Genomic DNA, 63,027 nt, shown 5'->3' on the forward strand with positions numbered 1-63,027 from the left:
GGGTCTCGGCTTCTTGTTGGCCAAGGTAAAATTGATCCCAGGGCTGTGACCACCCTTTGTACATTCGAGAGCGCTTTTCCAGGAGAGGTTCTTCTGCAGGTGCATCAGCTGCATCTCCACCAGCCGTGCCGGCGGTACCCGGGGGCTGCAAACCCCGCCGGCCGCCGGCGCAATCAGCCAGCCATCGCGCCGTGGAGCCTGTGGATCCCGCGGTTCCCGGGCTGGCTCGGCGGAGGAACCCAGCGCCGCTTTCATTCACCAGCCTGTAAACACCCGGTGGTTCAGGCGTTGCTTCATGTGTGGTTCAGCCATGGCCGCTGTGGGGGCTGCAGCTTCCCGGCCGGGGTGGGGCAGGCAGCTGGGGGCTGTAATTGCTCCAGCCACCCCACTTTAATCCACCTCTGTTGGTGAGTCAGTGCCCCGAGGGGCTTAAGTTAAGAGCTTGGGCTCACTATATATAGTCAGCGGGGCTGCGAGGAGGCAATTCAGGAACCTGCCCCTCCCCGTTGGCTCCCCGGGTACCGGAGTCGGGAGAAATACCCCAAGATGGGGAGTTAAGCAAACCTGTTTTACTTAATGCTGGGCCCAGACAAGGAGCCCATCTGCGGTCAGTCGTTGCAGTTCAGCCGTGGCTGAGGCAACTTCTCAAACCACTTGAATTTGCTCTTAAGACGGCGTCTGACGGGGCCGTCTCATGGGGCAGAGCTCGGGGGCGGATGGGCCCCGGGAGCCAGGGTTTGTCCTCCCACCCCGCAGCTTCACGCTCTGCTTCTAATTTGGGGGGGGGGGGCGCTGCTCGTGTCTCCCCTGTCCTGCAGCCCCGCGGGCTGTTCCCGTGCCGGTGTGGGGGACTGGGTGTCCCCGTCACCCCACGGCATCTCCCCCAGCATCGCAGCTGCTCTTCATCGACTTTTGTTTCCACTTGCGGAGGGCAAATACCGAGCCCATCCGCAGCCGTGTCTCCTGCAGAGCCATCGCCGCACCAGACGCAGCTGCCCCGGGGGGCTGAAGCTCCTGAGGACCCAAACCTCCACCCCCCGCAAGGTGATGGAGAAGGGTGGCTTTACATCGGGGCTTCCTCTGTGCCCAGCTTGGCTGCGTTGGCTACCACACTTGGCTGAGCGCGGGGATGTAGCAACTCCCCAGCACACATGTTAGTGGTTTTGAGGGCTAAATTGGACCTTGAGAATTAGCAGCCTTGTAAGTCAATAACAACATGTCCTAATGAATGCAAGATGTCCCTAGGAAATGAAGGCTCCTTCCCTCGACTGGGATCCTGTGACTGGGAGAGGACCAGTAAACAAGAAGGAATGCTTCAACTGGAGATGAGCAGGAGATACAAAGTCGACATCTAGATCTTTCAAACACACCCCAAATGTGGGTGGCGGCGGGGGGTGGGGGTGGGGGGGAGCGCGAGCCATTTGCAGTTGTGAAACACGGCGGCGTCTGCCGCCTGCCCGTCCCCGGCATCTCCCCTGGGCGGGGTGGGCTCCCAAACCCGCCTGTTCCCTGCCGGACGGTGCCTCTTGCCCCTCGCCGTCACCGCCTGGGGTGGGACGGGTCCTGCAGCCATCCCGCCAGCAGCCCCCTGCAAGGGCTGCGTTTCCCTCTGCCCCTTCTCCAGAGCCTGCCCTCAGAACCTCCTGCGGCCTCCGCACGCATCCCCCGTGCCCGTGAGAGCTCCGGTGCATCCCGCGGCCGTGCCGTACGGGAAGGCCGCGAGCAGTTGTGAAGGGGTTTGGGGGATGGAGCGGCCGGGGGCTGGGTGCGCTTGGGAGGAGGTGGAAGGGGCTGGTTTGCAGGTGCTGCCATCTCCCCTTGGCTGCCCCCATGGCGGAGGCAGGAGCTGTGGGTGAGCCGTGCCGGGGGGACAGGCCGCGGTAGGGCTTGGGGGCTGCTCCTGTGCCACCTCCCCTGCGGGCAGGGGCCAGAGCGGGCCATCAGGGCAGAGCAGGAGAGGCGGCGGGTCTAGCTCAGCCCTCCCCTTGCCACAGCGTCCCCCACCAGCGGGGACAAGAAGCTGCCAGCCCCTGGCTGCAGCCCGGTCACCGCCAGCGTCCCCAGGAGCTTTCCTGGTCACGCTCTGAACCTTCCCACCCCCAGCCCCGGCGCTGGTTTCACCATTTAACTGCCCCCCATGGCAAAGCTCCCCGTCCAGGGGTTTGCAGACTCGCTGCCGGAGCCTCTGGTGCGTTCGCGCTGCTCTCGATCAGGAGTTCCATCCTCCTGATTCCTCCGTTCCCCTAATTGCACAGGACTCGTCCACGGGGCTCTGCCCTGTCCAGAAGCAGCAGGAATTTCTGTCCACGGCTCTGGGCCCCGAAGCGTTCCTCGCCGTGCTGCCTGTCGCCGACACCCCCGCCATAACGCATCCCGAACGTGGCCTCCATGAGGGACACACACGACGACGTCCTTGCGGCGCGGTGGCTGCTGGCAGCGCGCCAGCTAGCTGGGATTAACGCCCTGCTTGCAAGCGTGGGTGATGCTCAGGGGCGACCTTGAAGGAACGGGAGTCTGCACCCCCGGGGCAGCGGGATTTTGGGGTGTGGGTGGCCCCGAGCGGCTCAGCATCGCTGGGAGCACCGGGGTTCATGCTCTGCACGTGTGGCCAGGGCGAGCCGGCTGCGATGTCCCGGGTTGTGCTGTCTCTCCGTGCCTTCTCCAGCTCGACCGCACCGTCCTGCCCGTCCAGTCTGGGGCTCCGTGGCTAAAACCACTCCAGGAGAAGATCTAGGAAAAGGCCAGCCTGGTTTCACTGCCATCTCCTCCTCCTCCTTGCTCTGAAGTTGTCGTAGTTTCAGGTGAGTTTAACAGGTGTTTTATATTCACCACCCATTAAGGGCAGCGCTCGCCGCTCCGTCCTGCCGGCTGCCTGCCTCCCGCTGGCACACCGCAGGGAATTGCTCCTTGACCCCAAGCTTTCCTCTGCCAAATCATCCCAGTTTGCTCACACGCGGCCTCGGGTGCGGAGCATGGAGGGGCTTGGCCGCGTGCTGGGAGCAGGGTGCTGGGAGCAGGGTGCTGGGTCTGGGTCGGCTCCTGGCCGGCAGCAGCTCGTGGCAGCCCTGAAGTCAGTTGGGAAGAAAAAAGGACCGATCTCGTAACGCTCCTCCAGCACTTGCCGTGGTGTGCGGCAAACACCAACCGGGTCAGCATAGAGTGATCCCCAGAGTCTGGCTCGTGGAGCATCACCGGTGACGTGTCCTCACACCTGCAGATGACTTTCTCTTATGGCCGTTGGTGCGAGCACCTTGTGGTACCTGTGCCAACCAGCTGGCCAGAGGCCGGACCTTGGTGTCCCCTCCGGGAGATGGCACCTCTTGGGTCTCCCCCCTCAAACCAGCCGTTTTCCCCAAACCTGCAGGAACCTGCCACCTTCAAGACCTCACCCAGCTCCAGCAAAACCTGGGGCCGAAATTGTCCCATCTCTCTGCGTTTCCCACCCAGACGCCCCGACATGGCCACGGGGATGAAACCTGGGAGACCCAAGGGCTGGCGGTGGGTCGGGGCGCTGCCACCGCGCAGCCCGGGAGCATGCGTGGCCGTGGCGGGAGCAAGGAAGGGGCCGCGGGAACGGCGCCATTGCCCAATCCACGCGCATGGAAATGAACTGCCTTGTGCGCAAAAAAAAAAAAAAAAGAAAAAAAAAAAGAAAAAAAAAGTCATCATCATTTTGCAGAGGTGCTGGGTGTGTGCGCGTGTGGGTGTTCAGACTCTGCCGAAGCAACCTTGGATGCCTGGAAAAATCTTCTTTGTGCATTTAATTAGCGGTAAATCCGATTTACATGCGAGATGCCTCTTGGTCTGAAGCTGCTCGTTGATTAGCAATTGCAGCCAATTTATATTGTGTACTTTGTTTGCCTTAGACCACAACGGCACTACCTGAACGTAACAGAGCTTTCTGCCTTTGCATTTCAAAGCTGGGCTGGTACCGGGCTGTTATTGCACAACCCGCTGCCCCGGGACGGGGAGTTTGGCCCTCGCTCCCCCGCTGCCGGCCACGGCTCTCGCCTCCCGCTTTCCCTGCGATTTGGGGACGGTGCAGCCGCTCGGTGACTCACGTCGGCTCCCCGCTCCCATGGACGGTGGGTCCGGCAGAGGAAAACCGGATTGTAGGGCTGAGCCGGCTGTGTGGCTGACGGCAGTGAGGGGGGACGGCTGGGGACCACGCTGCTCCCCTGCAGCTGGCGACGGCTCTGCCCAAGCCAGAGGTGATGCTGCACCGTGGGTCTCAAACCGCGATGGGTCTCAAATCCCGCTGGCTTTGCTGGGAAAGAGCCACGCTGGGAGTGGGTAGGGGCTTCTCCAGGTCAAAAAAGCCTTGCTGAATTTTGGTGCGCGCGGAGGGGAATCCAAAGCCCCTCGGCAGCTCCGCCGTCGTGTTTTCGGAGCGGGGAATGGGGATGGTCCCATGGAGCACCCCCGAAGCGGTGGGGCTGGGCTCGGCGCATCCCTCCCGCCTTCCCCCTGCGTCTTTCCTCACCGGTGCCACCGGTGCCTCGTCCTTGGCCACAGGCTGGGCTGTGATCCCCGCGGCTTCTGCCCATCTTGCCCGCCCCAGCGCCGCTGCCCCATGTCATGGCCCCGCAGAGGCTGCAGGGCAGCGCTGCCCGGGCGCGTGTGTTGTTTCCTGTGGTCAATGCAAACCATTCCCGTAAACCAGCAGCGTGTGGGTTTGGTTCAAGTTCCTTTTTTCTTTTTTTTCCCCCTCCTCCAGTGTCTGTGCTAATAAGCCGGGTCCCCTGCCCAGGCTGCAGGGGGGGACGTGGGGTGTGAGGGGCTGCACTTTCCCCCTGTCCTGGCAAAGCCCAGGGGGGTGTCGGGGAGAGCCTGGTCCAGCCCACTCTCTGCCCACTCCATCCACAGCTGGGGGGTGGGATGGGTGCCTGCGCCGGGAGACGGGGATGGGCGAAGCACGGCCGGTGAGGAGCGGGGAGTGAGTGTGACCCCCCCCAGGTGCCAGCCCTGGGGTTTGGGGCCCGAAGGGAACTGCTGCTGCCCGCAGCTCCCTGTCCTGCTCCCTGACGCGCCCGGGTAGGGGGATGACTCTGCAACTGCTGCTCCATCCCGTGGCGATGGGGCGAGGAAGGGGCTGATGGTTAGCAAAAGAGACAAGGAATTCCGCTTTCATGCCAAAATTTCCTCCCACTCCTGAAAACCAGGGTCAGAACCAATTCTGTATTTCTACCCTCTTTTAGAGGAAACTGGGTTTTTTTCGGGCCGTTCCCAGAGCTGTGGGGTGAGTGGATGTGGTGTGTTGGGATGCCCGAGCCTGGTGGCTATCAAGTCAAACGGCACCTGGAGCAGCTCAGCCTCGGCACCGGCCCTACGAGGACCTGGGCGACAGCCCGTGCTCCAGCCCTTTTGCCATCTAAACAAACAAGGAGGGAAGAGGGGAGCGTTTAACCCAGTTTTGCAGAGACGGAGCGAGATGAAAGCAGTTGCCTGAGGTCATTCCATAAATCTGGGGCAGAGCTCGGCTCCGAGCATGCACCTTCCCCGTCCTCACCCCGGCACTTGGGGCAGGTTTGTGTCTGCTCATCCTCTCCCTTTGTCTTCTCCATCGCTCCGAAACGCTCTCGGGTGCTTTCATCTGCACCATGACGGCTCTCGATGCTTGGGGCCAGCATCTCCTGCGCTCCCGGGAGCCAGGCCGGCGGGTACAAGCCCTGCGCATCCCGGGAAGGTCCCACCGGGAAGGTCCCACCAGCTTTTTCCAGATGCCAGAGGGGTCAGGCAAGGGCTGATTGAATCCCGTGATGCTCTTTTGAAGTGGGTGGGAAAGCCACATCCTTGTCACCTCCATTGAAGAGGTGCCCGAGGTGGGTGGGATGCAGTCGAGGTCCTTTTGCTGAGCTGCGGGGCAACGGGGCTTTCTCTGGCCCCCGTGGCCAAGTGCTTTAGGCCCTTCTTGGGAAATAGGGGTGAGTCAGGTGCCTCGTTTGTCTCCCGTTAATTGCCCCTGCTGGGCTGGAGCGGGGCGAGGAGTGCTCCCTCTCTGCCCCGTGTCCTTGTCCTTTGCGGGGAGGGGATGGGTGGGCACCGACGGGGAGATGTTAGGCTCCCTGCAGCACCCCGAGGATGGTGACGCGCAGGGTGGGCTCCGCATCCCCAGCGTCAGCTCAGTGCCTGCAACCGAGCGGCTCGTCCCTGCCTCACTGGGAAAGACCCACCGTGGGCTCGTGGCAAGCCCTTGCCCACCTCAGCAAAGCTCTGTTCGACAGCGGTGCTCTGCCGGCTCCCTCCGTGCCAAAGCCACGGGAACTGGCTGCGTCCCCTCCCCGGGCCTGACACAGCCAGGTCCCAGCTGGGCTCAGCAAGGCAAAAATCCGTCCCTGGTGGGAGGGAAGGCTGGGGCCAGGGAGGGAAACCAGCCTTCCTCCCCCGGGAGCCCCAAACCCTGCAGAGATGAGTAATCCCCTCCCTCGCCAGCTGTCCTGGGTCTCTGCGCACTGGGAAACGGCTTCTCCGCGAGGCTGGTGGCCCTGGAGTCAAAGGGACCCCAGCAAAGCCACCGTGGTCCAGAGAGGGTCCCTGCTCCCGACTCTGCATCCCTGCCGGCTTTGCTCACGCTCCCATGGGAGGTTTGGATGCTCCTCCTCCTCCTGGAAGGTCGTTTGGGCCTCCACGAGCCACATCCATCCCTCAGCAGCATCCCAGCTGACAGACGCAGATGTCCAGGTCCTGTCAGCGTTCGTCCATGTGTTCCAGTGAGGCCAAGGCTGCCGTCTGGGCAGCCTTGGGGAGACAAAAATGGACAAAAAGGTCGGAGCCATCCCTGCCATCCCAGTGTGGATGCATCCCTCCTGCTCAGCCGAGCCTCTGCGCGGCACATTCCTTACCAACGTCTGTCCAGGCACCTTCAACATCTCCCTGCGGTAGCAAACAGATGGAGGGGGCTGGAATTTCCTCCTCCTGCTTGGTCCAGACCTGAGGTGGGTTTCCAGCACAGGGATGACACTGGCTGGGATTTGGCTCCCACCAAAGGAACAGCGCTGCGACCTTTTTTTTTGTTTGTTGGTTTGTTTCCCCTCCTTTTTCTTTTTTTAAACAGCTGTTTGTTTCCCTTGTGGTTTTGGCAACTGGAGCATTATTGTACCGAGCTCGCCTGAGCCTGGCCGAGCCGGGAGGGAGAGGCAGAGGCGAGAGAACCGGTATCTCACGGGCATCGGATGGTGGTTTTTTTGGAGCAGGGGCTGTGCTGGTGTCTGGGTCCATGCCCCGATCACCGTGGATGTGTGGTCCTCGAGCACGGCTTGTAGCTGAACGCATCCTGACGCGGAACGTGGGAAACAAACACAGGTCTCAAAGAGAGACCTTGAATTGAGTGAAAAGACACTGATTTCAGGCTGACAGCAGCGGGGTGGGAATGGGGAGCGAGTTTTGACTCTTGCAAAGCTCTTCGTGCTAGTGTGAGGTTCAAAAGGACCTTCCTTAGGTGCGCCGGAGCCGGGCTGCGGGACAGCAAAAAGCTCGTCCTAAAAACCTGCAGCCTAAGCAGACGGGAAGGCGAGGGCTGCACTGCTGCCCTGGCACAGCCGGAAAGGAGGGATGGAGGGAGGGATGGAGGGAGGGAGGGAGGGAGGCAGAGACGTGGCCAAGCCCCACAGGGAGCTGGTGGCCGAGCCAGAGCCGGCTGCTGCCTTTGCCAAGGAGCCGGAGCATGTCCATCCCCTGCCTGTGCCGCAGGATGCGGGCAGCCACGCGCCCGAATCGCCGGCTTGTGGTGCAGAATTCAACAGAGACCCCTCGTCTTTGCGGCTCCCGGGGTCCCCTTTAAGTGAAAGGCTTAGCCGGCATTTTTTTTTTTTATAATTATTATTATTATTTTATATTGTGTTTATTTTACTTCGCAGACAAGCTTTGGCCGTCAGGGTTGCTGGTGTTTATAGGCCACTCCGGTGGAAATTAAACTGGACTTCCAGTGCCTGGCTTTTCCTCGCCAAAGTGCCGGCTCCAGGCAGCACCGATTCTCCCCGACGCCTCACCTGGGGCTTGGGGCTGCATTTCCTTCCAGCCGCTCATTTTTCATCTCCAGAGCTGAACCTCTTAGTACTTTTGTTGGCAAATGCAAATGCAAATGCAAAAAAAAATAATATTAATCCTCTGCTGTAAAAACAGCTGATTCAGATCCGTAGTATCTTGATGTGGCAGAAAGAAATTAGTGCTTGCATGTGGGCTGAGAAAGGCTGTTTGTCCAGGAGAACGGGGGCGGGGAACGGCTTCCTTGATCCCTTTCTTTTATTTTTTTTATTTTTTTAATTTTATTTAAATGATTGAAATCTGCCTGCTCGCTGTACGGGCAGGGGTTGGTTCCTTCAGCAGTGAGACGATGCTGGGGAAACGTGCCGGGACAACCCCGCCGGAGGTGCCTGCTTCCACCTGACCCCCCCCCGGCTCCGTCCCCAGGCACCCTGGGGTGGGCTGGGGACCCCCCAGCCCCTTCAGTCCAAGAGACGAGAGGAGCCAATTCCAACAGTCCTGGTGGTTTTGGAAGAGCCCCAGCAGCATCCAAGTAGTGGATGGAGAGGAAATAACTAGGAAAAATAGGATTATTTATAATATATATAATAATATAATATAATATAATATAATATAATATGCCCAAGTCTTGCTCTCCCCCAGGGATGCTGATGGTGGCAGAAGGGGAGGAGGTTCCTGGCACCTCCCTGGGCACAATCCGGCTGGGCATAAGCCCAGTGGGCCACTTGTCACAGCCAAAGGTGGAGGGGCCAAGCACCTGAAACGTGAGCATCGTCCCAAGAGCAAAGCTCTGCCCCCCCCCCCCCCCCCCAGCCCCGGGGAAAGGGATCGGATGGTTCCCGGGGGAGTTATTCCCAAAGTTGGACCTGGTTTGGTGCATCTCCGTGGACGGGCTGGTTCCGCCGTGGGGCTCGGTGGGGACGGGACAGGACGGAGCTCTGCCCACGGAGGACCACCAGCACTGGCGGATGCCTCCCCATCCCTGGGCTTGGGAGAGGTTCAAGCCTGGCATCCCATAAATTATTATTACTACCCTTTTTTTTTTTTTTAAAAAAAAAAAACAAACAACCAAGAATAAAAATTCCTTTGCAATTGTGAAGCGAGCGCCTGGCAGGGCGTCCGCAAATGTGCTTTAAACTGACTCCGGCTGCCAGCAGCGGCGAGAGCCCATTCCATGGACAGACAAACCAAGGCACCCAGGGAAGCGGGGAGCCTCCGTCCCCTCCGTCCCCTTGTCCTCAGGTTTCTGGCAGCGGGAAGCTGGGGTTGAGCCTGATTTCCAGCCTTTTGCTTTGACCCAAATTCCTCTTTTTCTCTAAGCCCGTCCTGAGCATCCCCCTGTGCTGCCGGAGCGGAGATTTGGTCCCCAGCTGGGAACGTCGGTCCCTCCTGGAGCAGCCCCCAGCTCTGCGTTAGACCGGCAGCTTTCCGACTCAGAGGGGGAGGTTGGGGAGCAAAGAGTTAAAATTTATTCCATCCACCTGTATATTTTCACAAGCCTTCAGATAGCAATCAAGAATGCAGGAAACGGTGTATTTAAGGGGTCTGAATTTGCCAAAACTGTGCCACAAGTCAAACTTTTAAAGCAAAGTTTATTTGTAAAGTTACAGAAGGCCGAAGTATCTCCTGTGAAGGGGTAAGTCTCTTTAAAGCTATCCTATTTTTTTTTTTTTCCCACCTCTGCCTTTTAAAATGGTTGGGCTCAGGAAGAGGGAGAGGATTCATGAAGAGGGGCTTGGTTTTAATCTAATAAGCGGTTTTTTTTTTTTTTTTCCCCCCATAGGCAAGCGCTAGAGCTCATCAAGGCACAGATCAACCCCGCGCCGGGTTATAGAGGGGCCTTTGACGTTTGCCTTGAATAATTTCAGCTTGTTTGGAGCCACGCGAGGGACCCGATGGGGCTCGGCGATGCCCCAGCCGCGGCCCCCCAGCCCCGGGGGGGATCTCAACGCCACCCAAATCGGCATCCCCCGCTGGGATGCTGCAACAGTGCGCGGCCAGGACACATGCGAGGGCTTTGGTGATTAACCCTGCCCACCCCTGCGTGCTAATTAACGGGCATCCTCGGATCCGTAAAGGCTCCGCGAGGGTGTTTTACAACCTCTTTGCACGTGGCGTTGAAGTGACAGCCGCAGAGGCGGTAACTGGACCCCTAGCGCGAGGGTAACACATTAAAAGTTCGTTTATATATATATAAAAAAAAAAAAAATTAATCACGTTTTTATTTCTTGTGGTAGGTAGGCACTGGCTTTTAGTTGGCTACTGCTGCTCGGGGGGTCTCGGGAGGTGGCGAGGGGGCTGTGGGCATGCACAGCTTAACCCGAGGACTGGCCACATCTCCCAGTGCCGATGCCTTTGGCTCCCGGTGCCGGGGGAACGGGCTGGAGCGGAGGCAGGCGAGGTCGGAGGCAGCTCCTGCCTACGTGAGCGGCGGCAGGCAGCACGCCACAGCCCGGCTCTCCCCCACCTCCCGCACCCAGGGCAGGGCGCTGGGGTGGCCACGGGCCACCAGCCCCCCGGCCAGGGGCTGGGGGAGCCGGGGAACACCCCGGGGCGGGGGGGGGTGGCAGCAAAGCCTTAACTCCATGATGCTTCCCAGCCCTGTGATACCCTGCAGTCTGGCAACGGGCTTGTCCCTGCCTGCGGAAGAGCCCGCAGGCAAAGCCCCGTGGCCAGGCGTGGAGGACATGTCACCAGAGACCCCCCCCAGTGACATGTTGCTGGACCCCGATGTCATGTGGGGACGCTGACTTGGGGAGCAGCTACAAAACCATCCGTCGGCGGCTTTTCCGAGGGCGTCGGGTCAGCGCGGCAGGGCTGGAGCGCCGGCATCCCGGGGGTTTGGCAGCCATCGCCACCGCGGCGGCGTGCGCAGGGCTCCCATGGGTTTATCCCAATCCCTCGGCTGCCTCTAATCCCTCGGGAAGGAATCGCTGATAAATCCGGGGCTGGGAGCGCTGCAGGTGATCCCTCGGCCGGGCACCAGCGGTGGCACCCTGCCACCGCAGACTGGGTGGCCCTTTCTTGGGTGGTGACTAATGACTCTTGTAATTGAGATGAGGCTTTAATATGCCCCAGCAGGTGAGCTGACATGAGGGAGGAGAGGGAGGGAGGAAGAAAAGAAGCAGAGATAGGGGTGAACGCGGCGTGTCTGGGTGAAACGGGCGCTGCTCAGCCAGCCTGACCGGTCCAACCAGCCCGTGCCGGGGATGCTGCATTTCGGCACAAGCCACCCAGGGCTGGGCTCGCACCTCCTCCCCGCCGCCGCGTGCCCTAACGCGGCACCCAGATGCCAAGGTGCATGAAAGGGTTGGGTTTGGGTGTTTGGTTTTTTTTTCTTTTTTTCTTTGTAAAAGAAAGCACGAAGGCACCCAAGATGCCAGCTCTGGGTCGGGGTTTGCGTGGGGATTGCAAGCGCCAAGGGCTGGAGGGCGATGCTGGGGTTGCGACATGGCCCGGCCATGGAAAAAAAAAATAAAATAGCTCTTTGCAGAGAACAATGTGGGCGTCTGGGCCCGGGGGACGCCCGGCACAATGGGGCTGTGCTCCGTGGGACGAGCCCTGCCTCCGGAGGGGACACGCAGCCGTGACAGCCCGGCACCGGGGCAGCATCACGGGGCTCCTCGGGCATCGCGGGCACCGGCCGGGAGTGGAGGTGGGTGAGATGGGAAGGGACATTTTCCCCCGGATCTCTCCGAATCCAGCCCTTTAAGCCTCACCTTCAAAAATGGCCAGAAACCTACTTTACAGTCACTAAAAAAAATAAAATAAACTAAACGGCTGATGCCACATGAAGGGGCATTTAGGAAAGCCACCGGCTGGTGCACCCGGGCGCAGGGACGTAACAGCCATAAATCTCTTCAGACAATGAGCTCCACGAAGCCGGCGATGACTTCGAGGGCTGGAAATGCCTCTCTGCTCCCCGACGACAGTTCTCAGGGAGGTACGCAGGTGCTGCCAGCGCCGCGTGACCCCGCTTTCTCTCAATGAAAGAACAAAAATTTAAAAAAAAAAATTAAAAATAAATAAATAAATAAATCCCCCGTGAAGAAAATCCCTGCAGCATTTTCCACACGTGTCTTTTCCCTCCACGTGGATTATCCCCTCTGGTTCCAAAGCCACAAGAAAATATCATCGTATTTTTAAAACGAAACCTCAAGGTAAATAAAGGCAAAGGTTTGCATCTGCATTCGGCGCTCGCCACTTCTATCGCCTGGGCCGGGGGGGTTGGGAGAAAAAAACGCCAGCGCAGTTTTCTGCCGATAGAAGATAGAAAGGTGGAGAACATTTTTTAAATGTTCTGAAAACATTCCATCATCTATAGGAATCAAAGCCCCATTGAAAGCTACAGAACCCCTCACATTCGAGGTTTTTAATGAAAACCAAATTTTTTTGCATGCCCCGTGTTTTTCTTTTGCAAGGATTTCCAGGGGAATACAACTGGAGCGGGGGGCGGACGTGGGGAACTTGGCTGGAGTTTCTCCTGCCCCAATAGGGCTTTCACTGTGGGTTTTTTTTTTTTTTTTTTTTTTTTTAAATGGTTTAAAGATAATATGGCCCTCGTATTTTTGGACTTGTCAAAGTGCTCTCTCTTGCCCTGGATCAACATGGGGTTATTTTTCACTGGAAAATAAATGATGGAGCTGGGGAGGAGGGGTGATAGGGGTCTCAGTCGCTCGTGGGGAGAAGAGGCCTCCTGAGGCTGCGGGCAGGAAAGCAAAGACCAAATTTTGGGCTTAATATTTAAGGGCGTTGAGTTGGGTGAATCCTGCTATGGCGAGAGGGGTTGGACGTACGGGGCCTTCCGTACCCGGGAAAACATCCCACATGCTGCAAACCGCCTGGGAGCGCAAACCTCAGCGGGGTTTTATGTGTTCCCCCCCGCAAAAAAAAATCTGGGTAGAAAACCAGTTGCTTTGGGTCAGCTGAAAAGCCATTGTTGAGAACCATCTTTGTTTTAGTTTGGGGGTTTGTTTTTTTTTTATTTTTTAATTTTTCCCATTTGCTTTTAGGCTAACTCCACGTGGAATATACCCATCGCCGTGATGAGGATGCTGGCGGACGCTGGCGCAGGTGGGGGCATCGCAACGGTCCCGTCCCGCAGTGAGTGCCTTCTCCCGGCTCTCCCTTGGCCACCAGCGCCCCGAACCCCCCCCGGTGCCGCTCTGTGCCGGGGCTGGGGGGGGGCCTCGGCGGGGCGCGGGGAAGGCGAGTGGGTGATCACGGCCACCCACCCAGGCGGGGACGCCGGTGGCTTGGCTGGGGGCCGCGGGCGCTGGACCACACAGCTCCGAGGCGGCGCGAGGGAGGGGAGCGGGGAGCCCTAAAAGCACCCGGCGGGCAACGGGGGGTGGGCAGCCGGGGACCCCCGGGTTTCGCAGGAACATTTAATCCCCTCGTTAACGTCCCCCATTAGAACAATCCATTCTTTCACTCTGGCTTAAACACCCAACTTTACTTTACAGCTCATTTCATTTATGACTGAGAAATGAAATTACTGTATCGATTTCATGGCAGACAGCGAAAAAACCTGGGTGTTCCCAGCCGTAATAAACCCGCCGGCTGCAAAGACAAACAGCAGAACCTGCCAAACAGGGGGGGACGGGGACAGGGCTGCAGCCACCCCGGGGACAGCAACAGGGACGGCACCTCCAGGTCCCCTCTCTGCAGCCAAACCCAGCTCTGCTACGGGGTGGTTTGTTTTTTTTTTTTTCCTCCCCATCTTAAAAAATTAGCTGTATACGTTTGCAGGGACCCGGGGGGGCTTTGCAAGTCGCTGGGATGGAAAGGAAATACGCCGCCTGGTAGCACCGGTGTGAAATATCCCTCCTGGAGCCGAGCCAGAGCCCAGGCGGGGGCTGGAGAAGGGGTTCAGCGGAGGGGGATCACCAGGGCCCTGCGGTGATGGAGAGCCTGACCTCGTCCTTGGCCCCGTCAACCAAAGCGTGCACCACAGCGCGGGCAGAGCCAGCATTCGGGTAATCCAGCCCAAAAAGGTGGTTTATTGTCATAGAATCACAGAATGGTTCGGGTTGGAAGGGACCTTAAAGCCCACCCAGTGCCACCCCCTGCCCTGGGCAGGGACACCTCCCACCAGCCCAGGTTGCTCCAAGCCCCGTCCAACCTGGCCTTGAACCCCTCCAGGGATGGGGCAGCCACAGCTTCTCTGGGCACCCTGGGCCAGGGGCTCACCCCCCTCGCAGCCAAGAATTTCTTCCTGAGATCTAATCTATATCTCCCCTCTTCCAGTGTAAAACTGTTCCCCCTCGTCCCATGGCTCCCCTCCCTGATCCAGAGTCCCTCCCCGGCTTTCCTGGAGCCCCTTTAGGGGCTGGAAGGGGCTGGAAGGTCTCCCTGGAGCCTTCTCTTCTCCAGGCTGAACCCCCCCCAGCTCTCTCAGCCTGTCCCCACAGCAGAGGGGCTCCAGCCCTCCCAGCATCTCCGTGACCCTCCCGCTTTGCCCCGTGGTGGGGCTGCGGACACCCCGTCGCTTCCACCGCTCCCCGCCTGTCCCCGGTGCCGTCTCGCCGCCCGTTTGGTTGCCCACCGGTGGGATTTCCAGCATCCCTGGGGCAGCAGGCCATCCCGGCGGGGATGTGAGGGGTGGGAGGTGGCGGGGGCCGCCAGGCGCGTGTCCCCCCCGGCCACGCGGACATGCCCCGTCACGCGTGTGCGCTCTGCCCACGCGGGCAGGTGCACGCCCCGGGGGTGCTCACCTGGGGGGTGCGCCGAAACGGCACCTCGCGCACACGCACTCACACACACACTCCGGGATGCAGCCTCGTCTCCCCTGCCTGGCCTAATTAAAGCCCGCTATCGCCCCATCTAACGCGATTCCAAGGTTAATGAGTCCTCGCTCTCCATCCTCCCCTGCCCCGGCTCTTTGAAGTCGAGCTGCTTTCATTGCCCGGTGTCTGGTGGCGGTGGGAGGTGCTCGGTGGAGCGCGCCGGGATCCCGGCACCGTGTCGCTAACATCATTTTTAGCCTCTGTGGGTTAAGCCAAGAATAAAGACTCACAGGGCATGAGCCTATTTTAATTTAGGCTCGTCTGATCTCCCGGCCCAGCCCAACCTCTGCGCGAGAAAACACCTTCCCCGCGCCCCAGCCTGCTGCTGGCGGGGAATTCACAGTTATCCAGGCGGCTGGGGTTGCAGGGCTTAAATAAAAAAATAGCGTACGTTATTAAATTACAGCCCTCGTGCGGGATAGCACGTAAGGTGCTTCGGGGGGGGGGGATTTCGAGACGTGGCTGCAGTTCTCGGCGCAGCTGCCACTGGGTGCCGGTGCCATCGGGATGCGCGTCCCGGTGACATCCCTGCGGGGCGGGAGGGATTTCAGGAGGCTGATGGGCATCCAGGGAACTGGGTTTAAATCTGGCACCGGGAAAGACTCCTGAGCTGTGCAAAAGTATTAGTGTGCTTAATTCCCGTAGACATTTTTGCCTGTTTTAGCCCCACGTGCAGCCTTGATCCCAAACTGGCTTTAGGGAGAGATTTCCAAGGTGGGTACCTGGGAGGGCGGTGTAGAAGTGCCCCAAACTCTTCCAACTGGCCCATTCCCCACTGCGAGAGCCACGGTGCACCCTGGGTGGGGGATTAGCCCTTGGATCCCCATATGCCCCAGCATCCCTGGCCTCGGCTGTCGCCTCTTCCCGGCGATCCGGTGTCGGAGGCGCCATGGGGGCAGCTGCGACACGGAGCCATGGCTCAGCCGTGTTTCTGGCCAGGAGCGAGCAGGCGCCAGGGAAAACAGGCATCCTGGCACAAGCCGAGCAGCCGGGATTTGTTGTTGGAGCCCTATTTATGGGAAAACACGACCTGCCTTTTCTTTTTCTTTCAAATCGGCGAGTCTCCTCTGCAATATGTGGAGAGATTTGGGGTTGATTTTAGCTGTGGGTCGGGACTGGCCGAAGCTGGGGACAAATTGCTCGGCAGAGGAGCCATTGCAGACCTGAGAATCGAAACATCCTGGCTGCAACTGAGCAAAACCGCCCTTGCCACCCCGGAACGATGTTTTTATTGGGTTGTTTTCGTATCGCACCAAACTCGAGACATTCTGAGCGATCAGGAATGAAGGATTTGGGTTGTTTTTTGGGGCTTTTTTTTGGGGGGGTTTTATTGTTTGGGCGTTGAACCAGCCTTCCGCCTCCCCTGCTCTTCTCCGGGCTCCCATCCTCGCCAAGCCTCTTGCCAGCCGGCCCCCGAGAAACGGCCAGCCGGGGCTGGGGGCCAGCAGGTCCTGCCGTGGCTACCTGTTTGCCCTTTACGGGCCTTGGTTCAACAGCTCCTTGCCTTTTCCAGGCACGTGGGAATGGCGCCGGTCACCCCGCAGAGATGCTGAGCACCAGGGCTGGTGCTCTGGGCCAGGGACAGAGCCCAGCGAGGGGGGGCAGCTCCGCTTCAGTGGGGGGGTGAGTTTTGAAGAGCCTGTAAGAAGCAAAAAGGCTCGCTTTTTTGTGCCTGTCTGGGAATGGAAAGGAGAGAAAAAAAAAAACCAAAAACCCCACCAACCCATCTATTTAAAATATATATATATATATATAAAAAAAAATATATCTTTCCCCCAAGGCACGAGGTCCCGCTGAGTAAGTAAATGTGAATGACGCATAACCCAACGCTTTCCCAGACACCCTAATGAATTTTCCATGTTTTCCACCATTTAGCTTCTAAATAGGCAGGATTCAAAAAAAACCAAACAACCGACCCCAAAACCCAACACACAACCCAACCCCAACAGCCCCCCCCAGTCCTTCCCAGCAGGACGGTCCCTGCAGCGGGATTACCCCCCCCCCAGATGCTCACGGAGATGATGCCGAAGCGGGAGCCGGTGGCTTCGGTTCACAGTGGTCCAGGGGATGGGTGTCCACGGCAGGGGGTGACATCTATGGGTTCAGGGGGGTCCCCAAGGGTGCAGGAAGCACCTCACATTTAGCCCCACTGTTTCAGATCAACAGGATCGTGCCCTAATGATGCCGATGGCTCATTTGTGCCAGGTTCGTTAAGGGCTTGAGGAGGGAAAGGGACGGTGTGGGCCAGGCGAGCCCCCGCGGCACAAGGCAGGCTCCTTCCCCTGGGTCCTGCCGAGCCTAGAAACTTTTTGCAAGTTAAAAAGTTATTTAGTAAGACAGTTTGGAGACAACACAGTCATTAAAATAGAGGCTGGGGTTTAGAGTTTGGTCTGGAAAAAGAATATAATAAGATTTTTTGCTGAGACTTTGTTAGCTTTGTCCTCAAAGGAAATATTCTTCATTTTTCCTAGGAGATTTTTTAGCCTGAACTCCACTCAATTTAATATCTGAATGCTCAAAAAAATGTCAACCAAGCTCCAGCGATTTTTTTCTTTTTTTCCCCCTTCCCTTTCAGTTTTCATTTGCAAAAGAAAAAAAAAAAACAAACAAACATTTCTGCTGTGGCTGCCCCACGCTATTGCTTTCTGCCCTGTTTTTCAGAGCCCCACACCCCCCCCCACCCACCCCTGACCCTGGGACAGCGGGGGGTGCCAGGCTCTGCTCTCTGGCTGCCTGGACCCAAATCTGCGGCCGCTCTTGGCTCTCAAAGGGTTTTTGGGGGAGGCCGATGTGCCCCATGTCCCGCACCGGCCTCCAGCTTCCTCATTTAAATTCATTAAATTACCGCAAAACCTGCCTAGAAGCAAGACGCGGGAGCCGCCGCAGGCTGGGTGCTGCGCTCGGTAGGTGGCCCCTATAAAAATTGCACCCAAATAAAAATAACGCCTATATAAAAATGATGCCTATGTAAAAGTAACGCCCCTCTGGCCCTCAGGTGCTGGGTACGTTTCACACCACGGGCTCCCCGGGCCTCCCAGCTCTGTTTCAGCTGCTGCTGCGTCCTCCCGGCGCTGGCTCCGTCCCGCATCACCTCCACCGGCAGCGCCTGATGCAGCCACAGCGTCACTCCCCCCCCCCTCCCCCCCCCCCAGGCATCACCCCCAGCCCCAAAACCACTCGCAGAGGGGCTGCACCCCTCAAAACCCCCTTTTCCGCGGGTGACCCAGTGCACGTCGGTACCAAAATCCCCTTTTTCTTTGGCCTCTTTTTTTTTCTTTTCCCCTTTCCTCCTCCTCCTCTCTTTTCACGGCAGCTTTAACCGAGGCTGCGAGTAAAGCGGGAATCAATTCGGAGCAGAAAGTTCCTGTGAATAATAGCTACACCTCGGGGGTGTTTCTCTCCCAGTAGCTGTGAAGAAAAGGCGGGGACGTCGAGGGCTTGACTTGAAACATATTTCCACTGGCCAGGGCTGAGGAGCTGGGTTCTCACCCATATTAGCATTTATTGTGGTTTTGTTCGGGCTTTTCCTTTTTTTTTTTTTAATTATTTTCTTTTCCCCCCGTTCTTTCTGCGAAGGGCTACGCTGCGAAGGAGAGGCAGAGCATCGCCTCCGAGCCCTGCTCGACGGGCTGGCATCGCCCTGGCACGTCGCTGATGAATAACGCTGGCGTTGAGTGGCTCGGCTCCTCGGGAGCCGCCAGCCTCCAGCGCGTTGGCACCAGACGCTATTGTAGGCTGGGAAGGGTTGGGTTTTTTTTTTATATTTTATTTTATTTTATTTTCGCTTTTCAGCTGTCACTTGGGTTCTGGAGGCGAGTGGTGAGTGCTAAGGGGTTTGGGCCTGGACCGCCTGGGAATGCAGGTCCTGGTTAGGATTTGTGCTGGAGGTTTTGCGTCTGGGGAAGCGGCGCGGCGATGACAGGCAGCGGCCGGGATGCGGGATGCTTGGCCCGGGGATGCAGGGACGCTTGGCCGGGGATGCAGGGATCACCTGCCAGGTCTAGCTTGGCACAGCACGAGTGGTCCAGGCCCACCTCGGCGAAGCCTAAAGGGGTTTGCTGAGAGCTCAGAGCCCCGGGGAGGGGGGATCCCCCCGCACTGCACCCCTGTGAAGGGTCCTCCCTCCTCCCCAGACATCCCTGCAACGCCTGCTCAGGCCAAACTGTGGGTGAGAGCAGCCATGACCCCTCCCGACACTGGCTCCGGGCACCGGGATGCTTGGAGAGATGCCCAAAAAAGACCCCGGAGAAAGCGCAGCGTGACGAACCTTCCTCCGCACCGGGGCACAGAGCTGCTCCCCCCGGCGAGAACTGAGCAGGCAGAAGGCAGCGGGGAGACTTGTAACCGTACGTTTATTATTTCCACATGGAAAGTCATTAAAATGATTACACGGAGGCCTGACGATATAATCACGTACATTGGATAAGAACGTCGACACCGATAATAGAAAAGCAGAACTGACCACTTCGCTGTGGCTTCGTACCAAGGCGATTTCCGCAGAGGAGCCCGGCGCTGGTCTCACTGAAGCCAGCGCAGCAGAGACGGCTCCAGCGAGAGCTTCTTCCAATGACTTCAACGGGAGCAGACCCTCCTCTTCCTCTCCCTCCCTCCCCGCCTCCCCCCTCCCCAGTGACAAGTGCTACAGGTTAAAAAGATGGGCTACATATTAAATATAGGGCATTACCTTCAAGTAGGGCTGGCATTTTACACAAATAACCACATTATTTGGTATCACTAGCATTTTTTTTTTAATGTCCATCGTAAGACACCATTAAAAAAAACCAACAACTTTAGCCTTCTTTATCTACAAAGATCTTTGTGCTCATCTCCTTAGTCGTTTGTTGTTATTTTACCCTGCACATACAAGTATTAGAAGCATTATTAAGAATCGGATCCTTCAACACATTTAAGAATTATATTATTATAACAAATAAGACCAAAAATTAGATTTTATAGTTAAATATTCTGTGAGCCAGACAAAGGGGTTTTACTGTACAAGCGATTGTGCATTTTTTTTAAAAAAAGCAAATTATAGTGCAAAGCAAAAAACGTTGGCCTGTCTTGGGACCATTTGCATACAATAGAGGTGCATATATTTACACCTTCACATGACAATATGTCATAAAAATAACATCGTTGCCATTCTTTTTATTATTTTTTTAATATTTAAATTCGCTACGAACAGTCTTAAATTAACCTAAGTACTACGAATGCCTTGTTCTCTTTGTGCTTTCAATCAGTGGCGCGATCGGATGATAAACGTAAATGCATCAAAACACAGGCTGCCGTGGTCCAGTTTCTACAGCTGGCGAGCACCGGGGAGGCGCTCGCTGTCGCTAAGGCAAGTGAAGGTTGCAGTTTTGCTGGGGTAGGGCTTTTTTTTTTTTTTTTTTTTTTTTAATAATTATTATTATTTAAAAGAGTTGTTCCTGTTGCTTATTTAACTCGTGAGTGGTCATCGCAGCTTTCCAACGAAGGCAGGATGTCTTGCTCCAGTCTTTGACGTGGTAGTGCAATTACAAGGCTCTGTACCTCAACCGAGTGCTGACAAGCTGCCAGCTGAGATTTGGCGATGGGCGGCGCAGCTGCAATGGTGTCGCTTGGACGGAGGGGCCGGGGGAGCAAGGTGGGCTTTCAATTTTCCTAGGCCCATGCAAAAATAGTAATAAAAAAAAAAAAAAAAGGCTCGGTTACTGGTGGCGCTGGGATCTGGGACTGTCCCTGTCGCCCTGCTGCAGGGTGGGCTCTGGAGGGCAGTGGGTACCGCGGTTACAGCTCCTCGGGAACCTGCCCGCGCACCCTCAGCCCTGCCGGCGTGGGGAATCCCGAATCCAGCCCAAATTCCCACGCCAGCAGCAAGAACAGCCGGCTCACGGGAGGCGACGTAACCCTGCGGTGTCCCTCGGAGCCAGGCCACTAGCCAGGCCTTGGGGGAGCCCCTGCCGCCCCTCTGCCTGCCTCCCATCACGGTCCCGCTTGGATTGCAACCTCTTTGGTATCAGCTGTGAGGGTGTGTGGTGCCCAGGAGACCTGGTTCCTCCAAATGCCACGTGAGGCAACCAGCTACCAACGGTACCTTTAGTGCCCCTTCTTCAGCTTATTCATCTCCAGCAAGGTACCCCCGCTCTGGGTCACTCGGGGGAAAGGGAAGGAGGGTGAGGGGATGGAAAATGCTAGATAACGTCACTTCGCAATATTCCCACCACCAAGGGACTGAGTAGAAATTGCTCCTTTCTCCAAATCTCAGTTAGAGCTTTCAGTATGAACTAAGTCGTTTCTTAATTAAAAAAAAAAAAAAAAAAAAGTCATCACGTGTCAATCCGCTCTGGGTGAAAACATGGGAAAGAATCGTAAGGGAAATACGACGCTGCATGTGTCGCCACTCAGAGAGGATGAAAGGAAGACCCAGAGACCGATGGCAGGGTCACGCCAAAGGCTCCCGAGCCCCTTTTGCAGCTAACGCGCTTAGAAGTGCATCTCATACATCTGGGATTGTCCTGAATGCCGCCTTCGCTTCAGCCACCATCACTGAGATTTGCTAAGAGGAGCAAAGAATTGAATGGTGAGGTCAGGACAAAAGAGCAAAAAAACCAAAACAAAACACGTCTCGTAAAAAGTACATCTCATATGTAAACATACAGGAAAGGGGGGTCTGTCAGGCACGGGATCAGCCACGTTACTGTTTTAAAAATGACGACAATGAAAAAAATGAACAATACAACCTCTGTCGCCAACAACAAATAATAATAATCACATCACAGCTCTTGTTCACGTGGCTGATGCCGGCCGACCCGTGAGGAGCGCGCAGCCCCCACGCGTGCCCGAATCCCCGCGGTTGCGCTGTAAACCGGACTCTCACGTGCCGCGCACGGCTTTGGCGTCGTCCCGGAGCTCTTTGGTGGTCAGGGGCCCTACACTGGCGGAGAGGGAAGGAGAGGAGACAATGGGGTTTTTTTTCTTTTTTTTTTTTCCTTTTTTTTTTTTCAGTTCAATCTTCCTGCAGTGGCAGAGAGATGGCTTGGACGACTCCCTGGTCTTTTCTCTTCTCTGAAACATTTTGCAGAAGAAGGGTGAGCTTTTCGTAAGTTTTGAATGCTTTGTAGGGGAAGAGGTGCAAGTGAGATGACTGAGAAGTGTTCTGCAAGAAACAAACATCTGATTCCACACTTCCTTTTTTTGTTTTCCCCCCTATGTACAATCCACATACTTAAAATATATGAAAGGAACTACATCAAGCAACAAATTCAAGCCTTGTGGACGTTCATCTTGAAATGTAACGTTGGTCTTGGTCCGTCTTCGCTTGATGTTTGCCCATGTTTGCATGCAGAAGATCCTGGTTTGCTTTTGGTTTGGGAGACTTTGGTTTACCCTTTCCCTAGGCATCGTTTTGCTCTATTCACTACCGAAAGGAGTAACGTAACGGTGGCTGATTAAGTTAAAGCTATCGGTGCCCAGTTGAGTTCCTCCTAGTAGGGTCTCCAGACCGACTCATCCATCCTCCCAGTAGTCGTCATGGTCGTCGGCGAGTTACTGTGGCTCCCGTCTGCATCCACCCCGTCGTTCTGATTACCCAGGTTGGGATTCATTAAGTTGTTCCCCGCTGAGGCACTTGTACAAGAAGAGAGCATCCGGGTGGGGGAGCGCTCGCCGCCCGCCACCATGGAGAACTGGTAGGAGCCCGAAGACGTGCCGTAGTACAAATGGTAGGGAGAGGGGTTGGCCTGGAAGGGTCCACTTTGGTTTTGCGTGGAGCCGGGGTAAGGGGGAGGCAGGTAAGTGTGGTGGAAACGCGTCGTGGTGGGCATGCTGGTCATGCTGATGCCCCCGATGCCAGTGGCGGAGGGCGTCGCAGTGTAAGGGAAGGCAGCAGACATGGCGCCGGGGTAATGCATCCGCGGGTCGGAGAACCTGGTCTCGGTGAGAGCCGGCAGCGTCGGGAAGGAGCGATCAAACTGCCGGGGGTCAGAGAAGGGGCTCAGATCTGACGTGCCTGTTGGGGTAGAGGAAGAAAGCGGGTGGTTAGAGCGCTAAACTCGAGGCTTGTAGAGTTTGGCCTATAGCCTGGGCCATCCCCTGCCCAAGGAATTAAAGTCAGAGGGAAAAGCATCTCCTGGATCTGCCAGGGAAGAGAGTGGGGGAACTTAAATATAAAAATCCTAAACCCATTTGTTTAAGTTGTTCCCATTTCCTGTCCTAAAATTTGTTGTTTCCTATCCAAGAAGGGACACGGCTCAGCTAACTTCTCTAGGGGTCGATTCATCTCTGGCAGATTAAAAAAAACACACCCCATAAACACAGAAAAAAAATGTTTAGCCATTACATCAGCTGTGTAGTAAATAAATGGATGCAGGCCCCAGACGGCCGGTCCCTGAGATAGTCGGTGGTGTGTATACACACACAGGGAGACAGAGAGGAAAAGCTGGAGTCCAGACCAGCCTGCTAAGCCTTCTTGTGGGTGGCCTGTTCGTGCTGATACCATCAGGGGATGGAGCTGATAAACACACAGCTGAAAACTCCCAAGCTAGGAGCCACAATATCCCTCTGCTTGATTTCTCTGTGTATTTTTCTCCTTCCAAGAGGATAAGGAGAGTGAGAAATTCAGGGTTTCTTCTGCTGGGGGAAGGGAGACTTGGGTCAGCATGGTGGGGACGTTACCCAGCTCCCTCGGATGCTGGAGCCCCCCCGTGCCTTTTCCTGGGGGATCTGAACCCAAAGGGGATCACGGCCAGGCTGTAACCGGAGAGGGACCTCTGCCCAGTGCCGCTGGGTCCCGTCCTCTTCTGGGAAGCCTGGGTTAGAGGTGGGGAATCCACACCAGCAGATCCTTTGAGGACCTTGAGGCTTTTCTGTGGCTCTCGAGGCTGATGCCATTTCCTTACAGAGCCCAGCACGCCCCGGACCTTGGCACACCTGAGACAGAGAGAAATGAGTTTTGCTCTCCAAGGAGAGATGCAAAACCCCCGTCCTCGAGACCTCAGGAGCCCACGTCAAGCTCTGTCACTAGTTACACGGGAGATGGCTAGAAATGCTCTGCCTGCGCCTTTCTCAGCCTTTTAACACCCCTCATGAGACGACAGTCTCCAGAAACAGCAGTTCTAGCCCAAAGTGCTTGGCTGGGGCACCGAGCTCAAAGCCACCAGCTGGAGGTGGCTCTTCATCCTTTTCATTACTCCCAAGACCCCTGTTTTTCCCTTGTTAAAAGCAGGGGCATCACACCTTTCCGCTTCAGTAGTGGGATATCTCCTGGCCTCAGTGACTTTTTTTTGTCACTGCTGGATTTTGAATCAACTCACAGCAAGAAAAGGTGTGAGATGAGTAGGATAAACACACTTGTTGGTTTTAGATATGCATATGTATATAGACACACATCCATATGATTGTATATTTGCTATGCATGCATAGCCATGTGTGTTTTATATATATTTATTATGATGAAGCATTTTTTAACTTCTCAGGGCTGGTGTTCCAGGCCCTGCAGCATTCCCCTAGGAAAAAATACTCGAGCTAATCCCTTCCAGCTAACTAGTGGCAAGAGCATGCTCTGGAGTGGCAGAAAGGGAGGGGATTTGATCTGAACCTTCTTTCTCATCCCAGGTGAGTCCTTCAGCCATTGGCTGCGGGAAGGAGAAGGGGAAGGGAGGTTCCTCCCTCGCCTCCGGCCGTTTTGCGGGCGATCGGCAGCGCCTGCCTTCCCACGCAGGCTCCACGGAGGAGAAAGGCGGGGGAGCACCTGGTTTGTGAACGTGGCTGCGGCTTTGGTGCGAGATAAGAGAGGAGCAGCTCAAAGCTGTCACGAACCGCACCGCTCTGCACACACCCGGGGCTGGATGCAGCCGAGCCCGGCATGGAAGCGGCCGTCCCTCTTGCATGCCATGTGGAGGGGTAGCGTGCTTGGGCTGGCTGGAAAAGCACGACGCTGTGAAAAACGCTCCCAACTGACCAAACCAACCTGATTTCACATCTCAGCCTGCCAACGGGACGCTCTGCCCCATCCCAAAGCCGTGCTACTGCCAAAGCAGCACCAAAACTGCTGTCAGGCGTGCTGAGCTGAGGTTTGGAGACCAGCTCTGCAAGAAGCAGCTTGACCAGGGCCTGTAGCTTTAGCAATCATAGGATAAAGGGACAAAAATCCTGGCTGAACTTGGACTGGAAAGAAAAGGTGCTACTTTCTGAATGCTTCCTCCTTACGCGCACGCAGCCCGGACACTGTGGTCCAAGTAGCAGGACCTTTTTGCTATACACTGAGAGAAACCAGCCTCAAAATGCCCCCGAGGCCCCCAGAAAACCCAGACTGCTGCTCGCTACCTTCCCAAGAGCAGATGACAATCTCTAGCGACCAGACCGTGCTCCTTCGTTAGCTTTCACATGCCCATAAATAATATTCCATAAAATGCAAATCGAAATAAAACCTAAGTGCTCAGGGCACATTTCCCTTTTCCTCTGTAACACACTCAAAGGGTGGTGTTTTTGTGTTTTTTTTTTAAAGGCTATGTTTTATTGGCCTGAGCTTGCAGCGTTTGGCATTGGGTCCTTGCCTACTAATTTAGACGCAAGCGTGTCGGCGTGTTAATTGCAGGCGCTGTGTGTGACGAGCGAAGCACAGCGAGACCGTCGGCTCGGGGGACACTCCGGCCACTGCCGGCAGAACACCGGCGGCAGCAGGCGAGCTCTGCGGATGCCAGGCTTTAAACCCCCCGGTCTCTGACAGACAGGACTCGGTAAATCTGAGGGTGTGTCAGGGTGCATCCGTCGGAAAGCAAATTCCTCGGAAAGCAAATCCCTCCGAAAGCAAATCCCTCGGCTCTGCCTGCCCCAGTCAGGGAAACCCACGGCCCCACGGGGCGAGCGGGGCACCCAAGCAGCCATGACCAACTCACTTTCATCTTCGCTGCGCCTTGGGCTTCAAGTCTGGCCCTTCAGAATAAAGCTCCAGTTTTCCCCGACCAGTCTGAGGCTAAAATCCCCCACACAAATAACCCCAAAAAACAAAAACCACTTGCGTATTTTGTCTCTGTGTTATCTTGGGGGGGTGGTGTGTTCAGCCTTCCCAGGCTGTGGCAACCTGACACCGGGCTGCTCCGCCGTATAATGTCGGTCTCTGTTTTCCCGTGGAGCCCCCAGGGAGGGGAAGCCCGTCCATCCCCGCTCCCCGCCGCGACGCCCCGGCGGCACGGGGCTGAGGCGGCCATCGCCGGGCCGAGCGGCCTCCCCGTTAACCACCGCCATGGCGCCCACGGCACGGCCCGCCGCGGGGCTCGGCGGCGACCTCGGCTCCCCGCAGGGCCCGGGGCGGGGGCAGGCGGCCGCCGGCTGAGAGGAAGCCCCGGCCGCGGCCCGTCCCGCCGCCAGCAGGGGGCAACGGCCGCCGGGCCCGCGGCGAGAGGCGGCCGCTAGAGGGGGCCGCGGCCGCGCCGGCCTCGCCGCTGCCCGGGCTCGGCGGGGGGAGCCGCCAGGCGGGGACCGGCAGCCGGTGGGGAGGGAGCGGGCCCGGGCCGCCAGCGCGGCGGGGAGCTCTGCGGCCTCCCTACGCTCTCTCGGCGGGGTCCCTCCGCCACCTCAGCGCCATCGCCTCACGGCTGCCCCTCCATCCCTTCTCCTTCACCTCAGGGCAGCCCCTCCATCTCGGCACCCTCGTCTCAGGGCTGCCCCTTCATCCCATCTCCTTCACCTCAGGGCTGCCGCTCCATCTCAGTGCCCTTGCCTCACAGCTGCCCCTCCATCTTGGCTTCTTCACCTCAGTGTTGCCTCTCCACCTCAAGTTCTTTCACCTCAGGGCTGCCCCTCCATTCCTTCTTCAGCTGCCCCTCCATCTTGGCTCCTTCACCTCAGTGTTGCCTCTCCACCTCAAGTTCTTTCACCTCAGGGCTGCCCCTCCATTCCTTCTTCAGCTGCCCCTCCATCTTGGCTTCTTCACCTCAGTGCTGCCTCTCCACCTCAAGTTCTTTCACCTCAGGGCTGCTCCTCCATTCCTTCTTCAGCTGCCCCTCCATCTTGGCTCCTTCACCTCAGGGCTGCTCCTCTGCCTCACGGAGCTGCACAGGTCAGAGCCACACAGCCCCATGCCCGCCATCCCAGCTGGGGGGCATCATCCCTGCTGCCCTGCATCCAAGGAGATCCCTGCTGAAACAGCCCCAGCAAGGTCCAAATAAAACATCGCCATTATTACCCTCCATAACCACCTAACTCAGCAGCAAAGCAACCCTCCGTCACGCTCAGCCGGCCATCAAACGGCAACCCGGAGCAAGCACCGTGCTAAGCAAACGCCAGGGAAATAGGAGGTGGCGAAGCTGTACCCTCGGGCCCCGTGCTCCCTTGGAAATCACAGCCGACAACAGGCTATAAAAGCCGCATCTCGCTGTCCCTGTCAGAGCCCGGCGCATCTCACATACGCACACACACACACGCCTGCGTGGAAGCCCTGCCTCGGAGGATTTACTACGGCTTCCTCGCTCACTCGCCGGCCAGCCCCCATTTGCTTTTTTGGACCCTGGCAATCCGAGCTTGAGTATTTCAGTTGTCCAGTTGCCAATCAAAATATTTGAAGGAAATGTTTATTTTCTTCTCGAAATCGCACCAGCTGCTGCACTAACTGAATAAGCCCATTTAGCTGTAAGAATTTAACCATTGTAAGAGTGAATTGAGTCCCCCAACTACTCCAAAATCTGACCCAATCTATCAGCGGAAATGTCAATGTTTTGGATGGGAGTTTGGGGAAGTGTGGAATGTGTATTAAATAAAAGCCATGTAAAGGTCAAAGCCCTGATTAGTAATGCCACTGTCTCCTTGTTAGGGCCGTGCTGCCCAAGGGACCGCGGAGGCCGGGACACACCCCGGTATTTAATTGTGCAGCTGCAATTTGCACCTTTTGAGGACCCCCAAGTCCCCCCGCACGCGGAGCCGGATAGAAACAGGCTTTCAAAGCTGCTCAGCCCCTTTCCAGATAAAACAACCGCGCTCAAGTGACACAGCAGCTTTCTTTTCGCCCTCGGAGACAATACGGTCTTTTCTTGGGTGGCTGGCATGGAGATAAGGTGGAAAGGGCTGCCTGTGATGGGAACTGAACCTCGGCGGGTTGGCGGCAGAGCCGGGCAGGGCGGCCAGGGCCGGTGGTGAGCACGGAGGTGGGGAGGCTGGTTCGGGAGGCTGGCGACCACAGAGGTTTCTCTGGGTGTGTTCAGCCGCCTCCCTTACGACCACGCCGGGTTTGGGAGCTGCATTGGATGGACTGAAACTGGTCCCTGCGCCCGTGCTGGGTCAGGACTGGTGGAGCTGCTCAGAGTTCCCTGGAAGCCTTCGTAGAGCCGAGGCAATGGGTTTTAGGGATTAATGGCACTGACATGCATCCATCCCAGCAAAGCAGTGGGGGCTTGCACTGCTTCCTAACCCAGGAAAATACCTCTTCTGCCTGGGGAGAAGGAAGGGCAGCAAACATCAGGACCTCTTCAGTGCTGCAGGGCTCGATGTACAGCAGTAGGAGGAGATTATCTGTCATCTGGGGCCGTGGAGTGACGCATGGAACCTGAGCAATTCCACAGCACCCGAGACATCACTCTCCGGTCCCCATTTTAGAGATGTGGGGAACATGCAGTGGCTCATTGAATAAAGTCAGCAATAAACCTAAGCGCCTGTGTACATTACACAACACACACAAGTACTCATAGTGTGTGGTACACACAGAGAGAATAAAGGAAATTTAAAGGGAACTTGATAGTGTGGCACTCTCCAAGTGTATAGAATATATAAATACCTTCAGCCTGGCCATATATCACCGTTTTATTTATGTGCATATACGTGCCTTGCAAAATTGTCATGAAAAATATAGCCCGGGGGAAAAAAAACAGCCTCCTTTCCTGTCTTATGCCACGATGACTGACGACAATGTAAACACTAATGATACTTTATGCTTATGTATATAATACGCATGCACGTGTGAGATTGAGCGGGGACAGAAATTCCCTCTCTGTATATACCTTTGGCTATTTTTTCTTCACTAGTTTCTGTGATGCTCGGACCTCCACGTTGTCTTTCAGCATTTTTCTGACCTTTCTTCCTCTCTGCTTCCTTCCCTTGATCATAACGGCTCCATCTGGGAGCACGGAGAGGCAGGTTGCCAAAGATGGAGAGAATCTGCTCTGTACGAGGAAGGTGCACGAGATGCATTTGATCTCTTGAAGACCCAGCTCATCTCTAGAGAAGGCGCCGCTCTCCTCCCCACCCACGCATGCAGGCACGCTCTCACGCCTCTGTCACATATGTGAACAAGTTCATTCGTTTCCAAGTCAGAGCCAACTAAAAAAGAAAACGGCCCCTTCCTCCCACCCCACGAAAAACAGAGCAAAATTTATTTTGGGGGAGGAGGGGAGGCGTTGAAAAAAATTGAGGGTGTGAACAGCATCCGTTGTTACACGCCCATGGAGCAATTGTTCTGTATCTGATATAACCAGCTCACGAACTGGGTGCAAGTACTTCCTCTGCAGAGTTTGTAAAAAAAAAAAACAAAAAACACAACACCCAACCAACCCCGAACCAAAACACAACAACACACATGTCGCTTATCACAGCATCGCCCAGGCACCACCTCAAGATTGCCGAGCGCGTCTGCTGCTCAGTTTCCTAATTCTCTTCACGTACGGCATGCTGCTGCGCGGACACACGCTCAGCCCCCAAACCTACCCCTAACGCCGCTCTCCTGGCTCCTCTCCCAGCGCTTTCAGTCAGACCCCAGGTATGCCGGGCAACAGCCTCCTGGTCTATACAGGCAGGCAGGGCAGCGAGGCAGGGAAATTCCCGGCTGTTCCCGGCTCAGTGAATCACACACCACATCTCAACCTCCTCTGGGTCCACTGGGATGCTCCCAGACATTCGTGGGACCCATCTGGGGAGGACCCTGCTCCTAACATCCAGTCTAGATTTATTCAGGGCCGGTTCAGCCCCATCTCTTGTGCCAGCACTGTCCTTCATAGCTTACATTAGCTCCTCTCCCTCCCTGATGTTTACCCCCTGGATATATTTATACAGAAGCAATCAGCTCTGCTCCCAGCCTGCCTTTTGCTAGACTAAACAAGCCAGGCTCTCCCGGCTTCCTCTCCCGCCACAGCCTCTCTCTTCCCCTTGCCATCCCTCTGCCCGCATCCCCCTGCCCGGCACGCACCACATCGGGCTCAATCCCCGCCGCTCCATCCCGCAAAGCTAATGAATAAACTAACGGTGCTAATTGGAGCGGGTGGGTGGGCTGAACGGGAAGCGCTCCCCTTGATTGCAGGCACTCCCTCTGGCCTGCCTGCGCTTTGCTCTTTACCTGTATTCAAAGGGTATTAAAAAAAATTAACAAGCCCTGACTACATAAAAGGAAGTTGCTGGATTTACAACCCAGCCTGCAGCTAGACCACCTTGCCTGCCGAGCAGGTTTGGACCAGGCCAAGTCTGCCATGGGAAACCCACTGCGGAGCGGCAGGGTGATAGGGGAGGCTGACGGGGTGAGAGGAGACGGGGCTCCAGCCCGGCTCTGCACCGCAGCCCGGCAAGGCAGGCAGTGCCCTCCCGCAGCGGGACCCCGGGCTGCAGGCTCCGCATCGGCACTCGGAACCCGGATCCCAGTACGTTTGAGAATCCCAGCACACTGGAGAATCCCAGCACATTGGAGAATCCCACGTCAAAGGCAGGATGGCATCCCTGGAGCCTGAGGCAAATTCAGCCGGGCTCGTTGCAAGCTCGTCTGTTATTTCGCTCGTCTGCTGCCGTTTCGTAGGAACTGCAGCACCTCGGCACCCTGAGCTGCGGCTGGGGGACGGAGGCGGCTGCATGTCAGCGGCAAAAGCAGCGGTGGCGGGTGCCTGGACTCCCTCCCGGGGGATGCTCCCGTCCGACACTGGCCTGTGGTTCATCTTTGACCGTTACACGCCAAATTCATTTAAGGGACATCCACCGTGCAGCGGGCAAATGTAATTGAGAGGAGCAGAAAAGCAGTTTAAAGATAGGCACAGAAGCCTGCGGAGCCTGAAAGCAGGCAGGAAACCCATCTTAAGCGCGTTCCTTCCTTTGAGGCTGAAGCTGAATCCCACAATATGTTTTCTTCCCACTAATGCTTGCCTAGCTTCCTTTGGAAACAATTTAGTCTCTGCCCATGGTAGAATGTTTTTATCCATTAAGAAACGGATATTTTAAAGAAACCATAAGTCAATCTGGACAGGGATTAGGAAGCAGCAATTCAGTGTATTTGCTGGGCCCATAATTCAGGACTTAACCTCAGAGCAGCCACGTTGCATTTCGGAAACAATAGGGCACTCGCTGCTTATGCCAAGAGGCTTCTTAAAAGTAATGTAATACTTTAAAAATGTATATTTAAAAAGAAAAAAAGAGAGAGAGAGAGATTTCACTTTAAATGCATATGGTGAGGCATTCTGCTGATGACTGGCCTACGTTGAAAACGTTGCGCTGGCTTTAAGTAATGGATTGGAAATCAAGCTGGTTAAAGCTGAGCAGTTTCCAGATCAGGAGATCTGAAAGCTCTTCGCCAGCAAAGACAATGTCTCCCAAACCGTTCAGCAGACGCTAAGGCAGGGAGAGGCAGGATGGAGTTTGCAAAAGGATCCAGCATTTACTGCTCTCCCTGTGAAGTCAGGGGAATTTGGTTTCGCTGGAGCACTATGAAGAGTGTGCGAGGGGATGTTAAGCGCATTAATCAAAACAGCTTGCTCTGTAACTGAGTAGATCAAATTTAAAATCACTCTGCAATTGTCCTCGTGTACGCAAGGCTCCTACATGTTGCCGGACAATGCACACAATTGCTTTTGAGTGGTTGAAGATGTTTCCACCACAAAGCTAGAACACAGGGGCCGGCTGCGTGGGCGGTCCTCCGCTGTTGCAATGGGAATAAAACGGTTCAGCATGAACCACGGCTGCAACACGGGCAAGGGCGAAGCGGCGCGTGGAGACCTGGGGGCTGCTAGGACCATCCCGGTCCTCCCCGTGTGTCTGTCACCGTCCCGCTTCCCCAGAGCAAGGGCACCCGGAGAAGTAGCCGAAGGCGGGCAGAAGCAAGTTCCTTTAACATCTTGCTTCACTTTTGAGAGCTACTTGATTTTTTTTTTTTTTTTTTTTTTTTTTTTTGTTAAGAAGACAAAACTCGAAATGAAGCAAGCACGCAAGGCTCTGGCTTCGCGTGCCCCGTAATAAGGAACCATTTCCAGCCATCCTAATGACAGCTTGCTGTCTCGCTGCAGAGACGGGAGAGCCGGGATTTCAAAACCTCAGATTTTCCAGACCTCACTGGGGAAGTATTGGGCCAAATCCTCAACGGGGGCAAACGGCTCTGCTCTGCTGAAGCCAGGGAAGCAGCACCAGCTGATGAGGGTCTGCCTGCCCTACCTGCTTGGCTGCCGGGCCAGATTCACACCGCAGATATACCGGGGTGAACCCCGAATTACCCTATTTTCCCCCCAACAGCAGTGGAAATGGGAAAGAAATCCAGTCTGTGGAGGGACGCAAATGTCTGTCCCGTTTGCAGGCAGGCACGGGAAGGGATTGATTCTCTGCCCCTCTGCATGGGGTAAAGTAAGATCGAAGCCACTGAGATTCCCTGACACTGGGCAGTCGGAAACCAGCGCGAGAGCAGGATCTGCCCCCTCGGCCGCGGCGCTGAGCGCGCTCTCCTCCCATGTTTCCTGGCATGCCCTTCAGAAACGATCGGTTTTCTCTTACCGGGAGGTTTTTGGTTTGAGACCATTTAACCTCAGGATGATCGTTTTACATGGGGGCTATTTATAACCTCCAGGGGCTGCTTTACTGAAAGTCTTCTGCAAATGGCCGAGGGCCAGATTCTTCTCCCATTTACACCAGCGTCCTTGCCGTGATCTCCACTGCGGCCACAGCCTTCGCTCCAGGGGAGGAAAGATTGGACTGGGCCAGAGCAAACACATCTCCGAAGGACCCCAATTCCTCCCAAAGATCAACAGCGTCTCCTACGTGTCTGTCTGCTTCACAGCCCAAACCCCACGCGCTGCGTTCAGGGATTTGAGGTGCCCGAACCCCTCCTCGGTGGCCAAGGCTCCTTCTGAGCATCTCGCCTCCCCAGCCGGGTTTTGCCAGAAGCGGATTAGGAAACGATGGCTCAAACTGCTCGGTCAGCAGAACCGGGAGGCCAACCACCTCCGGCACACGAGCGGAGGGCTGCTGGGCGTAGGTGCTCGCAGAGGGAAAACCTGCCCCTCCACCCTCCCTGGCCCCCTTCTAATCCCTGCGCAGGGATGCAAAGAAGCTAAAACCGATAAAGTTGGGAAGCACCCAGGTAAAAGATAGCGGGGGCCGGATGATGAACTCCAGCCTGCCCTTTTCGTCCCTCCTAACCGATATCTCGTTAGGCTTTTTTGCTAATCGGCTTCTCATGTGTGTGTTACCTAAGAACGTGCCAAGTCGTGAGAATTACAGGCCTGTTAACTCCTGTGTTATTCTTGGCACGGGCCGGGCTCCACTTGCTGGGGTAAAAATTATGATCTTTGTGAATAAGCTGTGTGTGTGTGAGAGAAAGAGGGGTTTTTTTTAATTATTATTATTATGATTGGTTATAGCCGGTGCTGTGTCAAAAGGACAGGGCTGAGATTAAAATTACTGAGCCGCTTCTGCTCCCAGTTACGCTGGTAAGAGCCCACAGTCATTTTCAGGCAGTTCTTCCAACTTGGGAACGAGGGAGCCAAGAGCCGAGCGTGCACGAACTGCCTTTTGCAGCATTCCTGGTACTCTGGATTCACTCCGCAGGAATGATTTTAGATGGCTAATTTTGTGTGTCTCCACTCCTGCTGTCACTTGACATTTGGGAATTTGGCACAGACGGTAGCTTGTGGCCAGTTTCATTTTTTTTCTTGTTGAATTTGTGTCATCACCTGATTCTTTGCTCCAAACGACGCTCTTTGGGTTTCTGGCACTACAGGGGACCGGGCTAATTTAAAATACGCGTCTTTTTTTTTTCTTCCCCCAAGAATCTCTTTCTTTATTACACAGCCAATGGGACGAGCCTATAAAATTCTTTTTCTCTCTCTGCCTCTCGCTTTTTTTAACAAAAAATCAAATGATAATCCTCCACAAAATGCCCGGGTTCTTCTCTTAAACTGCGCTAATATCAATGAAAATTCCAAGCATAAAGATTTGCATTTCAATGAGAAATAAATTAAATTTTCGCTGTAATTTTGGGTTGGGAGGAGCGGGGCAGCTTTTACAGTTCAGGTAACGTTTTCGAACATGCTTTTGCGCCGGAGACACCCTGTTTTGCCAATGACAGCGAGGGTTTTTTTCCAAACATCTGCGTCACTTCTGAAAACACAGCGTAAAGGCGTTTGAAACTTTTCAGTCTGAACCCTTCCAATCACTAAAAACTCAAAAATGAAAACAGCTTAAATACTATCCCTTAAATCCCGTTAGTATTTCTGCCCGATTTTCAAGGGAAAACAACTCCGAGATGAAAGACACATGGAAAAGGAGCACGTTTCGCGCGCGGACAGGAGAACGCTCGCTCTCTTCACACATCGTGGTGGCGTCTGGCTGTGCTGAGAAGCGCAGCAAGCTGGGGGCAGCGGGGCAGCTGGATTGTTTTCAAGCGCAATGCTTAATTTGGGGGGGGGGAAAGGGCTGAAATTCAGATGCATGGGAATGAGCAGCCCGACCTCTCTCCTGGGTAACTCCGGTGGCAATTCCTCCCTCTTTCCTGGCGCCAAGCCGCGATGCAGATTCACGGGGAAGGCCCGAGGGGTCGGCTACGCCGATGGCAAATATGGGAAGAGCAAAGCCTCTGTGTGTGTGTGTGTGTGTGCGTGTGTGCGCGCGCACGCGTGCGGCCATGCAGGTGTGCATACGTGTGGGGAATTATGCTGGAGTCGGGTGATGGATCACCAGACTTGGCATAAACACAATGCAACAAGATAAGAAACCATTTGGATTAGCATGTAAAGTATAATACACCCTTTCTAGTTGACGCTTAACCGTCTACGCCTTCATGTCAAAGAAGCTACTGGATTCAAAGTATGTTGCTCTGATCTCCCGCGCTGAAACTGCTCGGTTTTTCCTAGATCTAATGGTGCACAGAGCAAAACCACCCGGATTTATGGTTCAGAAGCCGTCTGCTGATTTAACGGGTGCAAAAAGGCTTCCAGAGTCAAGAAACCCAACCAAACCTGGCCTGTCCCTGAAGCCGGGCTCCTTACCCGGGGGAGAGCTGGACTCCAGCCCTACAACACCATCCGGAGGGAAGTTAGCTCGGCCGGGATGGCCCTGCTCCCTGCCCGCCCGCGTCGGGAGCACGAAGGTTTGGGGTGCGACGCCAGGCTGGGGCACCCAGCCAGTTACCTTGTATTGGAGTTTGAGCCTGGGACCCAAAGTGGCTCGGGGTGCTGAGGGATCCGCGGGGGTTGGGTGTTGTTGGGGTGACTCTCATGGACTGGCGCAGCCGTTCCAGCTCCCCGTAGCGGTCGGTGAAGGGTTTGGCTTGGTCTTCTAGCTTTTGTCTGTGCCCTGGAACATGATAAGAGAGTCTGATATCTAATCAGTTACCCTTTGGCTAGAGCACCCTGGTTAAACACAAAGTCAGCGCAGTCGCTGTCTTCGTGGTTTGCTATTATTGGCATGGGGGTAACGCATGGCAGCCCCGGCAGAGATTGGCTCTCCAGGGGCTTTGCACAGCCCACACCCACGGGAAGACCTCGCGGTTCAGACAGACGAAGCCTGCTGAAGAAGGGACACAGCCTGGAGGTCCCAGATCATCCGACAAGTTAGCGGCGGATCAAGGAGCGGGATGCGTGCGCTGGGGTCAGGGTGCCCTGCGCCGTGCCCAAGCGACCAGCCTACACCAGCCCTCACTTGCTCCGAACAAGGAGGGGAGACACGTGCAAGGCAGGAGGAACCCCATCTCCTGGCAAGGTGGTGACTGGGGAACCAGCAAACAAAATGTTGAATTTTAAACATTTTCTATAGCGTTTGCTCAGTGCACAAAGAACAAACGCTCGTCTCGCTCCAGCCCCCTCCCCAGCTCTGCCCACCCAACGGGGCCAGAGCCAAGCAGGGCTGGAGGAGGCGCGGAAGCAGGGATGGGAGCCCTGGTACCACACCTTGGCCATCTCACTTCGCTTCTTTCTGTTCCTCTTTTCCTACCCGTAAAACGGGGAGACTATTCACCTACCTCCCCCAGGCAGGGCAGCAACTAATGAGCATTTGTAAAGCACTCCCAGCTCCTTAGGTAGCAGCTGCTGGAACAGGGCAATAATTATTAAATTTATGCTAATTGTCCTGAGGCAAGAGGCGCATGAAATACACTTGATACATAACTTTCGCATTTTACTATATTAATCATCGCCGAATGGCTTCACTCTCTCTGGGCCAGATTCCAGTCTCAGTTACACCCGCACAAAGCTGGAGGGACTCCAGAGGAGCCGGAGCTGCTTCAGTTTTTACATCAGTGCCGGGTTCAGACCTTGGACTCTCCTTGTTCTTTACCTGCCGCAGCCAGACGGCTGTGCAACACCCCCCAGCTCATTGCACCTGCCATGAAAGGACCTTCCCAAGGTGGCAAACGCCTTATCCCGGCATAATCGGGAGCAGAGCTCGGGGGCATTGGAGGTGTGCAGGCACGCCGGGGAGGTAGGAGAGGAGCTGGGAAGAAACCCTTCTGCAGCTCTTCTGAGAGCTGAGCCTTATCAGATCCAGCCCTCCAGCCCGACATCCACCGAGTCAAGCTCAGTTCTCGGTGGCTTTTAAGAAGAAAAGCGACGCTTTTGAAAAGCGCAAAACGCAGCCACCTCTTGCTCGCACCCCTCCTTCCCGCCCCCCCTCACATCTGCCGTAGCGTGAGCTCGGTGTCAATTTATAGCAAAGTAACAGAAAGTCCCCAGACTTCCCCCTCTTTAAATCTGATGTCTGATATCTTCTGATCTCGCGTTTGCTTGGCTCCTCGCGCTCAGGCTGCCCTTTCCTGGCTGCCCGTGGAGACGCCGGACGGCTCGGATGGGAGGAGAGAGCATCGACTCCGGAGGGGATTTCCCGCTCCCAGCTGAGCTCCCTGCCCCGGCATTGCTCCAGGGGCGTCCCAACAGCAAACCACCCCCAGCCACAGTTTTTGAGGGGCTGTGACCCTCCCCTGGGAGCTCCACATCCAGGTGAGCCCCACCATCCCCCCCAAACTCCATAACCCCCAGGCTCCCGGGTGTGTAAAACCCCAAACCGAACCACAACGTGCTGACACCAGCGAGCAGAGCTTGGTCAGGATGAACTCCCAGCAGAAAGCAAAACCCAGCGGTATTTTCAAAATAGATTTTCCCTGCTGTGTGAAGGGAACCTCAAATCAACACCCTAAACTATCTCTTCCAATCTCTGTGCATCCCGAGACCTCGGGCATCTCTGCGTTATCCGAGGGCCTTCGGAGACGCGCGCAGCATCTGTCACACGGTGTTTGCGCTTTCCCCAGGGGGGAACCCGTGTGCAGTGAGGTGTCGTGTTTTGGTCCACATTTTATTATTTCAGTATGCATTTGAGCCCAAAAGAAGAAAGATAGGTTTACGTTTTACCTTCGCCCAGTTTTCTCAGACAGAGCTTGGCGGAGAAGTCAAAAGGACTTCAAAGGCCAAGTTCCACAGAAATTTAAGGGAAATTAAATTCTCTGCCTCTATCTCAGCTGAAACCCTATCCTGCGGTAGTATCTGGCATGTGACGGAGAAAATCCCGAAAAATAAATCAAGTGATCTCTACGCTGATAGTGTTTTTAAAGATTGTTCAGCCGTACGACTTAACCCAGGGCTTCATGTGGCTGCATCATGCTGCAGTGTGGTTGCTCCGGTCCCCGTGCTGTCTGAATGCAAACGCAGCCCTGTGGGGGTTTTTAAGCCTCGAGTAAATAGCAGGGCTGTGCTCACACCCTCCAAAAGGGGCTGGTTTGTGGGGAGACCCAGCAATTACCAGCAAAAACCCCAAAACCCTGAAACTATCCTTGATAAAAAGAAAGTAGAAAACTTGATGCGAATACAAGTCAAGGCAGACGCAGGGGCTCATTTAGGAGCGACAACCCAGAGGGGAGCTGCGGTGGGGTCAGGACCCTTCCTGGCACTCCTAGACCCTCTCCGGTTCAGATCCCACTCCTTCTCCACTGGTGGGACCTGGCAGCGCTAAACCATAAGAAACAAGGCAGCGAACGAGTTAAAAAACCACCAGCGTGGACTGCCAACCCGCTTTGGTACAGGCTGTCTCCCCAGGACTTCCTGCCGCTTGTCACTTAGAGCTGGGGACGTCAGACTTTGTCACGCAAGAGAGAATCGCTATTAATGGGTTTCTTTCATCAGAACAACCTGAGCTTTTTAATTTCTGCAGTGGTTGGCTTCATTAAAAGCCCTTCCCCATCTACCCACAGCTGTCACGGAGAGGAAACCAATGCCGTCAAGTGAACAATAGCTCATACCTTAGAGAAGAGGAAGGTGGTTTCTAGATTAACCCAAGGACTGACTCAAAGCCTCCCGAAGCCAGTGGGCGGATTTTCAATCGACTTCGAACCGCTCCAGACCTCATCCCGAGAAATCTGTCGGAGAAGTCTTACTCACCCCGACCATGCGAATTTTTGGGGCATGAAACCTGCCGTTGGGCCGGAGCTTTTGCAGTGCGTTTCCAGCTGCGCTAGCACTGGCTTGCAGGTCAAGATTTACGGAAACAACAGTCCTCAGTGCTATAAAACGACGGCAGCTGCTGACCTTGGGCACTTCTTGTCAACAGTGCAAGGGTTTTAATGCTGGATTGGGTTTCCGAATCAGTTAACTCCGATATTGAGTATGACATGATGTAAACATTGACAGATCACCTACGATCCTGATGTAATAACAAGATCTGTATCAGCATATCAAACAAACGATCCCATTGAACACTTCCCAGCTGGAAGAGCCGATGTGAATTTGACACTTTAGGCCAGTAATAAGAAGCATACTGGAAGTTTTGGGTGTTTCCTTGGAATGCAGGCAGCGAAACAGTGTGCGCCGCACTGGAGCTCAGGCCCTCAAAGCTATGATTTAAAGACATGCTTTCCGCATTAAAACATTTCAAAGACCAAACAGATCCTGCTCTTCCTTCTACAAGTGTGCAACCTGACCTGGCTTCCGAAGCTGGCACCTGGATGGGGTTTCCAGGCAGTGGGGAGGCTGCCCATGGTGTTCACCAAAAGCAGCTTATTTCCCCAGATTACGGAGATGCAGAATTTAAAGTTGATCAAAGGTAGAAAGGGGCTCCAGGAACTTCATGACTTGAGTGATACCAAAATCTCAGTGCTGGCAGATTTGATTTGAAAAAACACCCTCTGGGGTGTCCTGATTAATCTGTGTTTAGATGTAGATGGGGTTACAGTCGGGAGAGACGAGGAACTACAGCCTGCTCTCTGCCCTCGCCAGGTTTGGATTTGGGTGTCACGTTCATCCCTGTCCCCGCCGTAGCTCCGTGCTACCAAAGGACGGGGGAGCAGATGGTGGGAAGTGGCTTGGCCCTCCCCAGACGTCTTGCTGCGAAACGCTGGCGGCAAGCTGGAGCGAAGGAAACGCGGAGCGTTTCAGCTCGGGGGGGGGATGTTCATTAACACACACATTTGCAGATCATTTCCTCAGCTCCGCCGAGGAGGAGACAAGAACCAGGAGATGGTAGCGTGAGCTGGGGCAGCAGCTGAAGCCGAGCCACCATCCACCTTCAAAGCAAGGCTCCATCATCCCACCGGCAAGCGCCCGCCATCCTCCACCCAAGGCTCTGCTCAAAGGCGAACACCTTAGCTGAGAAGGAGCTCACCAGGAGCCGCCTGTGCAACGATGCTGCACGCAACCCGGTGGCTTAGTCTCTACACGTCTGCGAGAACGGACCACAAGAAAGCAATCAGCAGTGGATAAAACTCCGTCTCAATGCGCAAAACACCTTTCAAATCCCTCCTGTAGCCCTCAAAATAGGTACTTCAGAGAGACACGCCAATCCTCTACAGAGGGTTGAATTTTTTCCCAGTCTGAGTCTCGGCTAGACTATCAAGTCCCAGCATGTGCTCCAGAAACAAGCCACATGTGAAATGCCTGTGTTATGGGAACAGCAGGCCTGTCCCTTACAGCAGATGTTGGGGTGGTTTCATCTTTGCACACCTATAATGCAAGATGTGAACATCCCTCAGGTTTTCCCTGGAAAACCCACCTCCGGCTCGAGACTCTCCATGGGAGATTCCCAGCCAAGAAGAATTTGGTGGAGCCCCACAGCCAGCGAAAGAGGGAGGGAGGACAACCTGGAGGGGAGGACAGCGTGGAGACGGGAATCGGGCTGCCCGGCAGCTGGAAGGGACTCAAACATGACATCTCCATGGAGGATGGTGGAGATGGACGCAGATGATGGAGATCTCCATCAAGCTCCGTTGAGCGGCAGCAGCTGGCAAGCGCCAACGCAACTTCAGCCCGGCTTCTAAAAGTTGAAGCCCAGAAGTTCACAGGAGGGAGCAGGAGGAAAATGTTAGAAGGAACCGTCTCTTCTGCTGCCGAACAAAGTCAAGCACAGATAACTCATTATTCACATGTTTGAAGTTGGCCTGCTTACGCCATTTGGAAAGAGAATCAGTCACGGCGAGGCTTTGCTTTGGTTTCCTCTGGCTTTCGTGAGACACTACCGCTACTGTCTTTCTCCAGCTTGGAGAGAAAGGGGAGTGTGTCGCAATGCGCCTCGGCTCGCATGTCCTGGCAGAGGATTTACACCGACTTGAACAACGAAAGGAAAATAATATTTAAGGGGGTGGGGGAGAGAATGAAAATAAAAATAAAATTAAAAAAAAATAAAAAAAAAGGGCTGCTAATTTATAAAGCTTTTTTAGCCGGTGGTGGTCTGAGATGAATTGGCTGCCTCTAAAAGGAGGAAAATAAATATCCCTCTTTTTGAAGGAAATAGGCTGGCTCCCGGCCAGCTGGCAGGAAGCAGAGAGATATGTTGCATTTACAGTAGGTTTTTTTACTGTCTGAAGCTCCAGCAGCGGGAGAGATTGTTCGTTCGAGGCAGCCTGGTATTGATTAGCTGCCTTTGCAAGCCCCTCATCTCCTCTCGCTTATGGGTCGGTCCCTTGACTTCGCCCCGGCCCCTCTCCCTGCCCACCCTGCGACGGGAGGCCTGGCAAGCGGGGGAAGCTTCTGATACACCCTCTTATTCCCCTGGGAGACCCCAAAACTAAGCCCTCCGGAAGGAAAACAAAGCAGGCCGTTAATTCCAACATTTAAACAGAAATCAAGGGGAGCACTCCCAATACGTCCTGGGCTGCGAGAGCCGTGGCCCGTGTTCACATCAAAAGGAACATCACACCCAAATTTCCACGCAACTTCAGCACAAATCCCTGAAGGACGCGGGCTCCCCATTCCCAGGGTTTCAGCGGGGAGACTCACGCTTTCTGGATTTGCAAAATACTTAGAGCACTTCCCGGCACAGGTAAAAGTGGGGGCATGCTCGGCAGCAGGCCGGGTAAAATTCATCAGGTTTTAGCATTCATCCCGCTCTGCCTCGCTGAAAACCCCGCAAGTTCTTTCCTGCACCTTTCCGTCCCCAAAGACCCCTGAAAACCTGACTCTGAGCCCGCAGAGGGAATTAGGTGGGTTTTAAAAGTTTCGATTTGCAGATCTGAAAATTTCACCCGGTGCGTCGCAAACGAGCAGATCGGTGCGCGTCTGCGGGAAACACAGCAGCTTTCATACCAGGGTGCAAAAACCACCAGCCCCGCTGACTTCTCTGCAGTTGCCCCCCTTTTCCAGGAAAAGGGCCAAATTCATTTAGGGGCCCGTGATCCAGTTCTCATGGCATCGGGCAAAACCCCGGATTCGAAGGTCTCAAAGCTGGGTGCTTGGGAGGGAGCAGCCAGATCTCAAGCACCTCCAGCTGGTATTGCCTCAGCCACGTCTGGGATCAGGTTTTCAGCTGTCGCTACGCAGATCAGTGGAGCGATGCCAATTTACAGGCAGTTAATGCCTGCTATCTAACAACCTGAAATGGGACCAGCGCGGCACCGGCAGAGCTGGTTTTTCCCAGTTAACAACCTGTTCCATTAGGGCAAGCGCATCAAATTCCTGTGGGTGACACTGGTTAAGGATACTCTGCCCGGGACGGGGAGGACCATCTGCTGGGTTCAGACCTGCGCGAGGAATGTGCCGGGGTTCAGCTAATGGATACGAGACGCATCTGGCGCCGCGGGGCCACGCAGCAGCCCGCTGGGTCCAGCGGCATTTCGCCAGCCGGTCCCGCGCCCTCAGTAACACCGCGCAACCCGCATCAGACCCAAACTTTCCCAAGGTTTCGAGGATGCTGAGCGCTGGGTTTCCCCTTTGCCCCAGGACAGAGCTGGAGCCGAGCCCTGACATTTGAATGTTAATATCCCCCGATCCCAGGATTGAGCTCCAAGCTCCATCTCCAGAGGCTGGCTGGTATGTCGGGTAATTACAGCTCCTGATGAGCTTTGCCAGCGCACACAACGCAACGGCTATAAGCGAGAGCCCCAGAGCAACGCTACCTGTGCGGCACCCTTAATCCTCTCTGCAACGCCGCTCCTCCAAAGCCAAAAAAGCGGAGCTGTGCACGGGGTAACCGCAGGACGGGGGTCTGTGCCCGGCTCCGCGGCTGCGGGCGGCACGGGGATGGGATGCGCTCGGCCGGGAAGCTTCGTGGCACAGGGCTCGGCTGCTCGGCCCCTTCCCGCTGCCATCGGCCTCGGTGCGAGGGCTCGGAGGCTGGGACGGGCACCAGGGATGCTCTTTGCTCGTTGGGTCCCTCTCCTTCCCTCCCCTCGCTCCCCCTCTCCCACCACACTGCGTAGATTCACTGGAAAGAGCAAGATAAAATAATGCAAAATCATGTCTGAGCACCTTCCGCTGCAGGATATGATTTATCTCTGGCTGATTGCAGAACAGGTGACTGGTCTCCGGCAGCGGAAGAGAAGGGTCTTAGGAACTAAATTTCATCTCACTCTGAGTCAAATCCTCTTCCTCCCTCCGCCACATCATTAAAGTGATTGGTTGCGCTGATAAGCCCTTTTGAGAGGGAGAAACGAGATGTGTCCTGCCCTGACATCTGATGTGATCTTGTGGTTTTGTTTGATAGTTCTGGTCCTTCAGCTGTTGTCTTCCCTGAAATGAAACTTGCCTTTTAGCATTGACTTTTTTTTTTCCCCTCCTCTTTTTTTTTTTTTTTTTCTCTCTTTTCCAATCCGTGACCCTTCGCACTGTCCTCCCGAGCCTGCAAATCCTGCCCGAGGGAAGCGGGGCCGCCTTGGATTAATACCCCAGTAACATGCAGTCCCATCAGCATGATAACTGCCCCCCAACGGCAGCCTCCCCGTACGTGCAACACTCCCACATCACCCGCGGGTTCTTAAATCCACTTTACAAATGGGGAAACTGAGGCACGGGGCAAAACATGCCCCCTTGCGAAGGAGCGAAGCTCACCAAGATCCTTGCCGCAATGCTCCCAAATTCTCCTTTTTAGTGCCGCCATATCCCGACACCTGCATCCCAGCCCAGGACCTGGATTCCTGGGCCACGCAGGAATTCCTTTCGCTATTTATCTGTACAGCACCCGGCACAACTCGCCCCCGGCATCAAAATGCCGCCAACGTCCGCTTCTGGAAGAAGCCTTCGATGAAACTTAATTCCCCAAACATCCCCCATCCCCCAGAGGACCCTTTTGCTCCAGTTTAATCTCTTCCAAAGACACTATCAATGCCCGCTTCTCCGATTCGGATTTAACGTCGAAGCCGGAGCGGGTATGCCTCTTCCACCCCAGCTGAGAATCATGCCCTGGGGTTTTCCCCGAAGCTTTCAAAAGCAGGAGGTGTTGCAACCAGTTTCAACAAAGATTTCTTTGTACAACGCGAGCAAAAATCATTTCCCCGCTCTGACTCCCACTACTGCGCCGCTTAGAAAATATTGGTCATTTTTAAGCAAAACGATTTTGAAGTTATTATGCGCCAGGTGATTATAAAAGGAGAAGTGGAACCTACTATACGTGGTGAATAAAATAATGAGAGGGGTGAATTTACTGGAGCACGTATCATTTTGATTGCTCTATTAATACTCTTTTAGGGGCCGGGATTACAGCCCGGGTGACGCAAACCCATCGCTTTATGCGCTGTCGGGCCGCCTTTGTCCCCGCTCCGCTCTCCCTGGGGAATACCCTGCAAGACCCGGGCACCGGGTGTCCCCCGGGGCGTCCCCGTGCCCTGCCGAGGAGGGGACAAGGTGACCCCTCATGGGGCTGGGGGGTCTCGCACAGCCCGACCCATGGAAAAGCAGTGCCGGGCTGGTTTCCTCCCCGAGGGATTTTTATCCACCCTCCGCAGTGCTGAGCCCCGACTCCCCCTCGCCTCGTCTTTGCAGGATCGGGCCCCGAAGGGGTTAAGTGGATAGAGGTGAATAGAAATTAGAGGAGGAGGTAGTTTAACATAATTGCTTGCGATGCATGTATCAACAGCGGTCCCGAACTGCCTCTGCAAGAAAACAATGCCCTGGACGGTCTCGGCAGATACCAAAGGGTGCAAATTTCCCCGCTGGGATCAAAACACATTTAGCGATGGGAATACAAACAGAGAAACCCTCCTTTCGCAGCAAGTACCGATTTGCAAGGGCTCCTGCATGAACTCGGGAGCCCCGAGCATCGCGCCGGCATCTCCTCATCCCTCCCCACCCCGGGGCCGGCGGCTGCCCCATCGCCCGCGGGACGACTCCGTGCTCCCAGAGCTGCGGCTTCAGCCTCGTCCTTTGCCTTCCCCCGGCCGCTCGCTGCAAAGGCCGCGGTGAACGGGGCGTTCGGGAGGTTGTTGAGGGATCTGGTGGACAGAGGGTGAGAGCGGGTGGTGGGTCGTGCCCCGCTGGAGCTGCCCGGAGGGGCGTGCAGAGGCGGCAGCGATGCCGTGCCGTCCTCCCAGCCCCTCGCCCCGGCCGGTGTTTGCTTTTCATTTGTCTCCATCCAAAGAACAAATGGGACAGGGAAGGGTGGGATGGAGCTGGACGGTTGGGGTGGCCGGGGCTCTTGGGTTCAACTCATGCCGGGTCCATGCAAGTGCCCCATCCCAGGCACCAACAACCCTGATGGCAGCCAGAGGGACAGCAGAGAAAAAGCCGATAAAACTAAAATATTAAAATACCTTGCATTCCCCCTGAGGATTTTCCAAACCTGCCTTGTTTCAGGACACCCCCAAAAATCCTACACCCCATCCCAAGCCCTTTCCCTCCTCCAGGTAGGACCCTCCGTGGGGCTGGGTCGAAGCGTGGAGAAGCGGAGACCCACGAGCTCTGCACAGGCTCCGTCCGGCAAAACCGGAGGCTGGAGCACGGCTGGGATTAGCCTGATGTCCCCAGGCCGTGTCATCCGCCTGTGCCCAAGGGCCACCGCGAGGAAGCACCATGGCAGGTCCCTCACCAGCGATGCCGGAGCTCCCAGGTGGCCGCACGGAGCCCGAGGGATTTCCCTAAACATCCGTCTCAAACGGCTGCAGCGTGTCCAGAGGAGAGCGTTAATAGGGAAGCAAGAAAGTGTCACTCAGGATTTCCTCCTCTTCCTCCCCAGGGAAGGGGACGGGTCTCGAAAAGTGGGAAATCAGCGTATTTTAAGCACCGCATTTTAAATTAGAACAAATTATAGCAATTTTACATTGACAAATGGCTGTCCAGGAAGCGGTGAGGTCATTTATTTATTTAAATGATCCTGTTGGTTTGATTTACTTAGTTTTCTTTTTTTTTTCCCCTTCTTTCCTTGTTTTTCCCCTCTTTTTTTATTTTTTCTTTCCCTAATTCCCGGACAAACCGGGAAACGTCTGTATATTTATATCTAGGCTAAGGACAAGCAGGGGAATAAAACAAAAGACCCAAATAATACCCAAAACTATCACCCCACGGGAGCACTTCAGCACTGAGCCTGCTTTTAATTACAGAAACATCTCAAGTTCAAGTTTTAGGCATCCCCACGAGGAAGCCTTTTTGCCAAGATAAAGATCTGGAATCGTACAATACTGGCACGGCGCAGCCCCCGTCCTGGGTCTCCCTTCGAGCTTCTGAGAAGCGCAAGACCCTCTAATAATTTATTATCTCTTCGCCAAGCGCTTGCCAAAGCCGTAGCAAATCTCCCGGGGTGGCAGCGCCCGGGGCACGCTGCAGACCGCGGGGTCCCAAAATTGCCCGTAGGAATATGGCAATAGGGAATTATTTTGCTCTTACTCCTCTTTGGCTCCCGTCCCATCCCCTCTTCCTCATCCTCGCCTATTTTAGGCTGTCCCTCACTGACCTGCGCCCGTATCTGCCACCCTGTAGATCCCGATTTCCCCAGGTGCCAGGAACGGGAGAGCTACAGATTTTATTTCCCCATCCGTGACATCCCGAAGGGCCACGACGCATCTCCCCGAGCCTCTCCGCAGCGCGCCCGAGCCCCGCACGGCTCCTCCCGCTCCCCGTCCCCTCTCCAACTTGCTTCCAATCAGAACAAAACCACGAGAAAAACTTTTTTCCCCCTGACCTGTGGATTTAGACAATTCCCGCCCCCCCCCCCCCCCCAGCACAGGTCCATGCGACAAAGCATCCCGAGACTGGCCCGTCGGGCTGGGGGGCACACGGCAGCGCTGCCGTGGGGTTCCCGGGATCACCTCCATTCCCAGGTGGGGGTCACACGGCGGCGCTGCCGTGGGATTCCCAGGATCACCCCCATTCCCAGCTGGGGGGCACACAGCAGCGCTGCCGTGGCGTTCCCGGGATCACCTCCATTCCCAGGTGGGGGTCACACGGCAGCGCTGCCGTGGGATTCCTGGGATCAGCCCTGCTCCCCAGGAGCAGCTCTGCCTTTCCCAAAGGTGCTGGCAATTCCCCTTCCATGAAGCTCAGTGTCCGGCGGGGCTGGGATGCGGTGGGTGAATTCATGGATCAGCCACTTTTCTCAAAGGTAACGGGAATGTTCCCACTTTGCCTTTCTCTCTTTTTTTTTTTTTCCCCTCAAAACGGTGCAAATGAGGGAAGCCCTGAAGAGCTGCTCTTCCTTACAAGCAATTACCAAGGAGTCAGAAATCCCTCCCGGAGCCACCGGTGACAAAAGCCATCACAACCAAGAGTTAGCACGGAAATCACCGACCCCGCAATATATTAAACACATCGTTTTGTACTTTTGATGGCGTTTAAGCCATTAAGGCAAGAAAATACGGCACTGCACGGCCTCGGCTCTGGGCAAGCTGCCTTCAAATAACTGCTTGGGGGCCGTGGGGGCACGGAGATGGTTGGGGGGGTCGAGCCCGGTGCTGAGCCGAGAGGGTGGCGGAGAGGGATATCGCTGTCACCTTCCCGGTTAAAGCACGGCAGCTTCCCAATGCGGGAAATGCAAATCCCGCGTGCTCGGCCTCCCGCCACGTCCCCCCCCAGCCCAAAATCTGCAGGTCAAATTGGGCGGGATGGGAGGCTCGAATCAGCGCGGGATCAGTTCATGGGGGTTTCCAGCTGTCAGCATCATCCCGGGGGCTCTACTGAGCTTATTCTGATTAACGGGGCGGAACGTTGGAATATTGCGCCTCTTCGCTCTTCCCTGAGTTAAATGGGGTTTAAGTTTTGCTATTTCTGGGAGTAAATCTCAGACTCCTCCACAGCCATGAGGGGAAGTAGCGGCGGGGTGTGTGTCTTGCCTCGCTAGCACAGTCCCCCGCATCCTTTTCCTCTCTAGTCTCAAACTGGAGCATCCACTAGGAGGAAAAAAGACAACCCACGGCACAGACTCCTCTGAACTCCAAGAAAAATGGATTCAGATGAACCCTAAATGAATTAAAATTTAAAAAAAAAAAAAAAAAAAAAGTGAGAAAGGCTTTTTCAGGGTGGTTTGCAGACGCGCCGGGGTTCGGGGAACCGGGGCGGCGCTGGGCGTGGGACGAGAGCCGAGATGGGGGTGAGATAAGGGGGTGTGGGCAGTGGGGCCGAGGTGTGCCCGGGCAGGACGGGGTGGTTCAGGGCGCTGCTTCTATCAGCAGGGCTTCGAGGTGGCTGGAGAAGCCGCAGCAAGGTATGTGTCATCCCCGGTAAGCGCTGGTACAAACCTCCCTCCTCCCCGGCTGCCACCGGGGCAGCGCAAGCGACGCTGGAAGAAATGCCCTTACAGCGGGGCTGGGGGCACCCAGGGCCACGGGCACCCTCCTTCTGCAGCCACCCCGGTGACAAAGTCCTCTTCCAGCTGGATTTACAGACAGGATTTTCCCCTTTACCGTCAATCTTTCTCCCAGTTTCTCACTTTTTTACCCCATATTGAAGCCAAGACCCCCAGCACGGGGTGCTCAAGGGCAGCCAGCACCCAAGCCGCAGCCTTGCGCCCACCAACTGCCACCACCCTGGGGACACAGATGCCACTGACACCTTACACAGGCACCGACGAGGGGGTTTCCACCCTCCGCAGATCCCAAACTCTTCATTTCCCAGCCGGGCCGCGGCTGGGGCTGACGTCGCGCGTGGGGGGCAGGCGGGGAGGGAAACCCTCACCCAGCTGAGGCTCTCGAAAATACGTAAGCAAAAAGCGGCGGTTCTTGGAAACGACTCAGAGCCGTGGGAGGTGAGAAGCCTTTCCACCCACCGGCTACGTGCCGCGCGAGGAGGGAGCCGGAGCCACGGACACCCGGCTGTCCCCTCCGGGGTGGCACTGCTCCCAGCACGGCCCCATCGCTCCCTCCCCAGGGTCATGGCGAGAAGGAGCCTTTTGGGGAGGAAAACCAGCCAGAGAGGGGATTTGTGCCTGTGCAGGATGGGGCCCAGCCAGAAAAGCCCTGCAGGGACAGGATGGAGAGGGGATATGAAATGCTCTTGTCTGGCTGGGGGGAGCCCACCCATGAGCCCCCTCCTCGTCCCAGCCCAAGCCCAGCAGACGCTGCAGCGTGGGGACGTGCTCCTGGCACTTACTGTGGTCACACTCAGCGGGGACACGACCGAAAGCACCGAATCTCCAACGCACGCACCCAAAACGAACAGGGGAGGAGACACCAACCACCATCACTGACACCTCCGCGAGCATTCCCACCCCCCCGGCCCCCGGCACCAGCGCGCGGGGCTCTGGGCACGCTCTGGGCACAGAGGGATGGTTTGTACCCCAGATGAGCAGGGCTGGGTATCGCTCCGCTTCCCCACAAGGGTTATGGTGAGTCATCAAGTCCCCTTGGTGTCCTTTTCCTCCTCGACACGGCGGCCAGGACAGCAGGGGTGGGGTGGCAACCAGAAACAAGGGGTTAAGGGCAAAGGGGATTTATAAAGGTTAAGGAAGACTGAATGGCAGCAAAAAAAAAAAAATAAGTCAAAGAGGAGGAAAAAAAAGGCATTTAAAGAAAAAAAAAAGGAAAAAAAAGACTTTACACAAGAGTTCCCAGGAGATGGGGATGAAGGGGCCGGTGCTGCCAGGGGAGCTGGGAAGAGGTGGGAGCGATGGAAGGGGAGGGAAGGGGAAGGGGAAGGCAGCCAGCAGGTGGGTGTGATGGGGGAGGCCCTGGTGATGCTCCCATTTACCCAGGAACAGCCTGAACATCCCTGTATAGCTTCCAGCTATTCATTTTTCCACGTTCTGCCTCTCGTGGATTATTTCGCCGGCAGCCGGGGATAGGAGAGGGCTTTGCACCAGGGCTCGGCCGAGTCGGGCTCTGGCTCAATAAAGAGCTGCAGAAAAGTGGTGGTGGGGGGAGAAGGAAATTCCACAGGAAGTTCAAATATTTTATTACTTCCTGTTTGTACAAAGTATGTCAACACTTGGCACCCGCTGCGCCATTTGTTTAGAGCTAAGGTGTCAAGTTGAAAAAAAAACCAAAAAAACCCAAACCCAAAACACATCCTTTTTCTTTCCAGATCTGACCCAGAAAGAGCCTGAGCACGAGGGAAAAAAAAAAAAAAAAAAAAAAGAAAAAAAAATCTCTCGGAGCGAGCAGGGCACGTGGAAGGAGCCTGGCGGGGGATTCCCAGGGACCATGGCGGAGCCACCGAGATGGTGGCTCGTTATCAGCCCCCAGCGCTGCTCCTCGCTTGGCTGCGGGTCCTTCAAACAGGGCGCTTGGGGGTCTTCAGCCCCACGGTCCAGCACTCCCGGTCCGTCCAGGCTCCATCCCCCAGCCCCGCGAGGGGCTCTGGCCATCACCTCCCTCCCTTTTCCCTGGGATTTCTCACCCGACTCCACTCGATTTCAGACTCCTCAGAAGTTTTTCTGGGCGCAGCTTTAGTTGAAAAGACTTGCTCAAGGGCTGAGATGAAGCGATGGGACAGGGGTGGGAAATTAATGGGATGCTCAGAGGTGGGGCACGGAGCCCAGCCGCGTTTCTGACCCAAAAACCCCCACGAGAACGGTTGCTGGAGGAATTTTGCCGCATCTGAGAAGACGATGCCCAGGGCTTTCCCAGGATACCAAGACAAATGGCCGATTCTTTCCACATTTAAGGGTGCTTTTCTGCCCGCTCACCCCAGCCCCACATCCAGCCTCCAGCTCCGGCCGGCGCCGATCCTGCACAACAGCAGCCAACGCGCACCGTGTCCCGCTCATTTGCAATGCTACGGCCAAGAAGGGGGGAAAAAACCCCCATATATTTTCCCGCACACACATACATATGCATTTACATATATATATATGTAAAAAAGTATATATAATATACACACACACACACACAAAAATTGCAATTCCTGCTGGCAGCTCTCACCGACCAAAGCCAAGCAGGGGACGGCAGCGCGAGCCGTCGTGTTTGGCCAAAGTTAGTGATTATTGAGGCTTTCCCGGCTCCGGCTGCCAGCTGGTGAGCCCATGGGTGCCGGAGCACCGAGGGGTGCTATGCCGGAGAGCCACCCAGTGGCAGGATAACCAGGAAAAACCATGTTGGTTTTCCACGAGCGAGCCCGGATCATTTTGCAGCCGGTATTTCCACGCCAAGAGTTTTTGTAGAAGACTGCAGGGTCGGAAGGCCAAAGGGCATGATTTCATTATTATTTTTTTTAATTTCAGGCTCATTAGAAAATGTAAACCAACACGGTGTGGCAAAGACGGGTTTTTCATTTTTTTTCTTTTTTTCTTCCGACGCAAGGCGCTGTGTTTTCACCAAACATGAATTTAGGCCCCAGGGTCAAACTGGGCACCGAAATGTGACGTTTTACTGCCAACAAATCTATGATCACGTGAAAAAAAATATAATCCAAAAAACCCACAACTTGGGTCTTAAACTCCTTTGATCAGCAATTTATGGGCTGGGGGGCTGCAGGGATGGGGGAAAAGATGGACCTTTGGGGTCCATTCTGACCTTTGGGCAGAAGCAGCGAAGAGACATCATACAGACCTCCCTAAGGAGCCTACACCTCCAGCACAAACGTTTTGAGGCCCATAAATCAGAAAAAAAAAAAAAAATTAAAAAAAAAAAGAGAAAACTGCTGACCTTGCAGCCCGGGACGGCGTCCTAGGGAGGGCATCCCTCGGGCACACCAAGCCAGAGCCAGGACAAGCCGCTCCATCCTCCGGTTTTGCCTAATTACGCCAAACGAAGGCACGGCCCCAACCCAAACGGCGCAGGGCGAGCGTGCCCAGGGCTCGGCCCCCTCCAGCTCCCTGGCCTGGCTACAAAGCCTTCGCCTCCCTATCGGAAAAATTAAATTAAAGATGGGGAGCGATGGGCCGAGGTGTTGAAATTCCGGAGGAGCGGGTGTGATTCAGCAGGGGTTTGGCGAGCGCCGGCTATCGCTGGAGTCAGAGCAAACCAAACGCTAAGAGTAGTAACTATCTCGCCTTGTATTATTATTTATGTATTCCTGATGATTATTATTATTAGAAAGGCGATCCGATGCGGCAGATAAAGGGCTGAGCCAGGAGTCAGGAGACCTGGTTTCTATTCCTGACCTGGAAAAGTTGTGAAATTCCCTGCCCAAACCCTGCCTAAACCCTGCCTGCTTCCCAATCCCTGGCTGAGCCCCTTCCCACCGCGACCCACGCCTGGGACCTGCCTTGGGTTTCTGGCTTAAAAGAAGGAAAAAAAACCCGACCCAACAGCGTTGCATCGCCTGGACGCCGGCTTGGCAAATCCAGCCCGGCAGCTCAACAAGGTTGAGCTCTCGCGCTCCAAAATTAAAAAAAAAAAACAACAAAAAGTCAAGGGGGAAGGAAAACCCAACGAGCCCCGATGCAAACCAAAGCCCTTCGCCGAGGGAGCGGCCTCCGCCTGGCCCGACATCAAGGGGCGCCCATGGCCCAACGACAGCATCAACAGAAAATATTTTCTAAAGCATATTTAGAAGGATCAAACCGTTTCCCTTCAATTTGGGCACTGACAGCTTTACACGCAAAGGGAACAAACTCCGCATTATAGTCCCCCCGGGGTGGTGCCGAGGGAGCAGGAAGGTGAAGCCGGAGCAAAAAGCCGGAGACGGAGGCCCTGGGGATGAGGTCCCGCCACACAGGGGGTCCCGCAGAGCAAATAACTCTGACGGGAAGAGGAAACTCCTCCAGCCGAGAGCACCGGAGCATTTCCCCCGCGCTCCTGGGATCGCGGGAGGTGCCAAGGTGAGCTCAAACCAGCTAAAAAACAATCCGACGAGGGCCGTTGGCAGCAAAGAGCCACCCTCAAGCCAAGAGGCACCGTCCTGCACCCAGCGGGGCCGACTCGGTCAAAACAAAATGACATTTCTTGCGGTTGAATCGTCTCTTTGGTTTTTCTCAAGCCCCGCAGCCCCCGCCTGCCGGCGCTGACAGCCGGAGCCTTCTGCCACCCGAAAGCGAAACCTCCGCCAACCAAAAGGGGAAGGTGCTCTCCCAGCAATCCCGGCAGGCAGGCAGAGAAAAGCATGGCGCGGAGGAAACCTGCAAACATTTTTCAATTTAATAATCGGCACATCAGCCTCCGAAGCCGGGCACGGCATCTCTGGCTTTGTAACCCCCCCAGCAATGCCCTGCGCCCCACCGGGTTTGAATCCTCTGTATTTTTGTTGTCGGAACCCAAAGTATCTTCCCTACATCCCAACCGTCGTGGGGACTGGAGCTATAAAACCACCCCTCCGCGATGGGGTACGGAGCGTGGTGAGAGCAGGGACATGCTTCTATTTAATCCGCACGGAGAAAATAAAAGCAGATGAGCCGTGGCCACCGCAGCGCGCGTCCTCGGGGCTCATTTGGCCACGCCGGCTCGTTAGCCCTGCGCCCTACAAATGATGCCGGCCCCGGCTGGCTTTGCCCAGCCGCAGGGGCATCCTGCATCCTTTGGCCACGGAGATATCGGCCCCCTGCACCCCCCCACGCAGCCCCTGCACTTCTCAGCGCCAGCCAAATAAAATACATCACTTACTTCGTGGCTCCCGGGGTCCGTCCACAGTCACTTTAATGGCTCGGTGGTAGGTGGCGACTTGGGTGGGGTTGGTGAACACGGTGATGGTCAGGGTGAAGCTTTTTCCTAAGGATGGGGGAGGGGGGGGAGAAGAGAAATGAGGATATTCAGATATTCACGTAGGCTCAGCTCTTGTGGGAGCGAAAGGCTCCTGGCTGGAGCAAGCTCAGACACAAATATCCACATCCACCGAACTCCAACACACACATCATTTAATTTTATGAGCCATTATTGCCGAGACACAAAGCTCGGCCGGCTCCCGCTGGGGTTCAGCCGGCTGCAGCGGAGAGAGCTTGGACCCGGTTCAGGGCAGGAGCCAGGACCTTCTCGGATGCAAAAGTCGCTTGTCCCCCCCCTCCCCTGCCCTGTCCCCATATCGACCCCTTCACACACAGCAGCTTCCTGGTGCCTTCCCGCTCAGATGCTTCCCCTTTTCCCGTGGGAATCCAGCCCTGAAACACGGCACTGGACCCCATCTGCGAGGGATGGGTTTGGGTCCTGGCGCCCATGGGATGCTCCTGCAGGAGGAGACTGGGGAGATGGCACCAGTCTGCAGGCCCCGGGCGCTGCCGTTTGCTGGGGAAACCTGGTGGCTTTGGCCCCGCAGATGCATCCACACGGGGACGGTTGGAGGGGAGCTGCACCGGGCTCTCGGCCGTACGGGCACCCACAGCCCACCTACGGGGGCGCAAGGGCCAGAAATTGGAAATTGCAAAATGGGAACTGAATCCAGACAGCTTTGGCCACCAGAAGTGGCCACCACACAGGTGGCCCCACCGGCTGCGGGGACTGTCCCCCTCTCCCAGCCCTGACCAGGCAGCGGGAACCCACTGCAGGGAAAGGGCTTGGATACCACCATGGGGGCTTTCAGGGACGCTTTTGAAGCACCGAGCTTGTCACCTTTCTTTTAAAAAAAATAAAATAAATTAAAAAAGGGGTAAAGCAGTGAAAAAGTCTCTGGGGAGGCCAATTTGGCAAGAAGAAAACAGTGACCCCTCGCTCCAGCAATACAGCGTCCCATCCGCAGCCCAAAAACGCTTTCGGCATTGTGCAGGGTGTTACCACCCCTGCACCCATGTGCCACCCCGCTCCCCCCCTCTAGCACCCACCCCAACCCCAAACCCACTCCCCTCCCGCAGCCGCGGCATCCTCATCCCGGACCCTTCGCCCTCTCCTTGCCCAATCTTGGCTGCCACCGGCCACTCAATGGCCAGCCCATGGGGATGCTGTGGGAGAAAACCACTCTAACCAACCCCCCCAAGAGCAACCGCTGTGGGATTTCAAAGGTATCGAGTATTTCCGAGGTGTAAACCCCAGCAGGAATCGGGCTGGAAATGCCCGTGCAATAGCCCTTTGCTCCTTCAGGCTTTATCTCACAAATAAATGCCGTAAAAAACCACCTCCTTTCCCTTTTCCCCCCCTAAAGGAATTAAGGGTTTTCAGATCCCGACCATCACCTATCTAGAGGGCTGGATCCGAGAATATCCGTAGCAAAACAAAACGGCGTTTATCCAGCTAGAAGGAAAAAAGACTAAACGGAAAAATGAAATTATCTCCTCCGGAGAGCATCCTGCAATTATCCCAGGTGGGCGAGTTTCTCTACGGGAGCAGCGGGGGGGGGGATGTGTGTGTGTGTGGAAATGCCGGCTTTAAAGCAGCCGGCAAAGCATCAACCCCTGCCCTGCCTCTGCTTTCAGAGCAGCACTACACGCGGCACAAAGCTTCGGCTCATTTTCTGCACGAAAAAAAAAAAAGAATTTTTTTTTTTTTTTTTTTTTTTACCCCTCCCAGATAGAATTTGGGTGAAGCAGCGGCGCTGGAAACCTGCAGGGAAAAGCCGTTTTGCCGCAGCCCGCGGAGCACGAAGGCTGCCGGGCGCCGGCACGGCCACCGAAAAAAACCAACCGACGCCGAGGATTTGTTTGGCAAAAAGGTTTGCAGAACCAGAGCGCGGGGCTGAGGATTATGAGGAGCAATTATTTAGCAAATTCCACCGGGGGGGTGGGGAGGGAGCCTCTCGGTTTTCACGCGTCCGGCTTGCGAGACGCGCAGCCCTCCCGCACGCCCGAGGAGCGGAGCCCAGCTCCGTCCCCGTCTCCTCTACTTACTAATACATCTGAGGGTTTTTTTTTAATTTTTATTTTTAATTTTTTTTTTTTTAATATATTCTCCGCGTGAAATAACTCCCCTGCATTTCAGCCCCCCTCCCCGTTGGCTGGAGATAACGAATATCACCGAGCAGCAACTCCAGGGAGCGCGGCCGCAGCGCGGAGCCGGCCGGGGCCATTTCTCCGTCTCTCAGCAGCTCTCAACAATCCTCCCATGAATCGAAAATGACAATTATTACTCAGCACCATTTTTACTCATTTCCCGCCTTCTCAGGAAGCCGGCCTGAGGTTCTTCATTCCCACCGCGCCCCGGCCCCAGCCGGCTGCGTGGGGCAGGATCCCAGCTCCTGGCTGGGGTTGGGAGCACCCACGGCTCCGGGAGGTGCTCCGGGGGGATATTCCAGCCGGGAGAGCAGGCGGTGGGGTGCTGTAGGCATCACTTTCATTTTAGACATTGCAATCTGAGCAGAAAAGGTGGGGTTTTGTTGTTTTCTTGGGGGTTGGTTTTTTTTTTTTAATTTAATTTTTTTTTTTTTTTTTTTTAGAGCAAAACTGGTCCTTCTACCCTCCCTTTGTCTTCCACATGGAGATGGTAGTTTTGGAGGTGGTGGGGGGGGTAAGGACCTGCTCGTCCCAGCTCACAGCGCTGGGGAATGATCCTGGACACGTTAATATTAAAAAAAAAAAAAAAAAAAGGACACCCAATTCTGAACCATTTCAGCCCATGTTTTCAAACCGAGAGCCCGGCTGCCTCTGTGGCGCAGGGAGGGCTGTGCACGGGGGCAGGCGGTGCGGGTTTACGGCTCCACGCACCCACGCTCCGCATTTACACCAACATTTCCCCACACACGGAGCTGGGCTCCAACAAACCCTCTTGCAACGAATCCAAATTTCTGCCAGAATAAACGAAACCAGCACCGGGCTTCCAGAGATTAAGCCAGACAAGGGCAAGCAAGTGCGACACCACAGAATAAAAATTCAATAGAAACGATTTTTTTTCACACTAAGCAGGTCTGAAAGAGCCCCTCGCCAGAAAAGCGCGGCCGGACACAGGGAACTAAGCACATGCTTCACGCAGCAAGAAAACCCCCCCGTGTCACCTCCACACCAGCCTCACAGAGACCCGATGGGGTTATTTCCCTGCAAATATTACAAAACCTTATCCCAAAATAACATATTAAAAAAAAAAAAATAACTCCTCACTCCGAAGCCCGTTAGAGGCAGCAGAAGTGTTTCCACTGCTGTAATGAGTATTTGCCAGGACTCTGCCGGCGGAAGGTGACTATTCACCCAAGTGCTTTCTGAGACTGTAAACTACTGTTAATTCAGAGCTTGGGACTGCAGAGGAGGAAAGTTAATAATGAATTCAAGAGTCAAGCTGAGATTGGGTTGCATTCAGTTTGGAAATTTGTGTAAGGAGGATTTAAAAAAAAAAAAACCAGAAAGAAAAAAAAAAGAAAAGAGCCTAAGAGAATAATTGATTACAGAAATGAAAGCTTAATTCATAAAAGAAAAACATTTTCCATCCATCAACCTGCAACCAGTTAAGTGGAGAGTTTTAAAGAAACTGCAACATGGAGAAGGAGCCAACAGGAAAAAGGAAATGTATGAAAGAATGTAAACTATTCAAGTTTCATAAAGAGGAACAAGTAAACAGTTATTACATGCAAATAATTCCTAACATCACTGCTTTTAATTAATGCAGAGAAGTCAAAATATATCTGACATTGTGTGTATACATTCGAAGCCTTTTGAGAATATGCTGCCATGTGGCCATTAAAATATAGTATTCTCATTTTTGTTTCAACGAACAATTAAGTGCTTCGGTCTGCGGCGTTTATTGGTGATGAAATGCTAAAATCCTACTTATTATTCTCTGAAATTCAGGTAGGGTTGGGCTGCGAGAAAGGAGGGAAGGACGGGCAGGGCTGGCGTTCGGCATTTCCAGGGGATTTATTTCCCTCTCCTCGGATGCCACAGCCCGGTTTCCTTGAGGGTTTGTTTGGGGCGGGGGGGGGGAACCACCACCAAAAAAAAAAACAACCACCACCCAGCAGCGTGATCCCTTTGGTTCTATCATTTAGCCCTAACCTCAGAAAAATTTCTCACCCGCTTTTCCGCGCAAAAAAAAAAACCCCAAAAAACCCGAATAAACCTTCCCCCAAAAGCCCCCCGCAGCTCTGCCCTGCGCCCGCCCGGCTCCCGCATCTCCCCATGGAGACGAACCTTTCTGCACCCCCTCCGTGCCGAGCACCGGCTGAGCATTTTAATTTCGACACTTGAATTATTTATTTTTTTTCCCCCCACCATTTAAAAAACTCAGCTGCCGGGTGGGGTGGGTTTGTTGCCCCTGAGCGCATTCACCTGCGGAGGGGATGGATGCACCGAGCCGGTGAGGGAAATTCGGGAGGATTTCGGCCAGCCCCACACCTGAGACGAATTCACCACCACGGAGCTTTTACAACAAGGCTTTATTTCCTGCCCCCCCCCCCCCGCCCCCAACTCCCTGCACCGGCCATTCCCGACACCTCGGTAGAGGGAAAAATCCCGGGAGGAGCGGGGCAGAGCCGGCGGGGCCGCTCCCGCATCCCGGCTCCTTCATCCCAGCTCGTTCATCCCGCATCCCGGCCGCTGCCCGCTCGGGAACCGCTTCAGGGATGGGGAGATTCCTTCCTGCGTGAAAAAGCTCAGCCCGCAGCAACGAAACCACCGGCCCGCGAGAAATACACCGTTAATATAAAATAAGATAAAAATAACGCCTTTTTCCCCCTTCCTTATTTTCTCTCTATTTTTTTCTTTTCCCAAAAAGCCAAATAAAAAGGCCAACCGTTTCCTGGCCGGTACCTACCCCTGCCGCTTCTCCCAACAAATCGGAGGTCGTTAAATCTCGCTACTTGGTTTTTCATCACGGCGGAGGCGTTGCGGAGCTCGGCCGAGTAGTTTTCGTCGTTCCCTGCCATCACCGTGACCACCGTCCCATCGGGCACGTCGCCGAGGGCTACGACCTGGGGCAGGACCAGAGGATTTTAGGCTAAAATTAACCGCCGTCGGACCTAACCTGCCCTACGGTTTCCCCCCGCCCCCAAAACCAAAGCAAAACTAAAAGCAACCCGAGGAAGGCTGGAAAATCGGAGGGGGAAGGGGGGAATGAGCTAAAAAAAGGGGTTAAAAGGAGCCAGGGGCTTCCGCGGGGTGAGGGGGGGGGGGCGTCAGCCCGCCCTCGGCCCCGCCGGGAGGGAATTGTGCTGTTATTTTGTTTGATTTAGGGGAAAATAATAATAATAATTAAAAAAAAGCGGTGACGAGCGCCGGGGCCCCGGAGCTCCGCGCCTGGCCCCGGGGAGCGAAGAAGGGGAGAGGAGAAGGGCCCTCCCCGCCCGGGGAGCAGCGCCCCGAGCCCCCGGGGATCCCGGTTTGCAACCGCCCCATCACACACCCGCCGGGCTCCCCGGGGCTCCGCTGCCGTCCTGCCCGGCTCCCCGCGTTGATTTTTGGCTGTCCCGGTCTCAGCCCCGTTCCTCCAAGCCCCAGCCCCGGGGGCGCAGCGGGGATGCCCGGCCCCGGGGGGGCCCCGTCGGGTCACCCCGTCCCGCGGGAGCGGAGCCGGGCGGCCGCGGGGAGCCCGGGCAGCGCAGCCCGGTGCCGGCGCTTCAGCTCTTCGCTTTTTTTTTTTTTCTTTTTGCAGATTAGATCTCCCTTCCCTGCTTCTCTCTCCCTCTCCCAGGAAGGTAATTAACCTCCACTCTCATTAAAACTTCAAAGTCGCCTGAGAGCTCCTAACTGTACGGAATATCTAAGATGCTGTGACCGCGGGGCAATGCGGAGACTTGATTAAAAATAATAAACCGGGCTCCCTTGAAGGTGATGTCAAGAGCGAGTTAAAGCGAAAGGGGCGGAGGGAAAGAGGCGAGTAGGTCGGGGCGGAGGGCAAGCCCGGAGCCGAGCCGGTCCCTCCGAGCCACCGGGGCTACCTGCCCGGTCGCAGCCCTCCCCGGAGCTCGGGACTTACCTTGAAGGCGACGGGCAGCGTCTTGTTGCACCTCCAGTGGGACGGCAGCACCGAGCACAAGAAGTTGGGGCTGTCGGTGCGGACCAGTTCGCCGGCGTGGTCGGCCAGTACATCCACGACGGAGCGGACCTCGGGGCGAGCCCGGGCGCCCGGGGCGGGGGCCCCCAGCGCCCCGCTGTTCTCGCCCATCTTACCGCAGGGGAAGGCCGTGGAGGGGGGTGTGAAGCGCCTGCTGGTGCTCGGGTCTACGGGAATACGCATCACAACGGCGGGCGTCAGGGAGCCGCCGCGGCCGGGGGGTACCAGGAGGGGCCCGGCGGGGCCCGGCGCCCACCGCTCGGCTGCGGCGGGGCTCGGCGGCGGGGCTCGGCGGGGGCAGCGGAGGCCGGGCCCCGCGCTGCCTCGCTCCGTCCCGGCAGATCGCCGTCCTCAGCGGGGAAAGCCGGGGGGTTGCGGGGCGTCCGCTGCCGCCGGGCTGCGGGGCTCGTCCTCCCCGCCGGTTTGGCTGCGGTTCCCTCCGGCCCCGCCCGGGGAAAGGCGGCGCGGAGCCCCTGCAGAGCCACGTCGCGGCCGGGCGCCCTCGGTTGCAGGCGGGTCCCCCTCCGCCGGGCGGCCCCGAAACCGGCTCCCAAGTGTCAGCCGCGCCGCCCGGTACCGTATTTACTGCCGGCCCCGGGGGGGGCGGGCCGCGCCCTGACGGACGGGGCGCCCAGCCAATGGGGAGGTGGAGGGGGGTCCTTTCACCCGCCCCCCGCCCGGCTCCCGCGGGGCGAGGGGGCGTGGCCACGGCCGAAAAGGGGCGTGGTCAACGACGAAAGAGGCGTGGACGTGTTTGAAGTGGGCGTGGTCACAGCGAACCACGCCCCGCCCCCCGGCGGGGCGGGCGCACGTCGGGGCCCCGGTGGCTTCTCGCCGCCGCGGCCGCCGGAGGGTTTTGGGGCGCGATGGGGCCGTTTTGGGGCCGGAGCCGCCGCCGCGCAGCGCGGTTGGGGATACAGCACGCCCCCCCCCACCGCTGCCGCCCCCCGCGATGGCTCGGCCGAGGCGGGCCGAGGGGGAGCGGCGGCCGCGGGGCAGCCGCTGGGGGCGCCGGCACACGCGTCCCCGACGGGGGGGGCTCGCCCCGCGGGCTCCGCTGGAAACCGCTGATCCCCAACCTCCCCCTTCTGCCCTCTCCCCCCCCCCCCCCCAAAAAAAATGAAAACCGCCTCCATCTCCGGCGGTCCCGGGGCGCCCCCGGCAGCTCCCCCGGGGCTGCGGCTGCGGGTAGGGCCGGCGGCTCCGGCCGGAATCGTTGGCGAGAAAAATTCGTGGCGAAGCCACCGGTTCTGCGGGAGCACAACGAAGGCGGCGGTTCACCCCGCTCCGCGGCTGCCCGCGGAAAAGCCGAACCGCGGGGCGGGAGGGAGGCAGAACCGGGGGCCGAGGCGGAGATTTCTGTGCCCGCGCTGCCCGGCTGAGCTCCGCCGGTGGCGTTTAGGGACCGGGACGGCCCGTCGGAGCGGGGCCGGCCGGGCCGCAGCGTTCCCGGCTTCAGGCTGCGAATTTTCCTTAAAACAACCAAAAAAAAATAATAAACCCCAGCACCCCCAAAAATTTCTCCTTTTCCCGACTCCCCTCCGCGAAGTAATGAAACGTTTTCCTCCGAAATGCGGGCCGGGCTCCGCATCCCTCTGCTCGCAAGACCCAAACACCGTGTTTGCTCAAAATAAAAACAAAAAATAGAGATATATATATATTATTTTTTTTTTAACTCGTAGGAGCGGAGGTTCCCTCGCTGCAGCGCACCGGTAACAGCGCGGGTGGCTGCGCCGGCCCCCAGGGGAGCCGCGCCGGGAGAACCGGGTCCGTCGAGCCGGTGCCGGGGGCGGCTCGGAGCCCACCCGGCCCCGGGGGGTGGCGGGGCGCGGGGGGACGGCCTCCAGCCCCGCGTGTCGGGCCGTCTCCCGCAGTTACCGGCGCTGAAATCCTGCCCTTTTTAGGTGAAAGCGGCCGCCGGGTTTAGTTCTATTTTTCACCCCCCGTTCAGCAGCCGGGGGGGACCCGGACAAAACCCTGGGGCAGAGCTGCGGGCGGGGGGGACCTGCCGGGCCCGGCTGCCGCGGCCCCACGCCGGGGTTTGCCGGGGGATGGGGGGCTCCAGGTACCCCCCTTCCCTCCCCGGTACCTCCCCGGTGGGGAAGGGGGGGCACGGAGGGGATGGGGGGCCACACCGCGCATGCGCTGCAGTGCGGGGCCGCCGCCGGTAGTTGGCGCCGAGGCTCCGCCGTGGCGGCTCCGCGACGGGGCGGCCCGGACCGCTGACCCCCCCCCCCCCTCCTCCCCGCCCCGTCCGGGGCCTGCCCCGGCCCGCTGCAAGGCTTTGCCGCTCCTGCCGCTTCCCGCTGCCGAACCGACCCCCCAGGACACACCGCCTTTGTCCCAGCCGCCTCCCTGGGTAGCCCCGGGGGTGTCACCCCGTCATCCCCACTCCCCGGGAGCTGCACCCCCGGAGCCGTGCAGGGCGGGTGAGCCCCATCGTGGCTGCCCAACCTGACCCACAACACCTCCATGGGGTGATTTCAGGCTCGGTCCCAGCAGGACCGAGCTGCCTCCCTGCAGCACGATGCTTGTTTCCAGCTCTATATTCCCCGTTTGGTTGCTGTGTCCCTTCAGCGTCCCCTCGCAGCCCTGCCACCCACAAATTCCTCTAATCCCTTTTCATACTGTTGGAAAGGGCACCTAATTACACCACCTCGGTGTCCTCAGAGCTTCCCCGAGGTGCCGCGAGTCAGTCACCGATGTATTCCCAGATGCGCAGGGTACCACGTCCCGCTCCCTCCCCAAAAAACAGTCTCTTCGGCACCCTCTGCCCTCCCACCCTGACTTGTTCTTGCCTTCAGGGTGAGGGGGTGCAGACTCGCCCCCATAGCCCATTGCGTGGCCCTGCACTTCTCTGCTGTGCAGGAGCAAAGCCCGTCACCGACTTGCAGCGATACAAAACGAGACCCAAAACACAGGGCAGTGACAAACCAGGCTCCCCCCAACCCCAAACTGGCTGGTGACCCCCAGTCCAGCAAAGCAACCCAGCGGCTGCTCCCACAAAGAGGTGTTCAAGCGAGCAAAACCATCCCAGAGCTACGGGGACCTGCAGCACCGTACCCTCGCGGGAATTATTTTTATATTTAAATTATCCTTTCCAGCACAGCAGGATTCAGAGTCTCAAACAGGGGACAAATCTCTCACTGCTCTCGTCCTCCACAACCCAGGGGACATTGACGCGTGGGGATTGTTCCTCCGCCACCCTCCCTGCGCTCCAGGGGACGTCAACAGAGTGTAAGACCCAGGATTTGCAGGGGCCTCTTTTCAAATACTGAAAAGCTACTGTTCGCATCGCAGGGAGGTCAGCGGCTCTTTAAATCATTACTTGCTGGGATTACTTCCCTTACAGGCTCCTCTGTAGTTTGTAATTCGTTTGAGCTGCTCTTTAGCAGCAGAGCCACTCGTTTCGACGGCAAGGAAGCGAGCGCAGAGGCTTTATAGGAAGCTTTCTATTAAAAATTCATCGCAAACTCTGCCTCAGACCTCTCAGGAGCACGGCGCTCAGTAGGGCCATGCGGGTGTCTGGATCTATTTTGTAGTTAAGGGAAGGGGATCTGAGAGCAGCACGCAGGGAGGGAGCGTGCTATTCATTCATAAATCAAACAACAGATGCCGGGTCCAATGGGGTGCGCGATGGTGACAATTTTTAACCCCTGCGTGTCACCGCTCAAAAGGGGCTCCCCGGGGGCGATTACAGGCGCTGCAGGCAGAGGTTCCTGCGGGAGG

At 56.0% G+C, this 63,027-nt stretch overlaps 1 protein-coding gene across 1 annotated transcript; it reads right to left on the minus strand.

Moving 5' to 3' along the window:
* Nucleotides 1-19,397: 19,397 nt before the first annotated feature.
* Nucleotides 19,398-59,555, minus strand: RUNX3 (RUNX family transcription factor 3). Its single transcript, XM_054223972.1, has 5 exons — nt 59,221-59,555; nt 58,060-58,216; nt 53,065-53,169; nt 35,106-35,270; nt 19,398-22,761 (listed from the first exon to the last, which is right to left on the minus strand). The coding sequence occupies exons 1-5, from the start codon at nt 59,479-59,481 to the stop codon at nt 22,238-22,240; spliced, it is 1,212 nt and encodes a 403-aa protein (XP_054079947.1). The 5' UTR covers nt 59,482-59,555; the 3' UTR covers nt 19,398-22,237.
* Between the last annotated feature and the right edge of the window lie 3,472 nt (nt 59,556-63,027).

Source organism: Rissa tridactyla, chromosome 18 (assembly GCF_028500815.1).
Source record: "Rissa tridactyla isolate bRisTri1 chromosome 18, bRisTri1.patW.cur.20221130, whole genome shotgun sequence".
Taxonomy (NCBI): domain Eukaryota; kingdom Metazoa; phylum Chordata; class Aves; order Charadriiformes; family Laridae; genus Rissa; species Rissa tridactyla.

Excerpts from the sequence above, each read along its gene's own strand:
- RUNX3 (XM_054223972.1), bottom strand. The coding sequence starts at position 59,481 with ATGCGTATTCCCGTAGACCCGAGCACCAGCAGGCGCTTCACACCCCCC. Across the intron at positions 58,217-59,220 it reads CGCTGCCCGTCGCCTTCAAG|GTCGTAGCCCTCGGCGACGT; the intron begins GTAAGTCCCGAG and ends GTCCTGCCCCAG. Across the intron at positions 22,762-35,105 it reads GGCTCAAACTCCAATACAAG|GCACGTCAGATCTGAGCCCC; the intron begins GTAACTGGCTGG and ends CTACCCCAACAG.